Source organism: Dasypus novemcinctus, chromosome 13, assembly GCF_030445035.2.
Source record: "Dasypus novemcinctus isolate mDasNov1 chromosome 13, mDasNov1.1.hap2, whole genome shotgun sequence".
NCBI classification, from domain to species: Eukaryota; Metazoa; Chordata; class Mammalia; order Cingulata; family Dasypodidae; genus Dasypus; species Dasypus novemcinctus.
This window is the reverse complement of record NC_080685.1, coordinates 75291766-75363854: the sequence shown is the minus strand read 5'-3', so window position 1 is coordinate 75363854 and position 72089 is coordinate 75291766. Positions and strand designations below refer to the sequence as shown.

General features: G+C 36.3%; 1 protein-coding gene and 1 pseudogene across 1 annotated transcript; both read right to left on the bottom strand.

The window, feature by feature from the left end:
- Nucleotides 1–20811: 20811 nt before the first annotated feature.
- RGS13 (regulator of G protein signaling 13) lies at nucleotides 20812–42754 on the bottom strand. Its single transcript, XM_004484480.3, has 4 exons — nucleotides 42690–42754; nucleotides 37834–37895; nucleotides 23518–23684; nucleotides 20812–22389 (listed from the first exon to the last, which is right to left on the bottom strand). The coding sequence occupies exons 1-4, from the start codon at nucleotides 42752–42754 to the stop codon at nucleotides 22207–22209; spliced, it is 477 nt and encodes a 158-aa protein (XP_004484537.1). The 3' UTR covers nucleotides 20812–22206.
- Nucleotides 20833–21525, bottom strand: LOC101443299 (protein-L-isoaspartate O-methyltransferase domain-containing protein 1 pseudogene; annotated as a pseudogene).
- Nucleotides 42755–72089: the final 29335 nt, after the last annotated feature.

Genomic DNA, 72089 nt, shown 5'->3' with positions numbered 1-72089 from the left:
TAAAAGACTTCTGAGAAGATACAAATATGAAAGTATTAAGATATTTTAATAAAATTTTGCCAAATTTGTCCTCAATTCTATTTTGGAGGACCCCTAAAATCTTTCTTTTATATACCAAACGAGATTCAGGTAGAATTTCTTTTCTGTGATTAAACCTACATGTATATTATATGCATAGCTATATCAGTGCATTTTCACAGTGCTCTGTTAATCATTAATTTCTTATAACTCCTACTATGGTTAAGTCTTGCTGAAAACAGTCTCTGTTCACCTGACTGTATTTTGTCAACATTTACTTTTACGGTATTCTTGATTTAATGTGATAGGTTTTATTTTTAGAAGTGTAAGAGAGGATTTTATATTTTATTTTTAGTAGTTCACAAAGTTAATACCTGTACCCTTTGCCTAATACAAATAGAGCCACGGATTGTTATGTGAATGGACATTTTTACACAAAGTCTAAATCAATAACCCTCTCTGCTACGGGCCTGGTCCTTCAAAAATTGCAAAACAGTCTGCATTCCATATTGACACAGATCAATTAAAAAAAACATTCAGCTTAATTACTTGTGATTTCTTTGATTATTTTAAGGAAAAAATGATTTTTATATGCTATGCTTTACTTTTAATAGTTTACTTCTGTTAACAGGAACCAATTAAGTTGTGGGAAATTTTCCTGCCAGAATTGTTTTAATTTTTTGTTTATTTCAGATTATAAAACTTATGAGGCTTTAGAGAAGGAAAAGGTCATTACAAACATAAGAAGAGTAGACAATTTTCTGGAAGGATGATTTACACTTAATCTTTTGTTTTTTAAAAAGATTTATTTATTATTTAAAGATACTTAGATTATACAAATGTCACATAAAAAATATAGAGGATTCCCATATTCCCCTATCCCCCACATCTCATATTTTCCCATATTAACAATATCCTTCATTAGTGTGGTACATTCATTACAATTGATGAACACATTTTGGAGCATTGCCACTAAGAGTGGAATAAAGTTTACACTGTAGTTTACAGTCTCTCCCACACAATTCTGTAGGTTATGGCAAGATATATAATGGCCTGCATTTGTCATTGCAATGTCATTCAGAACAATTCCCAAGTCCCAAAAATGCCCCTGTATCAAACCTGTTTTTCCCTCTCCCTGCCCTCAGAGTCTCCAGTAGCTACTGCCTCCACCTTGACAATATAATTTCTTCCATTGCTAGAATCACAATAAATCTCTAATGGAATACCAGTAAGTCTACTTTAGTCCATAGTTCATTCCCCGATCCTGACGATTCTAAGATGGTGATGTCTACTCCACCTCTAATTGAGAGGGGGCTGCGATCCCATAGGGCTGATGGATGGGATTCTTGCTTGCAACTGTAGACTCTTGGTTCCTTGGTATGGTAGTTGTCCATCGTCACCTCCTTGTTAGTTACTGGAGAATAGGTGTTGCAACTCTGTTGAGATTCAGGGCCCAGCTGGCACATGGGCAGCTCAATGATTTTAAGTTTCTTGGACATATACCTAACAACTTTAATACTAATTATTTTGAGCTGCTTGAAGCAAACTTATGGTAAAGGATGAGTTACATTTGAGTAGGAGAGTAGAGAAGGCAATTTCTAAGACTGGGTGACTATAGTGGGTTAAATTGTGGTCCCTGTAAAGATAAGTATATCAGAGGATATTATTGCCTTCTTCTAGCAAACCACAGATGAGCTTTGCTTTCCTGCACAGACGGTATAAGTGTTAGGTCTTTTGGAAACCAAACACTTTTTATCAGGAAAACCATTTAGGCGTGATTGTTAGACATGCATTTCTGATATTGAGAGCAACTAAGGTGCAACATTTACTAAAAACCAGGACTGGATTTCTGCCAAACAAGTTGAATTTCCTAGAACTAATCATTTTTAGATTATACTCTTGATAGGTTCTATTCTTTTCATTTTATATTAGTGCATACAAACTCAGAGAGGGAAAGATCATCTTCCTTAGAGCTTTGTGGAAGATTGCTGCAGTTCCTAGCTGGGGCTTAAAAGCATCCAGGGCACAGAAATGTATTGATAACAAAGCAATCAATTTATAATTCTCCCCAAAGTTATGATGTAAAAAAGGGTAATGGTTACCCTGTGATGGTTAAGTTCATGTGTCAACTTGGCCAGGTTATGGTGTCCAGTTTGGTCAAGCAAGCATTGGCTTGATTGTTACTGTGAGAATATTTCATGAATTTAAAGTTGATTGCATCTATGACAAATTGCTTTTATAATCTACAAAGGAGATTACCTTCAGCAATGAGAGAAGCATCATCCAATTTGTTGAAGGTCTTAAAGGGAAAATCGATTATTTTCAGCAGTCAGAAGGAAGAATTTCCCCCTCTACTTTAGCCAGCCAGCTTCACTTGGGGATTTCTTCAAAAACTTTCAGTGGAGTTCCTGGCTTGTAGTCTGTTGTGTGAAATTCACACCTGCCCATTCCCACAGTAGCATGAGCCAATTCCTATAATAAAACATTATATTTATATTATATATTTATATCCATTATATATACACACTATACCTATCTATATATCTATATCTATCTAATCCATATCTATCTATATCATCTGTATCTATCTAAATCTATCTGTATCTCTATTTACATCATCTTATTGGTTCTGTTTCCCGGGAGAACCCTGACTAATATATTTCCTATCAAGCCCAAACACTGCAAAGCTGATACAGATTTTCAGGGATCCTTCCTGTAGGGTTTTAGAGATTGCCAAACATCTCACAGAAAGATATTTTCTTATAATATCTTCATCAAAACGCTGTTGTGATTCAGTTCCCTAGTAACTTGTGTTTCTTCAAAAAATTTGATCCAAGTAATATCATAGTCAAAGGCTTTCTTTCTTGCTACAGTAGAGACTTGAAGGAAGGAAACTTGTTCACAGCTACATCATTAATGCCTTAATTTGTGCCTGACCTATTGCAGGAACTGAGGAAACAATTTCCTGTCCCTGTGTTAAAATGATACTATGACCAAACAAATTTTTTTTTTTTCTCCAGGAAATTAAGACTGCAAACCAACTCAATCAGGTTATTTATCACAATTACCACCTTGCACATTAGGGCTGTTTCCACACCAGGAAAAATGACTGCTTATCAAGACCCACTTCAAGATCTCATTTCACTGTGCCCACTAAGCCAAAGCTATTATGTTATTAATTCTGCTGAATCCCAACTCTTTACTTGCTTTGCAAGATCTACCTAAAATCACCCAGTTAAAATAATCTATAACTCTATAAATACCCTACTCTAATTTTCTCTCTTTGGAGATTCTAGAATTTTGCAAAGTTGATGTTCTCCCTTTCTGCAATAAGTTTAAGAAACAACTTTTCTCCATCAACAGGTGTTTCTGATTGTCCTCTTTAGAGATTTTTACTGAGCTGACAATTTATTTGTTAAATTCATGAATAGGTACGAAAGGCCTATTGATATTTCCGTTTAGTAGATGTGGACATTAAAGCTCAATAAAGTAAAGTACTTCATTATAGTAAGTACACTGTGTATTCAAATTCATTCTGTCTTTCTGCAAAGCTCATTTTGCACATGGCTGTTTTGAGAGTTCTTTTTTCTTTCTGAATTGCTTTCATATTTGAATCTGAATAAGCTTGTATTATTTGGGGGGTGGAGGAAGGAGATATAATGTGCTTGTACTGTGTGCAGTCCTGAATTTAGCCTTGGAGAGCATATCTATTTCACCAGCTTGTATGGGAAACAGGAGTTATAAAGTGTGACATTCACCCAAATGAGAACAGGTAATTTATACAATGATATGAAGGGACTGTAGAATGATGTCTGTACTGCAAATATTCTCAACACAGGTGACATTGCTCCCAAGAGGGTGAAAATTGGTTCTTAGGGGAACAAAAGTATCTTAGATATTGTAATGGTTTATGGTCTTATGAAGGACCAGAGTATATAAACATATACAGTATATCTACCATATTAAAATTTCAGGAGGAGGGCATTAGGAAACAAATGTCTAAAAGTCTCCTTAGGGGTAATGAAAAAGGTTTGGAAACACTGCTCTAGTGGCAATAACTTATAGATGGGCATGATTCAAAACTTTCAAAACTCCTCATATTCAGTTTAAAGATTTCAACTCTAGTAATGGATCTGGTGAAACCACTCAGGGCTCACAGAAGGAATTTGGTTGATTAAAAAAAGAAACCTTTTAAAAATCTTCTTAAGCAACTACTAAATATAAGCTACGAACTACAGATAGAATTAATATTATGCCAATGTTCTTTCATCATTTGCAACAAATGTGTCACAAAAATGTAAGGTAGTGGTGGGTTGTATGGGAATCCTGTATGGTATGTATGATTGTTTTGTTAACTCACAAATTCTAAAAGAAAAAATAAATAATGATTTTAAAATGTTATTAAGGAGAACGAAAACATGTACATCTGGTATCTTGGATTTCTTAGTACTCCCTTAGGTTTGATTCTATATACTGTCAAGTGTGTGTATATATGGTCAACTTTTTTTCTCTCTCTCTCTGTGAATGTGTGTGATGTGTCAACTTTTCCAGGAAAGAGAGCTGTGAAAACTCAGCAGAGTCATCTGCCTTTAAAATAGATGTCCTACCATGAAATTTTCAGGGAGTTTCACTTGGTAAAGAGATTATTTTGTGTATACCACACTTCGGCAGATTATAAAGCTTCAAATGAAGCAAGTCATTAGAGACCATACATCCCTTGCCCTGAAAAAAATAACAAGCCCCAATATTTACTGTACTCCATTACATTAACAAGATGTACCAGTCAAACTGATCAATCACAGCTGCTAAAGAGTAAATAATTAATATGCCTTATTATATCATTCATTCTCTCAGCTGGCAGAAGGACTTGATAATGGGGTCTCTGTGTACTACCTGACTGTTTGCATTTAATTTGAATTATAATCAGAAAATGCTCAGAAATTCTTAAAACATTAGACAGGCAAAGAACACTAGCCTAAGCTTATCAACACGGATCTATTTTGTTTCATTATAAATAATTAGAGTTTCCAGGAAATATTAAGTACTAAAATAGATACTATCTATATAAACATATTTGCTGAAGTAAAATTACGCTGAAAATTGGTCCTTCAAACACTTTGACAGTGTGGAGGTGTGATTTTGAAGAGAAGACACTTTGTCCATAGTGTAATGAAAAGCGTAATAATCTGGTTTTTAAAATGAGGTTATTTTTGCTTTTCTTATACAATCCCAGGTGTGGATGAACATTGGAGGCTACGATTTTTAAAAAAATGTAAATGCTGGTCTCTCTTAATAATTAGACTAACAATTGTTATGTTCATTGCCTCCCAGGTTATAGAATTACTGATCACACTCCTTAGGCAATTATATTTTTCCATTTTGAGAAAATAGAATGGGAGCAATAGGCGAAAAAAAATGCTTGCTTGTGCATATTTATTGACAGCTTATAATAGCCTGGATAGTTTGTTAGATACATTTTATGTAATTGAGAATAACAATCTTCTCAGCAACTCTTTGAGGTAACTTTTGTCCATTTTTAATCTCTCATCTTCCTTATCATCCCACTTCATTGTACCCTTTATATAATTTTTCTTTTCTAGTGACAAAGATACAGACCTAGAGAAACTAAATAATGTCCATACATTCAGCATAGTAAAAAAGGTGGTAGACTACAGACAAAAATCCAAATCTGGGTAACCAAAGTCTAAATTTTTTTTCACAGGGTTGTCTTAGTTTTTTTGGAACTAAGAATTTTTTTGTATATACTTAGTTGGCCACCTCACAGTCTTCTCAACAGTCTTGTTCTTAGAGAGTTTATATCTAATAGAAGGTGACAGAAAATAAAGCAATAAAAAATACATACTGTGGTGACAAGTACTATGACGAATAATAAAGTAACTAGAATAGAAAGAGGTGGCTGCATCTATGTTGCTTTAAATAGGGTGGCCAGAGACTATTTCTTAAGGAATTTGAGTGGCGACCAAAACTGAAAGCATTCCAGGCACAGAGGATTAGCAAGTAAAAATGCCTTGGAGTCTGGGGGAAAGAATAATGAGTTCATAGAAGAGCAAGGAGTTTCCAGGGTCTGGAGTAGAGAAGGGAGGGTGGTGGATTGGTGGTGGTAGTGGTCAGGCAGTAGAGAGTGGTAGGAGATAAGATCAGAGAGATGATGGTGGTGGTTGGGTGCTGGTGAGCATATAAAATCATGGTAAGGATTTTGGATTAACTTGAGTGAAACAGAAGTCGCTGGAAGATTTTGAATAGTGATATATTCAGACGCATTTTTCAAATGAACACTCTGGCTACTATATGGAGAATAGGCTGTGTGTGTGTATGTGTTGGGGACAGTGGTGTAAATGGAGAGGTAGAAGCTGGGAGGCCAGCTAAGAGCCTATTGCAGTAACTAAGGCACAGTATAACAGTGGTTTGAGCTGGGTCTAAGCATTGAAGATAGTAAGATATGATAAGATTCAGGAAATAATCAAAGGAAGAATTGATTGGATGCCTGGAAAATTGGATGTGGGATGTGAGGGAAAGAGCAGATTTGAGAAAATTTCAAGGTTTGCGGCCTAAATTACTGGTAGAATGGAATTTCCTGAGATGAGGAAAACCGGGGAGGACAAGGTTTTAGAGGAAGATCAGGAATTTATTTTTGGACATATTAGTTTTGGAATGTCTTATTAGACACCTCAAACATTCCATACTCCCTTTATTTGTAAGGGTTCTTTGTCTTTCAGAGTTAATAAATGAAAAAGAGATAGCATTGTATTCAAGGTACTTTATAATCTCTTTGTCCTTATTTTCTTTATTAATGATTCATGTATAGCTGATTTTACCAATTCCAGATCCTATTGGCAGGTGTTTTAAACACTTTTCTCTCCCACAGTGATTTGGTTGACATTACATAACTTGTGCAGTGGCATTAATTATATTCATAATGTTGGGCTCCCTTCATCACCATCCATTACCAACATTTTCCATCACCTAAAATAGTCACTCTGTACTCATTAAGCAGCATAATTCCCCATTTTCCCTCCCTGCCAGTCCCTAGTACCCTTTCATTTTTTTTTTTCTATTGTCTCTGTGAATTTATTCTAGACTTTATTTCATGTAACTGGAGTCATACAATATTTATCCTTTTATGTCTGACTTATTTTACTTAGCATAATATTCTCAAGGTTCATCCATGTTGTAGCATGTAATAGAAAATCATTTTTACAGTTGAATACTATTCCTTCATGTGTATAGACCATATTTTGTTTACATTTTCATCTGTTGGTGAGCACTTTCATTCTTTTACATGTAGATATCCAATTTTCCCAGCACCATTTGTTGAAGAGACTATTCTTTCCCTAATGGTTGTACTTGGTACCCTTATCAAAAATCCATTGGTTTTAGATATGTGACCTTATTTCTAAACTCTCAGTTCTCTTTGATAGATCTACCCATCTGTTCTTATGCTAGTGTGACTTTTGATTACTGTAGCTTTGTATTATGTTTTGGAATCGGGAAGTGTGAGTTCTCCAACTTTGTTCTTTTTCATATTGCTTTGGCTCTTCAGAGACTCTTACAATTCCATATGAATTTGAGGATTGACTTTTCCATTCATGGAATTTTGATAGGGATTACATTGAATCTCTAGATCCTTTGGGCAGTATGCTTCTTTAAAACATTGTCTTCCAATATTTGAACACGGGATGTGTTTCTATTTCTTTAGGTCTTCTCTAATTTCTTTCAAAACTGTTCTTAGTTTTCAGTGTATGTCTTTCACCTCGTGGTTAAATTTATTCCTAGATATTTTATTCTTTTAGGTGATATTATAAACAGAATTGAATTCTTGATTTCCTTTTCAGATTGATCATTGTGGGCATATAGAAACACAATGGATTTTTGCATGTTGATCTCATATCCCGAAATTTTCTGAATTAATTTATTAGCTCTGGTAGCTTTGTTGTGAAGTCTTTGATATTTTGTATCTGTAGGAACATGTCCTCTACAAATCGAAATAGTTTTACTTCTCCATTTCCAACTTCATGCTTTTTCTTCCTTTTCCATATTTTCTCTAATTGCTCTGGCTAGAACTTCCAGTACAATATTGAATAGTAGTGGTGAAAGTGGGCACCCTTGTAATGTTCCTGACCTTAGATGGAAAGCTTTCAGTCTTTCACTGTTGTGTATCATGTTAATTGTGAGTCTTCCATATATGCCCTTTATCATGTTGAGAACTTTCTCTTATATTCCTAGTTTACTGAATGTTTTCTTTTATTAAGAAAGAGTGCTGGATTTCATCAAATGCCTTCTACTGCATCAATTGAGATGATGGTGAGCTTTATTCCCCTTTATTCTTTTAATGTGTAATTACTCTGATTGATTTTTCTTGTGTTGACCCACTCTTACAGTGGTCATGGCAGATTATTTTCTTGTGTTGGCCCACTCTTATGGTGGTCATGGTGGATTATTTCTCATGTTACCCACTCTTACACTTGGTCATGGCGGATTATTCTCTTGATGTGCTGTTAAATTCTGTGTGCTAGTATTGTGTTGGTTGGGGATTTTTCATTTTATTTATTAGGGATATTGGTCCTGTAATTTTCTTTTCTTGTGATGTCTTTATCTGGCTTTGGTATTAGGATAATGATGGCTTCAGAGACTGAGTTAGGAAGTGTTCCCTCCTCTTCAATTTTTTTTTGGGAGATTTGAGAAGGATTGGTATTAATTCTGCTTCGACTGTTTGGTAGAATTCACCAGTGAGGTCATCTGGTTCTGTATTTTTCTTTGTTGGGAGGTTTTTGATTTATCGATTCAATTTCTTTGCTTGTTATTGGTCTGTTGAGATTTTCTATTTCTTGAGTAAGTTTAGATAAATTGAATGTTTCTAGGTTATCTAAGTTCCTAGATTTCATCTAATTTGTTGGCATACCATTGTTAACTGTATTCTCTTACAATCTTTTTTACTTTTGTAATGTCGGTAGTAATTAATTTTTTTGTTCTTTTGATTCTCTGCATTGTCTTACTATTTTTTAATTTCATTTATTTCCACTCTAATCTTTATTATTTCCTTCCTTCTGTTAATGTTAGTTTTAGTTTGCCCTCCTCTTTCTAGTTCCTCAAGGTATGAAATTAGGTTATAGATTTGAAATGTGTTTTTTAGGTAGGCATTTATAGCTATAGGTTTCCCTCTGAGCACTGCCTTTGTTGAATTCCATAAATTTTGGTATAGTGAATTTTTGTTTCCTTTTGTCTTGAAGTATTTTCTAATTTCTCTTGTGATTTCTTCTTTCACATGTTGGTTGTTTAACCATGTTGCACTTTTTAACTGCCCAGCTGTTTTTCAGGAATTTTCTAGTTACCATATTTAGAAATCTTTGTTGAGCATTTATGAAATCATTGTTACTTATTGTAGAGTTCAAATGTTGTATGTTTTCTATAGTGTGATTTAGTTTTTCACTAACAATTATTTCGCCCTATTAAAATCACAAAGTGACTTTAACTTCATTCACTTTTTTACTTTATAGAGTCTTTAGTGTGTCTTCTCATTGCTCTTGAATGATAGTTACTCAGAGATTTGTTATTGGTAAAGAACACTTATCCTGAAACAATGACATCAAGAAACAGATAAAATTTTGTGTCCTTATTGAAGTACTAGATGTGGATTCCTAGAAGTTTAGCAAACCAAATTCTGATTTTTCCACTTCTCATTGTATGGTCTAGAAAAAATTACTTGCCACCTCTAAAGTCTTGCTTTAGTCATCTATAAAATAAAGTTAATAATAGAAAAATTCATATAAATTTGTTATGAGCATTAAATGAGATAATCCACATGAAGTGATTGCCACAGTGCCTGACTCATAGTAAAAGCATAAGAAATGAGACTTTATTATTATTATTGTCACTAAAGCATATAATACTAAACAAAATATGCTTTTAGCACTTACTCTTTTCAAATAACTGATAAAGTCTATGTTGGATATAAAAATGAAAAACTTATTCAGTTCCTACCAAAAGTTTACAATATAATTGCAGACATAAGAGTACTATTCTTGAAAAGAATATGATAATAAAATATTAAGAAATATTTCAAGTAGAAAGAAAAAAACTATGACAAAATAGCACAAGACTTAAGCTCATAAAGTGCGTGGATAGTGGTTACTTTGGACATTCAGATGTGAGGGAGAGGAAGTGAGAAGGTATGGAGTGAGAGCAAGCAAATGATGATATTGCAATGGTAAGCAAGAGTAAGATCTTTGAAGGAATTTATTCAAAGTCATGCTAGAAACAATAAGGAGTTACTGAAAAACTTTTAGCTGGATCATATTTGGTCAGTAATGTTATGGAGGGGAAACACCTTGGAAAAAAGAGTATTTCCATCTTGTGGAAAAGAACTAGTAATCCAAATTGATGGTTAATTTCATGTGGCAATTTGGCTACTTGATGGTGTTTAGTTTGGCCAAGCAAACACTGTCCTGATTGTCACTCTAAGGGTATTTTGTAGATGGACTGGAATCTTGTCAGTTGGTTGTACTGAATGCTGATTGCATCTACAATCAACTAAGGACATGGCCCTCAGCAATAAAGTGAGTCTCCTCATCCATTCAATTAGAGGTTTCAAAGCCAGATCTGAGGATTTCAGAAGTCAGAAAAAATTCCTGCCTCCACTTCAACCAGCCTCCAGCTTCTTCTGGGGAACTCAACCTCATTTCATTGGAGTTTCCAACTCGTGGCCTGCCCTATGGAATTTAGAGTTATGTGAGCCAATTCCTATAATGAATCTATTAATATTTATACATGTATTTGTAAATATATATATATATTTCTATGTAAATGTATCTATTTCTATGGAGAACCCCAAAGCACCAGGCAAGAATAGTGGGAATGAGGAAAAGAACTAAGGCAGTAGCCACTAATATGGAAAATTGAGGACAAGGTCATGAACCTTTTAAAGATGAATGGACAGGACTTGGTTACTAACTGGTTGTGGACTGTATTAGTCAGCCAAAGGGGTGCTGATGCAAAATACCAGAAATCTGTTCCGTTTTAAAAAGGGTGTTTATTTGGGTTAGAAGCGTCCTGTTTTCAGGCCATAATGTGTAAGTTACTTCCCTCACCAAAATTGTTGCCACGTGTTGGAGCAAGATGACTGCCTATGTCTGCAGGGGTTCAGTCTTCCTCTTCCTCTTAAGGCTCCTTGGTCCCAGCTTCTTCCAATATCAGCTGTAGGCTGGGATAAGTCTTGTCTCTTTCCCAGGGCTCATTTCTCTCCAGGTTCAGCTGCTCTCTTCTCTCTCCAAGATCAGCTGTGGACTACCATTCTGGCTCTCTCTCTTCAGGGCCTCTGCCATGTCTATGAGCAGTCTTTATTCTAGTGTGTTCTTTTTCTGTGTGTTTACTTCCTAGGGCTCTAATAGCAAAACTCCAGCATCAGAACTCCAACCTCCCTTTTCTGCAGTGCGGTTTCTCTGTGAGTCCCCACTCACCGAGGGGGCAGGGACTCAACATCCTACTCATGTGGCCCATTCAAAGCCTTAATCATTGTTTAATCAAGTAAAAGTGAAACCTCTGAATTCAGCATAATCTAATATGCCCAGAGAAGCAGACCAGTTTACAAACATAATCCAATATTTATTTTTGGAATTCATAAACAGTAATGAACTGCTACATGGAGGCTGAAGGAGAGGAAGGCGTTTTGGATGACTTTCCAGGTTCTGACTTAGGGCACTGGGAACATCATATATTTAGCAAATATTTATATATTAAGTGTGTCTTAAATTATGTGTCAGGCTCTCTGATACAAAGGTAATGGAGAGTTTAAAGGAAGAGATGAACAAGCAAGCATACAATAATAACACAGTTATAGGTGGTGCTATTCATTCTGATGACGTATACAAAAGGCAAAGAAAGCAGAGATGGGGAGTGAGGAGAAATGATGTATTCAGTTCTAGACACAAAATCACTAAGACTCTAAAACTACAAGTGGAAATTGAGGGTTGTATTGACGCAGTGGGGAGCGCAAAGACAAGAACCAATGTTGGAATCAGAAAGAGCTGGGCTTGATTTGCTGCCTGGCTCCATCACTTGCTAGGTTTGTGACTTAAGTTAACAGTTTCATCATCTGAAAACTGGGATTCAGATCATAATGTAATATTTTAGCATAATAATTGGCAAAAGGGTGCACCAAAAATGGTGATTCTCAAATGTGGTATCATCATACTTCTCAGGCCTGGAATGCAGGTAAGACATCTAGGCTGGGGGACATTAATGACTCTTGATGATTCTGTGGGTGAGAGAATACTCCTCCAAGTCTAACGGACAAGAAGAGGTACCCTGACATTGTTATCTAAAGCGTTTTCTTTCCGTTAGGTGAAGACAGGTATCTCATTTAAAACCAGGCCATTGTGGACTTTTTCCCCTAGAGTGCACACTATTAAATAAACACTTGCATACTGCAGAGAAATAATTTGCTCAATTATTTATCATTAGGATAATGACTGCAACCATCTTCACGATGTCCTTGTATGATGACAATAAACTCTTCTGAGATTGTCAAAATCTCAAAATCAATCATTACTTAGTTACATAAGAGTCCCCTCAGTGTCAGATGCTGACTTGCAAGCATGTGACTGAAAAAAGTTGCAATTTTGATCTTTAATAAGCACACAATTCAATTTGATTTGGGGGAAAAGCATGGATTTTGGAGTCAGAACGTCCTTAGATATAGTCCTGGCTTGGTTTCTTAATTTTTTAAGTGAGCTAAGACAAGTTTATAATTGCACTGAAACTTAGCTTTCTCAAGGTTAGAATGTAGTTAATAATAACTTCTTTACACCTTTATTGTGAGATTTAATGAATGCAAAATTCCTGACACCTAGTAGGTTCCATGTTTCTGCCTGGAAACAAGCTCAGCATCTGTGGGTTTTTAATTCCCTCAAAGAAAAAGCACTGATGAGAGTTTTCACCAACTCTTTAAGCTAATAATAGCATTCATTTATGGCAACTCTAGAAACAAACTGCCAAACCGAGACATAAAAACTGAACTAGCACGTACACTCCAATTTTAGATTTAGTCGCTTGGGTTGTAACTTGCGTATAAATCACTGAGGGGCTGGGGTGTTATCAGACTGTGTTACAGCATAAGAACAGACTATATTTACCTTAACTGTCTTTTATTATTTTTCTCACTAGCGGAGGCCTGTGAAAAAGAACTCAGCTTCAAGTGCTGCCAGAGAAACACATCTAAGTGTCTAATAATATAGCTAAATGCATTCTTAATTTGATGCAGCAAGATGAGCTGTAATCTTGTCAAGAAGTCAAATTATCCAGTAGATTTTCCCACTCCTTTCTGTATACCATTCCTTTTAAAGTATAAGTTTCAAACTAAGTATGTTTATAGATCTGACATATTCATTTCTTGTATTGAAAAGTTTCCTCTCCTTATTAAGAATGGAAGTTCTTTAATGAAGGGGGCTAATTGTTATAAACACTGCTTCTTTACTATCAAAGCTCTCTTCTGCATCGTCCTTATTTAATCATTTATCTTTTCTCCCTTCTAACCTCTGAATACATTGAGTGTTTGAACCATATTTCATTTACCTTCTGCACATTGCTTGAAACTAGTCCATTGCCTCACATGTATTAAGTATTGAACGGAATATTAATCATGCAATGAATACATTTGAACTTAATAAACTGAGAGGCACACACTGGGTCTGTGAATACTCAGCCTACTCTCCTAACCCTACTGTTTCCCCTTACACATTCCATTTTGTTTTTCTTTTTATATCTCAACTACTGCTTTCATCCATTTGATTCTCATAAGCCATTGCTTTCTAATACCACATGTTGTCTTTTAATAGCTACCTTTTTAGTATCACAATTATCTGCCAGGTGCTGTGTAAACCTCTGCATGCATCAACTCAATTCATGCAACCTGCTTATAGGGTAGGTTCTATTATCACTCCTGTAGGTCAGAGTTCTGTTTGTAGGGCTTGAATCTTTCAACCACTTGCCCATGTAGTCTCTAAGTTCCTGGTTTTAGGTCTCACTACTCTGCCTCTATACATCAGAGATAAAAGTGCTTTCTCAGAGGGTTATTTTGAGGATCAAATAAAATAATATATATCAAATTTCTTCATGTATTATGAAGGCATTATTGATTTTTGGAAATGAATTATTATTTTTCCTAAGACAGTCTGTCCATAAGTTGTTAAAATTTGAAAATGCCCCTGGTCAAATTCTTACACACTTGATTCATACTTATAATTCATCCAAGCTCTAAGTGACTGGTTTCTTCTCATTTAAACAAGCTTGTAGGCAAGGGGACTATGGTAGATGCCAGTGCTGGAGGGTGTCTTTAGAAAGAGGCAAGTGCTGCTGCCTGTGTGGCAAGTGGACAAAAACTACATTAGATGAGAAAGATATTGTTTAAAATTCAATAAAGTGGTCTCATGATTTTCTCCTTTTTTCCACTCTAAATTCTTTGGCTTTGCATTCTGCCTCCTTTCAGCACTTTCTTTCTTTGCCTTTTAGTATTTCTAATGACATTTCTAGCTAGTTGCCCATACGTGCTCTTTGAGGACCTGGAATTGAAGGTGCTGCCAGTCAGTACTGGCTAGCCATAGCTCTGGCCTGGGATCTCCTCTACACACCTTTCACCTGGGACTATGGTGACAGCCCTGGAATACTGCATGGGAGGACCATGCCTCTCACCTCTGACAGACTGGTAGGCTGGCTCCTCTACCTTCCCTTCTCTTCCTTCCAAATATCTTTACTTCCATAAATATATACCTAGGACACAATATTTGTTTTTCATTTCCTGGCTTAAACAATTTATTGCTAATTAAAGAAAACAAGTTTCATTTTATTACCAGAACTTAAGCATCATTTCTTCTAATCCCTGGTAATTTTTCTTTCTAGGGGAGACCTAAAATTTATTTAACTTATCAAAGCTGCGGATTTCTTTCCCTTGTTTAGAATTGTGGAGGGAGGGAAGGAGTATAGGAACTACATAGACTACTCTCTCCAATGTATCTCCTATCCTCCCTGTTCCTCTTGATATATTTTCTTTCTTGATAACACATATCATAATCTGATATGATTTTATTTATTTATTTGATACTATTTTTTATTACCTAAAGACAATGTAACCTCCATGCAGGCATGTTTTCTGCTTTTTTTGGTGAGTCTCCGTTTCTGAGGACCAAGTTTGTGGACAGTAGATGCTCAATAACTATTTGTTGAATGAATGAATATGGAATCTAAAACAATACAATACTGATTACATTGTAAAACTCTGTACATGATCTTTATCATTATTATAAATATGGTGATGAGCTTACAATGAGAACCAAAGAGTCATTAATGTGTTATTTTATTTCCTAAGGTTTGAATGGATCCTTTCAGTTCCTACTCTCTGTTCTGCACAATTTCCCCATAAACTCTCATCTGGTCCATGACTAAGTCACAGAAACAGCTCGTAGATTCACATTTCTGATCTTTATTTCTGCCTGGAGTCAGTCCCATTTATGGTCATGTAGGTGCCTCACAATCAAGATGTACTCCCACTCCTGCTCCTTTTCTCTGTTAATAGCATCTGTAATCAGGCTGCTACTCAAATTAAATGTTGGATCAGCCTTGATCTCTCCCTCAGTTCCCACATATAATCAGGGCCCAATTTCTCCCTCAAAAACGACTCTCTTTTCTGTATTTGCATAGTTCAGACTATCATTTTCTCGCATTTGGGCTTTTATAATAACTAATAATGCAGTTAAATTTAGTTGAATGCAGTACCGAGAACTTTATATGCACTTCATATAAATAAATGTCTGAGAGGTATATGTTGTTAATGCTATTGTTATAGCATTATCTGTTTTTACAGATAAAAATAAACAAGATGCAAATAATTAAGTGGTTTGATTAAAATTATCAGAACTGCTGACTGTTGGACCCAGGATTTAACTTAGATCTCTCTGATTCCAGTCAATAACATGTTCTAAATCTTCCTAATTGTCACAAGTTTCTCCCTTCTCCAGCCTTTATTCCAATCCACACTGCCTTTTCTTTTCCTCTGAGTGAACTATAAATCTCAAACATTACTTCTACTCTGCTCAGATTCCCCCTGGTGAAGATAGGTACTTCTGCTGGAATCCCACAGCAGTCTATAATGTTTTCCACCTTGGCCATTATTATTTTGTACTTAAATTATGAGTTCACACATCTCTTATCTCTCTGCTAGAGCATGAATTCCTTGACAGTGGAAACCTTACCTAATTTATCTTTGTGTGTACCATATATGTACTCGATGGGAGCTGGGTAGATTTTTATTAAACTAATGCTTCTAGAAATTTAATTGAGGAATTTAATATTTGATCTTTTCTCTTTATAGGAATGCTATTCATTTTTTCTATTACAATACATAATTAGCAATTTAGAATACCTGCTTTTTAAACTATTTTTTTCTTTCTCTGGTTTTCTATAGAAAACACAGGGACGTTCTTATGGTCCCTTTCTATTTGTACCCCAAGTAAGTTCCCAAGTCATTTTTGGTGCCTGGTGTTCTCTCTAGATGTCTTGATATCTTTGATCTCTCAGCCTAGATATTTTCCTAAGCCACAACTATATTCCTGTATCCTATTCTCCTACGTTTTATGTTAGGTAAGAGGCACCAGGGTTTTGCTTCCTTACTTATATCTTGAATTTAGATTTCATTTTTCATCTTCTAAGACCAATAGTGGAAATATGGGGAAGATATTTTTAAGCATTTGGGTCTTATGATTTCCTTCAAATAACACCCTATTAAGTCTTTGAAGAAAGCTTCTTGTGTTTTTCTGTACTCATTCTTCCAAAATTGGTAAAAAAACCTTTGTGGTTGATGAAACTATAGTGTGACTGATGAATTATAAATAGGAAACTGTTCATCTCTGCCAAGATGCTTGAGTCTGAGTTGTACAAATCTCTGCCACTATCTTCTTTTGGAGAAGGTAAGACATTATTTTTATTCAGAGACAATGAAGGCTTATCCCACATATTCCAGAACTTGAAAATGTTTTTCTAAAAATAGAAAATTATCATAAATATATATTCATATTCTGATCTCAGGTGTAAGTCTAACAATATGGTTTTAACTTTGAATCTCAAAATACTAAGGATAAAACAAATATGCCACACATATTAACATGGATATATCTTTATAACTATTTGATATCAATTTTAAGTTATTTTAGTAAAACAAAAAATTATTAATTTTAAATGTGTCTTCTAAGAAAAAGGTACAGGATATAGAATATTATTCAGTTATGATGATCTCAAATTACTTGATCTATCAGTAAAATGTAGTGGGGGTGGAAGTAAGAAGGGGATTGCTTATGGTTTACAAACATCCAACCATGTGTAATTTTTAGAAGAATGCCTATGTGTATTCCAGTTCAGTTTTTGGAGATATGTCATACCATTAAAGATAGACAATCTAAGGACAGGCAATTGAATGGCACACAAAATCCTTTAGATGTTGAAAAATTAGAAGAACTGGAGGTAACCAGAATTTTGGAGCTGGAGAGGAACTAAAGTATTATCTATTCTAATCACCGCATTTTATAAAAGAGAAGGAAAGGGAGGAACAGAGAGGAAAAGTAACTTGTATAATTTTCTATAGCTGATCCAGAACCATATAAAATGATAAAGCTAATCTGGGAAATCTAGAACTAAACCCCACATTTCTTGAGTGTGAATTCGTCATTCTTTCATCATGCAGCTTACTCAAAATGTATTATTATTACATTGCTGATGTTTCTTTCTTTATTCTTCTTTTGCTGAATTCTTCCGTTTTCATTGCTGGCAGCAGAATGGTTTAACAAGCAAGGCCTTTCTTAGCAGCTCAGTGTGTTATGATTGGCTATGCAGTTACTTACGTTGCTCATCTTTAAGAGGGGGAGAGAAATTAAAATTTATTCTTCTAGGTACCAATAAAATGTAATGCTCATGGAATAAAGAATATAGTAGTCTGAGAATTAATATATCACCAGGAAGACAGGGAAAACTTTGTTTCAATAAAAGGTCAATCTGGTTTTTTTTTTTTTTAATTCCTTCCCCCTCTTGTGACTTGCTTGCTGTCTGCTCTCTGCCCATTCACTGTGCATTCTTCTGTGTCTGTATTTATTTTTATTTATGCCCCCCCCTTGCGGTTTACTTGTTGTTTGCTCTCTGTGTCCATTCGCTGTGTGCTTTTCTGTGTTTTGACTTGTCTCCCCTTTTTGTTGTGTCACCTTGCTGAGTTGGCACTCTGCGGCATCCGGCTGGTGGCTCTCCGCAGCATGGGGGCAAGCCTGCCTTCACAAAGAGGCCCCAGGGCATGAACCCAGGGCCTCCTGTATGGTAGATGGGAGCTGAACTGATTGAGCCACAGCCGCTTCCCTCAAATCTGTTTTAAACTACTTTTAAAACCAAGAGAAAATATGAATATTTACAAATGATTTTAAGAGAAAAATCATGTTTGAATTTTTTCTTCCTTCAGGAATACAAGGCTAAGTCTCTTGTAATTTCTTAAATCTTTCAGTAAAAAAGACAGTAGATCAACTTTTACACTTATGTTATGTTGGCCTTTTGAATACAGGTATTGAATTTTGGATTCTTTTAATATGGTTTTAAAATAACAGTGAGGTAATGTCAAATAAATGTGTTAAGTTGCCTACACTTTTCATGAAAACTACGGAAAGTAAAAATATTGTATTCTCAGTGCTGTAATATCCAGTTTAGGCCCTTAGCAATTAGTACCGGAAAATGTATTTATTGTGTTTTTGAAACATATATTTATATCTCTTTAATTTATATTTGGATTTATTGTCAAGATCATGATGAATTTACATTGTGAGAAAAATCTCAAAATATAGAAACTACATTTTTCTAACCTTAAACAATGTAAGTGTAAGAGGAAATGAAATTCATACATTTCAGTAGCTTAGAAAGAATTTTTTACATGTGGAATATATATGTGATCTAGAAGTTCATTTATGAACATAAAAGTGGGAAAATTTTTACAGGTAAAGTATCTCTCAGGACACATCTTTTTGATATTGCTCATGATATAATACAGTCAATTATACTGTGAGTACCAAATTTGTCTATTAATTAAAGTTATTAAGAACACCGAATAGAATACATTCATGCAAGAGGAACAATTCATATAGTCATATAATTTTTTTTGCATTTACAATCAGTTTTATTACTGAGACTCTACAACTACAATTCAAACCATTGATAATTTATGCATGTAATTATAAACAAAAAGTGAAAGCCATTATAAGTTTACCAAAAGAAACTAAGGAAAACATGGGAAGAAGTTAAATTGAGCACAACATAAGTTTCAAAGATTATACTATGATTCTCAAAAAGATTTTCAAAACAGAAGACATCTTCATACAATTTCTATGGATAGTTCTTATATTAAAAAGATGAATTCCAAAGCAAATGTTGGCTAGCTCAGCCCTATCTTGTCAAAGATAGACATTCAGATGAATAAAAGTTCCATTTGCTAAAGTGCATTTGCTGAACAAATCTGCTCTGGCCCTGCTACTAAGAGCTATCCAAGAGTGGCAGTCACTCATGCTTATTCATTCATGGTCTGTGCAATTAAAAAAGTAACACAGAAAGGTGGATTTTTAAAAAACTAAATACTTTGCACAGTGGTCTATAGAAAAAAAACAATCTTAAATACACCGTCTTTTAAAACTCCAGAGTTTAAGGTAACCTTATTATTTATAAATGCTGAAAATGTATAGGATCCATAGAAAATAAGTGTTGTATTAAGCATAGTCTTTTACTTTAATGTTCATTTCAATTGCTTGTAAGAGCTCTATAAGAGAAGCAATGGATTCAAAAGCAAAAGTAGCAGAGTTGTTGAATTCCAAGAAACTTTTTTTCTTTTTTCTTTAAAGCTAAATTATTCAATAGCTTTACTGTTACTCCACTCAAATATTACCCAGAATACATCTATAGCAACTCAGCAACTGGGATTGCAACAAAAATAAATAGATTTATAAAGTGTTTGATTTCCTTATTAGATAATGAAGTTTTCCTAGCAGAAATTCAAACAATTGCAATTCAAGTCAGATTATATATGCTTAACCATTATTTAACCTTATATAAAATTAAATTGAACTCTCACCACTACAAATCCATTAGGAATCAGAAAATGATTTACAGTACATTAAGACTAGAGCATTGCTGCATTCTACTTTGAAATCACCCACAGTCAAAATGGTATTTTTCCAAGATTAAAAAACAATTGATATTATAAAAGGAATTCTTTTTCTTTCTCTTTGCATTACTGGCCTGGGATTAAACCCTGGATCTGGTGTGTGGGAAGCTGGCACTCAACCATGAGCCACATCAACTCACCTGGGTTGCTTTTTTGTCCATTTGCTTGTTGTTTTTAGGGGGCATGAGAACCTTACCTGGGACCTCCCATGTGGGAAGCAGGCACTCAACTACTTGAGCCACATCTGCTCCCAGGGATTTTTTTTTTTAAGACAGCATTTGCTGTCTGCTCTGTGTGTCTGCTCCTCTTCTCTTTAGGAGGCACCAGAACCCGAACCTGGGACCTCCCATGTGGAAGAGATGCACTCAATGACTTGAGCCACCTCAGCCCTCTAGGGATTCTTTTTAATCATTCAATACATTATTTTTGTTACTAAAATAGAAACATTTTATACTTTTCCCATTAAAATTTGCTCTGAAGGAAATAATATTTTCTCTTAATTCCTAACAAACGCTACATTTTCAAGACCAAAGGAATTATCAGTAGGCATTCTTTCTTCTTGACCTAAGTTATTTTTCTCTAAAATATGCCAACTAAGGTTTTAAAGATTCAGGAAGGGGTAGCTTCATGATTTTTTCCCTCACTAAAATTGAGGAGGCTGCTCTGGCTTCATGGCTTCACTCTGATCTCTCTTCCTCTTCTTTATTACCTTCTTCCATTTTTTCATCCTCCTCGCAGGCTGAGGAATAAGCTGATTATGCACAAACATGTAAGAGTTAATTGTTTGTTTAACTCTTCCTTTGCCTTTTGGTGGAGTTCTTTGAGAAATCCCCATGGCCTGTATTTTATCATTTATGAAATTTCTAAGTGTGTGTCAAATATCAATGTGAACCAAGTCCTGTAGATTCCTGACAGCACAAGGGTGAGTCCCACTGAATCTGGATTGCCAATATCATTCTTACTTGCTTGAACAAGGGGAGCAAATAAAACAGCAGGGAATTTTTACTTTCCCAAGTGTTTTGTCCAGTTTACAAAATTTGTGTTAACTGATCCTCTGTAGGCATGACTAGAATGCCTCCAACTTTTAGTAATATTTTTATGTAGTTTTCATGGTCTTTCTGGACTCTGGCTGCACAGCAAATTCGATCATGCTGATGGCTGTCAGATGCTGTCTGGAGGCAATTACCAACCACAAATGCAGGCTCACAGAACTCAGATCTTAGCATGGTTTTCTTTATATGTGCATGTTGGAGGATCTTCATCTTGAGACCCACAGATGATTTCGTTCACAGCAGGGACCTGTGCCAATTTGCCCGTGTAATTTTTCTGATAAGCTGCGAGGAGATCAGGGTGACCTAGCCTGGTCCTGTAGTTTCCCTCCTAGATGGACAGTCTAGGTCTAGGAGCTGACCATCAAAGCCATCACTAGTTTTGAGGAAGCACTCCAGTTTTTCTGAATGAATATTCCAACAGGACCTGGAGTGGGTGGGCTCGGTTGGGTCCCCCCAGCAGCGTGCAGGTCCAGGTACTAGGGCTCTGCAGGCTCTGCGGCAGCTAGGAGCCTGCCTCCACCACAAGGACTTAGTTTATAATTTTCAAAGAACTGACATTTGTATTATGATAGCTAAATATAATTACGAAGTACACATCTATTATTTGACTAATATAGTAAAAGCTTTATACTTTTAGTGTATAATGTAGTGATAGAAAAATCTTACTTTTCCTTATGTATTAATCCATCTATTTAGGTATGCCTTAAATCATGTTATCCCTGTTATATGAATTCTAGAGTCTCATCCCTCTTGGGATCTGTATCTCCTTGGGAACTAGGAATCAATTTATAGTTTCATTTCTTCTATTTCATTCCTACACAATTTCTGATTTGGTGTTTTCTAAGTTAAAAGATCATTATGCTGTCTTCAATTTAAACTTTTGAGTGGTAATCAGGAATTGTTGGACTGAATAGTCTTCAAAAGTTTTTGATACATTTCTGACTTTAGAAACCTGGGATAGGAATCCCTTTCCATATGCATATATACTATTTTTTGAGCCTCTTCAAAACACGTTTGAGTGGGTTCTTGAATGTTCCTGATAATAGTTTCTCTTGTTGAGCTGTCGATGTTAATCTGAAAAGTGAAATTGCATGTAGAATATCAGTTGGCATGATTGAAGATAGAAACATATAATGGAAAAAGTAATTTATTCTCCCTCCCCTTTTCAGTGGAATAGGGATTTTTTTTTTTTGCGGTTTCATAGGTATCTGAAAAGATTTATAAGAGATAAACTCCTTGCTTTTTAAAGTAAACATTCACCTCCACATCCCAGAGGGAGAAACATGAGGCCCAAGATCAGGGGTGTTTCAGAAACCATTGCTTACTTAGGAGGATGCAAGAGGTTTGTTAATGGTAGTACAAACAAGGAAGTTTACCAGATGGTGTTCTCTTTTAAGGAAAGGGAAATTGGTGCTGTTTTAAAATTTATCTTCCTTAATAGTCATGAATGTTCATTTAATTGAATATGCCCTGAAATGGGAAGAAATTGAGAAGTAGAGAAATAGAGGAGAGAAATGGTTATTTCAATAAACGAAGAATTTCCCAGACAATAGTTTCTGGGGAGGAAGTCAATAACGTAGGACTGTCCTGAGTGATAGGACATTTTATATACCATCCTCCATCCTATCCCTTTAACAAGCATTTTCATTCTTTATTCTCTCTCCACCAGGAAGAGTCTCAGTGCATGTTTCTTTCATGACTGTTTTCTAGAGGCAGCTGTAAAAGCATGTCAGTATTACTATTGTAAATGTCTGCTGGGCTTGATAGCATTAACTGACAGTGACCAATGAGCTCTGTGTGGTGGCTCGGACTTTACCCAACACCACTGACAGTGTCAGCATGCCTGTTTATGGTGTCTGTAGTTCCTTCTGTCAAGGTCAATTCTTTTTTCAAGTACTACTCCCCCCCCCCCCCCCCGCCCTTAACTTCTTCTGGGTTTAAGGTATTTGGGAGAGGATTTGTTGTTAGACAGGCCTTTTTGGATTCCTAACTCATTTAAATGCTATGTGATACTGGATGAATTAGTTAACTTCTCAGATTCTAGGGTCTCTGATCTATAAAATAAGGTTAACAATATTGACTTTATAGTATTACAGGAAATAATGGATATAAAATGCTTGGCACATAATAGGTCCTTTATAGATATTAGTGCATCCCCCAAGGATGTACTGATTCTCATTTGCTGTCATTGTATTTAGTTACCTCTCTAGGGGACTGTGGCTGGATGTAGATCTTATAAAGCTTCTTTGCATTAGAAATTCGGCTCCACCGTGAGGCAATTTTCTTATAGGTTTCACATGCCATCCAGAATTTAATATTCTCATCACTGTGCTCCATTTTTAAGTATGCTGCATAGACCACAGGGCCATCTAAAAGTAGTGGAGAAATCAGTTTATATTTTTGGGTTAAAATTATAAAAAACATATGTACAATATTTAATGCAGTTTAAATAAAAAATCTGAATCAAAGCTTCCAAATTATGTAACAAGTGGCTATTTTATAATAATATTATATGCAACACACTTTGGTCTAGCCATCAGAAGCATGTTTTAATAATGCCCATCAGTGCTGAGGTCATCCCTTTATTACGAGTTATTTAGAACCACATGCCTACCAGGATGGATGCCCTGAGACAGAAGAAGTCACGAGGAGCCAGGAATAGGACTTAGGCTGGATGGGTTGATGGAGCTCTGATCATGAAGTTGACATAAAAAAATCTAAGAGCATGGTTAAGAATTTAAACAGGCAGATCAAGGTTGGAAGTAAAATATCCCAGCCAGGTAGGAGTGATAAGTTGATCAGGTTGTGTGCATCCTGGAGGGTTTCTCAAAACTGAATCAGAGCAGGAGAACATGGATAAATGAAAAATTCAACTTCATATTCATGGTTTATGATCTAAACCAGAAATAAGGAAGTAGGCAAAGAATGGAATTTAAGGTGGGTATTGGAAACTAACTCAGAATCTAGAATAGGTCAGTGGCTATGTGCAGCTCAATCAGAAGTGATACTTGATGCCAGATATGGTTATCTTCAACTCTGGTCTTAACCTGCCTTTCTGGGCAGATAAGGGTGAACCTATGGTAGGAGTTTTCTCAATTGAGACATTATTTGTAGGTGCTAGTGTTTTGAGGACAAGGGTTAGGTGTGCTCTCATAAATCAAGTTCATTAACCAGAATCTTGGAGAGAACTAAATATTATCAAGGTTCAAGAAAGAAACATTAAACTTCTTTTGTCCACTGGGAAGTCTTGGCATATCTGAGACAATGGATTGCTAAAAGATGAAATAGCAATGTAACTTTTCTATTCCTGTAAATGGAAATGTGTGTAGCACACTGGATTCGTAGCCACTTAGAGAGTGATTGTTAACAAAGAATTTTGGTAAATAATATCTCTGGTCAGTATCATTATCTGTTACTAGAAATAATAACCACCATCTAGAATGGTAATGGTAAGCAAAATCACATTTTCCTGAATCTTCACATGAGATTAGATTGCATTTCCATGAAGTAAAAAGCCAGGCTCTTTGACTGCTTGGCTTTCATCAGCTCTGCCACCAGTGATGCAGGAATAAAAGAAAACAACGAAGGTATTTTGTACTCAAGAAAAATAAAACAAAGGCAAATCCCATCTAAGGAGGCACTAGGGTTGGAAAAGCCTGGCAATCTACAAGGAATATGACATCCTGCTAATACAAAAAATTAGAGCAAGGCCTACTATTATTGTGTGAACAAGTTATGTTGGGTGGGAGATGGTTCAACAGGAACATCTGAAGGAAGAGTTAGATGGGAGGTGGAGAATGTAGAGAATGTAGCCTAGGAAATGCTGTGGACTAGATACATTCCTGTCCAATGGGGGAATACAGATTTCAATTTAGAGGTTTATTTCACCAGTAAATGATTTTAATATGGACTTGGCTTCATCATAGGCACAGAAAGCTGGAGGCAGAGAACACGGATGGAATGATTGGTGCTCCTGTTTGAGAAATAGCTAAACGGTTAGGGAAACTAAAACAACGAACAAATTAAAACAAAAATCCATTTCTGGCTTAACAAGTAAAGCTGGCAGCTAACATTCTGCAGTGTGTATTGAAAGAAACAGAGTTCTATAACAAGGGTAATTAATATAGTTTGTACTTAGAGGAACTCTGACTGCATGCTTCAGTAGGAAAAGAGAGTAAGGACCCTGAAATAAAGAAATAAACTATAGCAAAGGAAAAGAATATGACACCAGATAAAATCTAAAGACCCTGGAATTAGGGTCAGCCATAACAGGCTAATCATTTTCACTAGCTTCTTGGATGGTTGAATGGATGGATAGGTGGGGGTAGGGAGAAAATGGAAACCAGGATTAGATTCCAAGAATATGCTTTCATATTTATGTTTAGCTCAATTGTATACTAAAATATTTACATATTATCACTTCAGATGGTGGTTCAATAATGTAAGCATGCTCACATCCTCTGCTAAAGAAGCCATCCACGCATTGGAATATACATTTATATATATATAGCTAGATTCTTTTTCAAACAGATGAATTTTATTGCATCTTTAAGGTATCAAATATAGGTCTGGCATATTGTTGTTTCCATTGCTGCACAACTCTTAGATCATCAGCCTGCTGAACTGTTCCTTTTTCAGAGATGTAGATACCATCCAAAATGTTTCTTATATCCTTGTTTTGTGTTTTAACTGTTGTGGCTTACTGGATCAAAGCAGCTAAATTTGATACAAGTTCAATGTCATTTCCTTCAAGAATTAACTCATCTTTCTGGACTTGAGATAGTGAATAAGCAACACCTGGCCTCATTGGAACCCTGTGGATGTATTTTTCACCCCCAAAATTTCAGATTTCAACCAAAGACCCACTCTTTGAAGAGCAGTGATGATGGGGAAACAAGCAGAGACAGGCCTCATCTTGTAACGGATATCCAGTGTGATCCCCTTAATAAAGTTCTTACTTGATGACAGCATGAACTATAGCCAGTTCCTTTCTACTTCCCCACCATTTGTCAACCAGGAGACTCTTCTTTTTCTTTCCAAGTAGACTGAGTTCTACACTGATGTGATTGAAATCCCTCTGCAGGGTTCCTCCGGGCCCTTCACAATAACCGTATGTCCCTTCAGTGTGATGTTGGCATTGTTTGACATTTTCTGGACTGTCAACAGTCTGGTCCCTCAGAATCGTTTTCATTCTTGCAGTAGAGGTGATAAAGGCATACAAAGATTCTTGATGTGCCAGACTGCAGTATTGTTCTCAGTTTTTCTCTGTAGGAAAATGATACTTCCATGTCCTATTGACCTCTGCCTTCGTCACTGGACTTCCTTTAACCAATGAAATACATGCAAAGGTGCCATACACAGGTCCAAGCAGAAGGTGTAGAACCACCCTGTTGTTCTGTCAGTTTCCCCCTCTTCGCTCAAGCCTCCACCTGCCTTTCATGAGAATGGCACCATTCCAAAAGAGCTGCTTCTTTAGCCCAAAGGCCAGAATGAAGACACGAATGACGTGGAACAGAGCTGGAGCTGAGTCTGGTTAGATAACATGAGAGAGAAATGCAACTTTCTTGTTGTTAACTACTGAGATTTTTTTTAAAAAACTATCTCTTTTTTAAAGATTTATTTTATTTATTTTTCTTTCTTTCTCTCTCCCTTTCCCCAGATGATTCACTCATCTGTCTGTTCATTGTTTGCTCACCTTCTCCAAGAGGACAGGAACAGAACCCGGGACCTCCCAACAGCCTGAGCCACATCTTATCCCCATGGGCTGTGGCATCAGCTAGCTTGTGGCTTCTTCTTGTTGAGGTGGGGGTGGAGTCTAGCTCATTGTGGTGGGAGGCAGTATCTGCTTGTCTTCTTTTAGGAGGCATCAGAACCCGAACCCGGGTCCTCCCAAGTGGTAGGCAGGCACCCAAGGGGTTGAGCCCCATCTGTTTACCACCCATGGAGATTTTAACGTCATTTGTTATTGCATCATAACCTAATGAATGCTCACTTGGGCAGCTTGAACCTGACTGATATTTCAGATTGATTCTGGTGTGCTGAGTGAGTAAACTCTGGTGATTGGTACCTTTTACAAAATTCTGTCTATATAAAGCTAATTGCTGTTTGAATATGCTGCAAGTTACCCAGGCAAACAGCTGAAAATGCATTTGTATAAGTGTTTCAGGAATTTTAGTAAGTATTAAAGTGAATTGCTCAGTTTAAAATTTCTATTGATTCATATGAGTGAATTATAATGTGGAAAAACCTTTTCCAAGTTAGGCAATGTAGCCCATTCTGAAGTTTTAATGATACTTGTTCCTGAGCAATTTGCTCAAGAGAGCGTGATTCTGCTTGAGCAGAGTGAATAAGGGCTAAGCAACAGAGTTACTTATTTAAATTGAGTAGATGGAAGCAGAGGTTAAATTGAGAGGTTTATGTCACACAGAGCATATGCCTTTTCCTTGAAGAATGAGAATGGTACCTTTTTGGGGCTCTCTAGCTTATTCTTTTAAAACCAGTCACTGAAATTAGCATTTCCGTGACACATAACGTAACACGTAACACGTTAGTACTTCTTGATGCAGAGGTGAAACGTCAGCGCTTTCTTGGCTGAGTCAAAACAGTCACCCATCTCTTCCGGGATTAGGTTTTCTGCAAGTCTCATACCTAGTGTTAAATTCTAAAGGTGGGCTATGTTCCCAATCATCCTTCAGAAATGTGGATAAACCTATTTGAAATACATTTTATTTTCTATCTGAACCACTGGGGATAATGCATTCCATAATTTTAACAGCCTTTGTGCAAGGATTTGTAGTGAAATTTGTTTTATTAAAATTTTCTGGTTTGGTTTTTATGATATTACTCTTTCCTGTTTTTTTTCCCTAACTTCTCTTTACTGTATTATACAAAGGTAGCTTAAAATACTGCTGGCTAGTTTTAAATACAAAACTTCTAATAAAAACAAGCATTGTTAATTTCTTGATATATATATATTTTTCAATCTTTTATTTATGTAGAACTGCCTAGCAAGCTAGCATTCATTGATCTACGCAAGCACATACATGCACACACAAATTACCTTATTGGTATTATACTGTGAAAGCAATTTTGTAGCTCTTTCATACTTAATATTATCTGACAAACACTTTCTCCTTTTTACTTTTAATTGTTACATAACAGCCCATTGTAGGGTTCACCATAATACATTTAGCCACCCTGCTATTATTGAACATTTAGATTGTTTTCCTTTTTTTGTTAATTATTCTACCTTGAACATTTTTCTGTACAAATTGTATAAATCTTTGATTCTTGTATTATTTTCTTAGAAGTGATAAAAAGGAGTGGGATTACTGGATTGAAGATGTAATATTTTTTGAGGCTCTTGATATATATTGTAAAACTACTTTCAGAAAGATTTAATTACTTTTCATTATTACCATTAACAGAAGTGTCTACTCACTTCATTTCTAATATAATGGCGTGAAACCAGTGACTTATACTTGTTTAAATTTATATTTTTGAAATACTAATATTTAAATATTTTTCCTTTGTTCTTTACCCTTTCTATTTTTTCTGTGAATTTCAAATCCTTTTTCCATTTTTTTTTTTCAGTGTCATATTTTCTTGGATTTTTCAGATCTCTATAGTAATGATATATAATGATATATTACTTTTTGGCATATTTATGGCATATCTTCTATTTATCTTTCAAATATTGTTTTTGTTTATGAGGTATATTTATAAGCCATTTAATCAGAAAAAGTCTCAGTTCATCTCTCTGAACCTACTTTTAATATTTTCTGCATTTGTATTAGAGAAAAATCTCTAAACCAGAATCTGACCATGACCCTCCTCTGTTTATAACTTTCACCATTTTCTGATTGCCCAAATGGCAGCCAGACCTCTTGGCTTCCTACCTTTCCAACATCTACCCTTGTCACTCCTGGACACAGTCTTTGTTCCAGGTGTGTTATTCCTGGCCAAGCAATGTGCAGCAGCCAAGCTTTGATACTCTCTTCCTGCTGAGTGGCAGGCTTTACACCCTGATCTTCAAGACAGCTGTGGCATCTTGGTTTCTGAAAAAACTTTCTCTGAAACCCTCAGTTTAGATAAGTGCTTCTGTCTCTTCAAAATAGCACCTAGAGCACACTTATTTTAATTATGGCTTTATTTCTATACCCCACTGTTATATTTATTAGTTTATTTCTATTACTTTCCCACTTGCCTGTGAACACTCTGAGGATTAGGACTGCAGTTTATTCATCTTCATATGTCCAGTGACTATGCAGTGCCTGGTACTGGTACTGAATAGATACATGTTTTTTCTCAATCAAGGCTTTTGCATCTCTCATGCTCCCACATTTTAAAGTGACTCCCCATAGTGTTGAAAAGCAAAGAAGTAGGCTCTAATTGTTCAGCATCCAGGATGTACTGAAAACCAGAGGATTATACCCGGAGTACTGTCACTGCTTGGTTTTCTGAGAGGACGACAAGAAAGGCACTAGCTGAACAGAGCTGTTTATAAAAGGTCAGGTTTTTTTTGTTTGTGATTTTTTTTTCTGGAAAGGTCAAGAAGTACATGAGAAGTAAGCAAAGACAAAAAAATGCTAAATGGAAAAGGCTGAGACAAGGCAGTGTGGATAATATAGGGTTGATGAAGGGAACCATGACGACCGCTGTAGTTGGCAGAGGTAAGAAGCGGTCAGGCCACCGTGAGCAGAATAGAGCCTCTGCCTCTGGGATCAGGATGCACATGAGGGATCAGTGACATCCATCTGTAACTTCTAATATCCCTGTAGTACCCTAATGAAGATGAAGATGCACTAACCAGCATTGGATTGTTCATTTCATTGCCTTCCTTCGGTGCTTTCCATTGCCTTCAGCAGTGTGATATTCCTATGTTATGCAACCCAGCATGCAGAGTTGATTGTGATAATTTTAAAAAGCAAGAAAGTATATATTATGTCCAAGGATGACTTCATCCCAAATGAAAACATTGATGCAAAGCCTGTCTCATTCAGAACACCTGTCTACCCAGAATGACTCAACTCTGTCTGCTCTGTGTCTGTACTGGAGCATTCTGAGCCTGAGGCTGTGCTTCTCATTTGAAATCATCACTACAAATTTTAAATGGGCATCCAAAGCCAAGTCATTGTATTATCCTTCCCTAATATTAAGACTCTCCAGGTCTGGGTCTCCAGCAGGCTCTCTCCTCAGCTTTCTGCCAATGATCTTGCCTCAAATTTTATTCAGAACACAGACTTTTAAACGGATGGAGATTTCTTCATCTCCCCACCACCAAATCAACCAACATATCTATATCTGCCCTCTCTAAGTTCCTTCTTGATTAGAGTGGAGAAAGTATCTCTGTTCCATTTTGGGCTGGCCAAACAACTCTTTTCTGGCTCCCAACCAGTCTTACTTTCTTCCTTGCTTTGCATTTCACCACTGTTTTTAACAATTATCCTGACTATTTTCTATGTCATCAGTTTCTTTCTCTCTAATGGTTCATTGCCATCATCATACAAATATGCTGTTGTATTTCCCAATTAAAAACAATAACAACTATTGTACCCATGTCTCCAATATTGACCTCATGCCTCCTTCCAGCTATTGTAATTTTCTCTACTGACCTTCACAGCAAAATTTATGAAATAATTTCCCATATTATCTGTTTTACTTTTTCTTGTCCCATCCACCTCTACCATGCTCCAGATACTGCTCTTTCAAGGCACCACTGACTTCCATATTAGCCTTTCCAATAGTCATTGTTTTCCTCATTTTACTTGGAGTTCTCAGAAACACTTGACACAGTTCACTGCTCCCTTCCTGAAAGTCTCTTCTTTGGCGTCTATGATATTACACCATGCAGTCATCCTTAACTCACTGGATGCTCCTTTTCAGTCTCTTTTACGGACTCCTCTTCTTCTGGGCGTGAAAATATTCGGGTGCACCTAGACTCCATCTCTGGATCTCAGCTTTTATTTATCTGAACTCTTCCTCTAAGTGGTCTCAGCCTTGTGTTTTTATCACTTATATCCTAATTATTCCAAGCCCTAACTTCCCCACTTAGTTCCAGGCTCACCTACTTTACTGCAATAGCCTTCTACTTGGTCTGTCTGCTTCTACTCTTCACAAGAGAAACAGAAAGATCTTTTCAAAAACACAGTAAATCTTGCTACAATGCAGTTTAAGGTACTTTTTGTAACCTGCAGGGCCCTGTGCTCCTGTCCTGTTGGACTTTTCAGTTATTCGAAGATGTTAACCTCACTCTTATCTCTTTGAAATTCCTTTCTCTCTGCCTCAGCTGCTCTGTCCCCAGACCTCAGTAGGGCAGGCTGCCTCTCAGAATTCTGCTCTTAGCTGGAATTTTACCTCCCCACCCCCAACAGTTCTCTAACCACTCAGTCAATTTGCACTCCTGCACTGGTCTCTCTTGACCATATCACCCAGTTTTACTTTCTTTAAAGCACTTGCTACTTTGTGAACTTGTTCATTAATTTTCTTTCTTCTTCCTCTAGAGGGGGCATACGACACAGTGACCTTGTTTACGCCTGTGCTTAGAACATCTACAGGCACGTGGTAGGATTGACTGAATTAGCTAATGACGTCGATCAGTTGTGGTTTTACTGAACTTCTCTTTATTTATATTAAGCATCTTTACTCAAATATCAGTGGACCTCGCCTATCCTCATAATTTGAGATTTGGTCAATAAATCCAAGTATGAGCGCTCTGCATTTTTTCCTGTCAGAGATTCTTATTATTTCTCAGTCTTGTCTTTTCCAGTTTGAAGAGTCCTCAGTTTTTAGATTATTGGTGGTCCCTTGGTCATTTCAAATTTACTTCTCTCTAGCTTTTCTATTTCTACTCTCTTTCTATAGGGATTAATCCCAGAACTACCCACAGTTTTTGTTTCCAATATTCATCTTGTGGATGCCAAATACTTTGATGATTTTTGGAGGATGCAGTGTCATGTTTTAGACTGACATCATTCAGAGAAATTATTTTTTGGTATTTTTAAGTATTGTCATGAGGAAATGATTAATAGCTCAGACAAATTTTCCTGGACCATTAAAAACATATTGCTATTTTCTTGTTCATTTGAAAATAATTGAAAAATCCACCCTGAGTTTCTTACCTAAAAACTTTGATGTTTGGAAACTTGGAGAGCTTTCTATCAACTGTAGACTTTGAAATTTTGCTGTGCTCTTTCTGCTTAATTCATTACGGAGAATTTATTTATTTTTATTCCCCCCCCACCCCCCACCCTTACAGCTTTTTGTGTGCTGTCTGCTCTCTGTGTCCATTCGCTGTGTGTTCTTCTGTGTCTGTATTTATTTACTTTTTACTTATCCTTCCCCCCTCTTGTGGCTTGTTTTGCTTTCTGCTCTCTGTGTTCACTCACTGTGCGCTCTTCTGCGTTGTTGCTTGTCTCCCTTTTCGTTGCATCACTTTGCTGAGTCGGCTCTCCAAGGCGCTTGCGGGCCGGGCAACTCTCTGCAGCGTGCAGGCGAGCCTGCCTTCACAAGGAGGCCCTGGGATGCAACCCAGGGCCTCCCATATGGTAGACAGGAGCCCAACTGATTGAGCCGCAGCCACTTCCCCATTGTGGAGACTTTTTAATAACACTGGCTTTCACACCAAATCTTGGGGAGTTCAGCATATTACATTTCTTCATTGAAAGAAGCACCCATTTACCTTTAGCATGTTTACTTCTTCTAAAATGATTTATCAATTAAAATAATACTGCCAGTCAGCCTCTTATGCAGCCTTCAGTGAAATTTTTGTCAAAGCATATTATTTTTTAAGACTATATGTTTGCCTTGCCTTTGGAATTCCATTCAGGGTGTTACTACTAGCTGCCTTGATCGTTATTTTTCTACTTTACCCCAATGTGACATATGTGGCAAGCTTCCCTGTTCTCTTCTTGGGCATTTCCAGTTTTTAAAAAATCTTTTTTCTTTCTATGTTATTTTATGTGTCACATGGCCACATGGATTTTTTCCCAAGCATATCTTCTGGTACCTAATTAAATACTTAATAAATATTTATTGAATTAATATTGAACTAAGGCACACCTGGGTTTTTAAAAGCATATTTGACCCACATTCTTTAAACTTGTTTGTCAATAATATACCATTATTGAATAACATCTCGAATGCATCTAGATAATTAACATTCTTAATATCTAACATCTGAATTCTTTTTACATTTTGTTCTGCACTTTTTATTTTTTCACTTTTATTCCATTCTATATTAGTTGTCCCATCCTTTTTACCAACTATATAGTATTCCATTTACCAGCATATTTCACTATATATAACCACTTTCCTATCAATGCCTATTTAGGTGATTTATAATCAGTGATACTGAAAACAATGTTTCAAAGAATAATTTGTATAAATGCCATTTTAAACACACATAATCTATTGTTATGACAAATTCCTTAGAACTTGAATGTCTCTTAATATTGCATGGTCTCTTTCTTTGCAAAAGTTGAAAGACTAGGTTTGTTCTTCAGTGCTGATCTCTTCCCTGAGCACTGACCCACTGATGAACTATTTACTTAAAATACCTACATGGCTATCTCAAATCTATTATGTCATAAATTGACTTACAGTCTTTCTCTTCAGATAAATGGCACTTCCATTCACTCACAATGGAATGTTATTCAGCCATAAAAAAGAGTAAAGTTCTGATACATGTACATATTACGACATGGATGAACCTTGAAGATGTCAAGTTGTAATGAACCAGACACACACACACACACACACAAATACTGTATGATTGTATGATCTCACTTACATGAAATACCTAGAAGAAGCAAACTTCATGGAAATAGATAGCAGATTACAGGTTACCAGTGGCCATGGCGGTGTGTGTGTGTGTGTGTGTGTGTGTGTGTGTGTGTGTGAAGAGAGGGTTACTGTCCAAAGTGTGTAGAGTTTCTGTTTGAAGTGATGAAAAAGTTGAGAAAACTAATGTTAATGATGGTAACACAATACTGTGAATAGAATTAATGCCATTGAGTTATATGCTTGAAAGTGGTTAAAATGAGAAATTTTGAGCTGTATTTGTTGTACAACAATTAAATTAAAAAGAAAAAAAGGGATTGAAGTGAAAAACAGTACGATCTCTCACCCCAGTTTTTTACCCTTCTTTCCAAGAGAGCTAATGTTACCAGTTTCTTGAGCATCTTTGGAGTGAAATTTTAGACATAAACAGGTCTCTGAGTTTGGGTCATTTCCCCCACATAAATGGTAAACCTGCTACATGTAGATAATGCTTCAGGAAACGTACTCTCTAAATATTTGCTGAGCTAGCATACACACTCTCCATCCTTATTGCAATTGTGGAAGAGCACAGGTCTGTTACTTTGTAGAATGTTACTCAATTTTGCTTATCTTCTGTTTCCCTATTTAAATTAAATGCATACAGTTTTGACACTAATATCACAAAGAGTATTGTGTCATTCTTAGAAGCTTCACATCAGGAGGCACATCATGCCAGTCTGTGTTACTGGTGGTAATGCAATTTCAAGTACTTGGTTAAGTTGGAGTCTGACAACTTTCTCCATTAAAAATTCACCAATTTCCCTTTTGCAATTAATTAGTAATCTGTAGAGAGATTCTTGAAACAATGTATATCTTGTTCTTCATGAAATTCACTTCAAGGTTTTTATTTACACTAATGATTTTTGCCTGAATCAATTATTAGTCTGATGATTGCAAAATGATGTGTATTAGTTTTATTTTCACTCTCATCCAGCTCTGATGAACTCTAGAGCCAGGTGGGATCAGTAGCGCTGTGGAGTGCCCCTTGGCGTTGTCTCTGCCTCCTGAAATCTTGCTTACCATTTCCAGGATGCTCAACTTGCAGTGTCAGAGGAAGGGTGTATTCCCGGAAGTGTAAGTGGGAAAAAGTTGGGGCCCAGGATGATGATATCATGTACACTGAACTTGTCTCTGTCCCCTCATTCTGGTTCAATAGAAATAAAACAGTTGCTTAGCTAATATCTGAATTTTGCCATGCCTCTGTTCTCAAATTGATGGCTTTCTTGGATCCATCTTTCCCACGAGGAAGCTAAATTTAATTGTATTGCAACGATTATTGCTTAGTGACTCTCTAGCAAACATCTCATGTTCATCTATTGATTCCAAGTCTAATACATTTCTTTCTCATGTGGGTTTCTGAACTACATGTTCTTAGAAACAGTCTTTTAGTCTATGTAAAAATAGACAACTCCGTATCTTAGTTCTAGGAAGCATTTTACTAGTGTCCTTGTTTGGTAAAACATATTTTCATTCTTGGGTATGCCTAATGTTTGTATTCTTAGTTTTAACATTGTAATTGGATGGGCCATAGAATGATTTGTATTATCATCACCTTTTTATTATGTGATTGTTGAATCTTTGCCTAAATTTTGTGTAAATTCCATTTCTGGCAAGAGTCTTACCCTCTTTTTGCTTACTTCTATAAAGAGCAGTATGCTGGCTTCTTGTCCCTATCTTTTCTGTAGGCTGTAATTATTCTCATGACAAAAGATCTCTAAAAGCTAAGTGTAGATAAGCTTCCATTAGAGATCCTTGCCAAGTAATTAACTTTATTCATTTTGTTTAGGAGGCCTCCAGGACTGACACACAAACTCATATAATATGATCTTTCCTTACTAATATTTGTCTTGTATTTATTTGTGGAGCATTTATTGCATGCACATTAAGTACAAAGCATGTTTTTATCTCTCAGGGGATGAAAGGTGAATGAGAGGTAATTTGACCTCTTAAGGAATTTATGATCTAATTATTATATATGTAGCTATGTTAAAAACCCAACACACAAAATAGCTGTAATTAAAAGAAGAGTAAAGAATGATAAAACAAAATAGAAGAGGGAGGAAAAATTACTTCCAAGAAGTTTCATGGAAAAAGTGGGATTTGAATTTTGCTTCCTAGGATCGGTAGGATTTTGACAGGTAGAGTAGGTAGAGGAAATGGAGAGGTCCTTGAACAAGAGCCTGGAGCAGAAGAGTAGAAGATAGAGCAATAGTCACACCGGTGCAATGGTGGGGTATGTGAAGAGAAGCAGTTGGGAACACATTTTAAAAAGCATATTGGGAAAAAAAAAGTATATTGGGTTAAAAAAAGCTACAAATTATTGTGTGCCTACCTGTATCATGCTGGTAAATTGCATCATAAACTGAGGAATCTCTGAAAAGTGAAGGCAGTGGCATTTGGATCAAATGAAAGCTGTAGTATAAGTCCCAAATTGCTCACCAGAAAGGCAGACTACATAAGCTGGAGGGCCAGGCAATGACTCAAGCCTGGATATAGATCCCACCACTAGGGGCCGTGAAGCAACTGTCAGAATGACTGATTAAGGTATTTCAGTAGGAGTTGCCAGAGTTGGGTATCTCCTGACCTTGCCCTCTTAGCCAGGCAGTAACAACTGTCTCAACATCAAAGAGAAAAGAGTGACTACACGCCCTTGAATCAGGGCAGGCAGGCAGTCCAGGAGGATGGCAATCCCCTGAAGGAATGGAGGAACCCAACCAGAATAACCACTGACACACCCTACTCAATCACACATCTAAGTTGCCCAGCCAACTTCCCTCCAACAGTCATAGGCTATAAATAAACATTTACAGAGAGGTTAACAGAGGAACTCAAATAAAAAGGTGTATGGCCAAAAATTATGAAACATCCATGGCAAACCAATTCCTTACAAAAAAAAAAAAAAAAAAATAGAGAGAAAGAGAGACAAAACTCAGCAAACAGAAATTTTCTTTGAGTGTCCACTACATTCTTTTTTATATCTGTTTTATAGTTGGCATTTTCTACTTTTTGTTTTAATTACATATGGGCATGCTAAACTGTAAATTCTAAGGTATATTAAAGTAATAATTACAACTCATGGAGAGGTAATTGTAAAATAGGTGCAATCTACCTCCCCCCCCCCCCCCCAAAACCCAGCTCTCTGCTCATATGAATGCACAAACTTCTTCCTATTTCTTGCACTGGATCTGTGACTTGAGCTCCCTCATCACATTACTGTTGTCTTTCCTTTATGCTATAAGCATATATACATGTACTCTTAGTATTGCTTAATTCAGACTCCAATAAATTTTCATACAAATTTTGAGGAGGGTTTGAGAATATTAAGATTCAAATTTATTATTACTTTTGAAGGCATGAAAAATAGCAATTTGTTATTTTTTTCCTAACCCTAAATTTAGGAGGATATCGTAAGACAGTGATTTTCAGTGTGTGTTATGATTTGAGCATATTTTCCAAGGGATTTTACACATGTACTTGTGAAGAATAAATATGCATAGTGACTAATCTTGTTTTAATTAACACTAGAGGAAATAATAGGGGTTGACATGACAAACTATTTTCAGGTTTTCTTCTTTTTTAACTATGGGAGCTGTCATTTAAAATCCTGTGAGAAGAGAGCATACATTATTATCTTGAGCTCTCTTATCTTAAGAATGAAACTGGTTAGTAACACAAAGATGATGTGCATGTAATACTCACATTTTGTAGCCATCAACTTTTCGAAAGACTGGGCCCATTGTAACACTTCCTCCAAAGTAAGGCTTTGAAAAGAAACAAAAGGTGTTTGATAGTACTGACAATAACTTCAAGGTTTTGCAGAATTAAATAGAAATATACTATCCTGAAAATAATGTAAAAATACAATTACATTTCATTTGTGTGATGTTTACAATGGAACTCGTACCTTCCTGTGATCTTTTACATTCTATTTTACTTTAAAAATTTTTAAATATAAAAGTAGCATATGATCATTAAGTGATGTTTGGAAAATATGATAAAATAATTTTATTTTTAAAAAGATAAAGAACCATAATCCTATAATTCCCCATTCCCACTTTACCACAATTAATACATAGATGTGTTTATTTTTAGTCTTTTCGTTATGTGCGTTTTTGTGTTAACTAAGAAATGATCATACGGTATGAGTGTATCCTTTATGTATAATCTCTTTTATAAGCATTTTTATATGGCATATTTATTTTAATAATCATTTAAAGTGTTATAAAGTATGATTATAAATTTATAATCCTTTATATTTATGGTCATTTGCATTGACTGTGAAGTATTCTACAAGGTGGCATTCCATAGTTTTACATAATTTTGCTCAATGAGCATTTTGGTTATTTCTCGTTTTTTACTATTAAAACCAAATGGGAAAAATATTAATACAAATGAGTTTTTTTTAAGACAATGAACTTTTTGTTTTTAAGATTTATTTTTTATTTATTTCTCTTCCCTTTCCCCAACCCCTCCCCGCAGTTGTCCGCTCTTTTGTGTCCATTCCCTGTGTTTCCTTCTGTGTCTGCCTGTATTCTTGTCAGCAGTACCTCAGGGAATCTGTGTCCTTTTTTGTTGCATCATTTTGCTACATCAGCTCTCTCTGTGTGCGGCGCCACTCCTGGGCAGGCTGCACTTTTTTTTCGTGTGGGGCGGCTCTCTTTACTGGGTGCACTCCTTGCATGTAGGGCTCCCCTATGCAGGGGGACACTGCTACGTGGCACGGCACTCCTTGCATGCATAAGCACTGTGCATGGGCCAGCTCACCACATGGGTCAGGAGGCCCTGGGTTTGAAACCTGGACCTCCTATATGGTAGGTGGATGCTCTATCTTTTGAGCCAAATCTGCCTCCCACAAATGAGTTTTTGTGGTTAAGAGATTTAAAAGTGAGTTGGGAGGTCATTCCAGAGGCTATGCTTATGCATGTCTCATTGACTGCCACAGTAAACAGTTCCTCAAACAGTGGGGCTCCTGACGGCTCCAGAGACATCAAGTCATTATAAGCAGGACAGAAAAGCTCAGGAATTTGGCACCCTGTCAAGGGGACTTACTCTAGAATTTATGGTCCACTGTGTAACAGACTTAGACTAATGTATAGTTCCCCTACACATGGCTTCTCTGCCCCTTTTATTTGAACCTAAAATTAGCACTATACCTGTTAAATATGTGTCCCAGAGAATTAAATCTTTGGTCTGTCCATGTGCCAGTTGAGTCCTGAATCTCAGCAGAGTTGCCATACCAATTCTCCAGTTCACTGAACTCACCCAGGACAACTAACATGGAGATGATGATGGACAATGCCCATCCCAAGGAACAGAGAGTGTCTGCATCCGCAAGCGAGATAGTTTCATCCACCTGCCTCATGGGACCTAGGCCCCCTCTCAATTAGAAACAGAGTGGGCCTCATCATCCCCAAATCCTCAAGACTGGGGAATGAACAATGGCCTAAAATAGACTTATTGCTATTCTATTATAAACATTGTTATTCTGCAAAGAACTTTTATCATTGATATAAAGGCAGTGACCACCAAAGGTTCTGAGGGCAGGGAGAGGAAAGAATAGGTGTAACATATAGGCATTTTCAGGAAATTGTAATTGTCCTGCATGTCATTGCCATGATGGTTACAGACACTATGTATTTTGTCATAACCTACAGAATTGTACAGGATTGAGTATAAACCTTTATGTTAACTATAGTCCACAGTTAGTAGCAATGCTTCAATATGTGTTCTCCAATTTTAGCAAATTTACCACACTGTTGAAGGTTGTTGTCAATATGGGAAAGTGTGGGAGGGGGAGGGGATGGAACATATGGGAATCCCCTATATTTTTCATTTAACATTTATATAATCTAAAGCTTTAAAAAAAATAAAAATTAAAAATAAAACAAACCCAAAATGTACCGCAGCTGTGATTAAGACTTGCTACACCCACATAGTTAGGATAATTCCTTAGATTAGCTGAAGTAGAATCAAAAGGGGCCAAAACAATGCATTTTTTAAGGCTCTTGATTCAAATTGCCATATTGCTTTCAAAATAATGTTTAAGCTATTATGTGCTGCTGCCATCAGCAAGTATTTGCTCAGGTATCTATTGGAATCTTAGAGTTTATCCACAAGATCTGTTTGTATGCATGCATATAAGAAAGTTAGCAACCCTCTTATCTATTATATATGGTTATTTTCTCATTCTGTTATTTGCTTTAAATTTTTTTTAGTATTTTGAGGGTTTTAATTTTTATTACTATGAAAAACATGACAAGTTGCATCTGACCTAAGTAGTAAAACCAATGCCATTTACCATTTAGAAAATATTTGTGGAAGATTCTGACTCTGAAGATTGTTTTCTGTGCATTTTGGTGGATTTCATGGGGTGAACGGACAAATGATGACATATTCTCACATATAAATGATTGGTTTTTCTCTTAAGACAAAATAGTGAATATGTTTATTGCTGTTCTGTTTCTGATGCATTCTTAATTTTTCCTGTTTTCAGAAGCAGCATATTATAACAGATAGCTTTAGATGCAAGCAAGCACTGTCCGGTTGTTATACCTGTTACAGTTAGCTAGGTAAGTGGTATTAGAGGAACAGTCATGAGCATTAGCAGGTACTTAACACGATGAAGGAAGATTAGCTATAGAGATTAAAAAGTAATGCAGAACATGGTAAAAGATTGGGAGTCCTGAAAAGATCAAATATCTTTTGTTTTCATATATTTAGATGAATTCTGTCAGTTTTAGATCAGCTGTTTGCATCGATACTGAGGCTTAACAGCATTCTGCTGCTTAGAAGGCTTTTAAAAAATATTTCCGTGAAATGATATCTGACTCATAGTTCTTTTCTCTTATTAGAACTATAAAAACAGTAACCTAAAATGACCTTTCAATTCAGCAAAATGGAAAGTGCTAGGCAAGGTATATTGCATGTGCCTATCTGTTCTCAATACAAAGGAAAGAATAAAATATACAGCCTAAGTGAAGATGCCATCACTGTCTTGTGTTACCTTAAAAACAGGAATTGGTAATCATTGGTAAGAGAATTCTTTTGCTTTTAGGATTTATGAGATTTATGGAGAGAGATTGTGATTGATCTAATCGTGGTTAGAGGTAAAGTTGTGAAATGTTTTTGGTTTAACTCCATTTTTGCTTGTAATTGTCTCTGAACATCCTACAACTTTCATGCTATCCCATGGCTATCCAGATATCTTTATCACAATTATTCTAAGCATCTTTGTCCCCTCACTATTCAGTTATCCTGATAAAAATTCTCCAGTTTTGTGGTCCCTCTTTTCTTAGGAACAGATGCTGGGCATTTTGAGATACCACGATGTTGTAGAATGAGGAATGAAGAGTGTTTAGAGTCTGACAGTGGTGGTTTCTAATCCCAGTGAGTGCTGCACTTAAAGACGTTTGATGTTACTTAACATCTCCAAATCACAGTTTTATTTTCTATAAAATGGTGATAATAATATCTACCTCATAAATTTGTCAGGAAAATTCAATTAGGTAGTGAAAGTGGAACATCTATGAAACGACTTACCTAACAGCCTGCTGGGCATGTGAATTCTTTCCTTGGCCTTCCCCTAACCTGAAGGCAGGTAGCCAGAAATGAATGTCCTGATGGTGATACCGTGTGGAAAGTCATCAAAAGAGAAAGAGGTTGATTCCAATTCAGCCTGTCTTCATCCTTGAATGCAGTTTAGCAGTTTAGGCTGATCCCTTAAAATGCTGACATTTGGGTCTTATTCTGCTCTGCCCACACTGCAACCTCTTTCTCCTCACCTTACAGTAACATGTAAGCATTGTTGGACATTTGGTACCTCAGGGCAGGAGAATACACGCTAGTAGTTCTGACCACAGGAGGTAGACATGGCCAGAGCTGAGGTCTTGGCACAGACCAGGCTGTTTACTATTAATTATGAAAGGTTTTCTCACTCTAGAAATTTCCTGAGGTGAGCAAATCCAGTCAAATGGTTTATTATCTTTTTAAGGCATTACACTTTCCACTTTAATAGAGTCACTGCTCCCTTTCAAATTTAGGTATGGCAGGGTATTGAAGGGACCTGGAAGCTGGGTAAGCACTTTGTTACCCTTCCAATCTCACCTCCTCCATCTAGTGACAGCTGTTTCTGGCATTTTATATGTGGAAGGTTTGAACTGTGAAAATATTTTGCATCAAAGAACATAATTTTAACATAAACAAAGCTTTTCAAAAATTTAATAATTTTTATTCATAATAAATTCTCTAAAAGCATTTAACTTCCTGTTCTGAGGAGTAATCCAGTAATCCATGAATAATGAAAACTGTGAGATAATGCATGAAAAAGCTGAGTTTTAATAGGAAGAATACATGTGATCTGAATTAAAAAAAACAGTTCTATAATCTTATAGTGATACATGATTATGCTTCTGGTGGAATTATTTATATGTAAATTAAATTTTTACTTTTTGAACAAAATATATGAAGACAGCAGTTGAATAAATATATATGTGTGTATGTGTATATCAGATGATAAATATACTTTACTATGACCATAGAATTTAAATGCTACTTACTTTGTAGGGGACCTCTTAGATTCATCTCTGCACATCTTACAAATCCAACAAGTCCATCTGCTCATTTTCTAAAGAAATAGAAGCATATACTTACTATAATTTAGTTTTTTAAAATAATTATATGCTAGAATCCATTTTTAAAGAACAGGCAAAATTATAAATCATGAAGAATAAGGATAGGTTTTTGCAGTTGTTGGGTTACAGTCATTGGTGGGTGTAGGGAGGAGAGAGGAGAATAAGATGACTCATTTCTCATACATGTTTAATGGAAATATGGGTGCTTAGTTATAAGCAACTCACCTATGTACCAAATCATGGCATTTAAAAAGGTACAGATCACTGAAAAAGATCTTTCCATTTTGGGTCCACTGACAATGAATTTACCAACTCCCAAGACTTCCCTTTTTGGATATTTCCTATTTTTAGAAAGCTCTCTCAATTTATTGAGCAATAATTTATCTCCTTATAATTTTCTTAATGGGTAAATAACCAAATAAAAAAATAAGCCTCACTAAGGATGAATTCTGAGAGGGGTGTTGCTTACCTGGTTTTATCCACTCAGGACATTATCAATTTGTCTCTAAAATTCAGGTAGGGCTTATTTAACCCAGGTGCCTTTGTATAGCAATTAGTGTTATAGATGGTATTCAACTCAGGACTTTGAGAAAAGAGCTAAAGATATGTTAAGATTAATGAAAAACATGCTTTTAATGAGAGCCAGAAACAGTTTACGAAATGTATATATACTTGTATTCAATGACTTATTAAGACTCAATTGAATTTTTAATATCGTTCTTTATAATTTATTTAACATCTGTTGAACCCTTGTTATCTGCCAAATTCTGGCTGCTGGTAATCTACAAAGAGCCTGTCTCTCCTCCCCTGTCCTCAGGGACTAGTGATTAAAATACATTTAATGGAGACTTTGATACAGAAAGTCTAGGGGCCTCTGAGCAAACATAGCAGGTGAATTTAAGTGAACTTGGGAGTTTTTAAAGAAGGCCTCCCAGTAACATAACATATGAGATAGAACCTAAAGAATATGCAAGAATGCACTAGGTGAATGAAAGACAGGTAGCTTGTGCAAAGGTTAGGAGGCAAAGGGTCATGTCCTGGTTGAGGAAATGAATCTTGAGTATGATAGAGAGAGACCTGAGAGAAAAGGCTGGAGAGTTAAGCTTAGACTGATAATCATGTTCACAAATGTTCATTGCCACATTGTTTATAAGGAAAAAATAGAAACAATATAAATTTCTATCAAGAGAAATGGATAAAGGGCTAAGTATTTATGATAGAATATAGCAGTTATGATGAATGACCTAGATCCAAAATGTATAAGCACTAATTAGCTGGAAAAATATAATATGGAATAAAAATTAAGTTTATGAATAAATTTTATGTACATTATGACACTATATAAAGCTTAAGAAAACAAATACACTATAAACTTCATAGACTATTATTACTAAGACAAATAATTATAATGGAGTTAATTAAGCTCAGGTCAAATCACAACAGGTGATTTGAAAGAGTTTATTTTATCTTAAAGACAATGGGAAGCCACTCAAAGATTTCAAGTAGGGAAGTGAAATGATTGGATCTATGTTTTAGAAAGATAATGAAGAAATAGTTTGTAGAAAGGCAAGTTCAGAAACAGTAGGAGAAGTTTGTCATAGTCTGGGCAAGAAAAAATGGTGGCCTGGGTTTTAGTAGTAGCAATATAATTAGAGAGAAGAAGAGAAACATTGGAGGTATTAAGAGGTAGAAAGCAGATTGGATATGGAAACTAAAAGGAATCAATAGAGCGAAGAGGAAACACTAAGGAATGATTGGTACATTTCTACCTTGTGCAGTGGGTGATTGGTGATGCCATTCACTGAGATTCAAGCACAAAAGAAAGAACAATTTTGTGGTAGAAGCTGAGTTGGATGTGCCTATAAAACAGCAAAGTAGAGATGTCCAGTACTTGGTAGTATATGTTGTCTAAATCTCATTTAAACATTTGTTCAGCCTTAACTATTTGCCTGGTCTTTATCTACAATAGGAAACAAGCTTTTCTGCTTCCTTGATAAATGAGAGGAGGGCCGTGAGAAGCTGACACCTGATGAAGACAATTTGAAGAGTTGGGAGAGGAGTGTTCCAGGTAGAAGGGACAGCAAATGCCAAGGCCATGGGTCAGGAACAACTTTGGCTTGTTTGAGGAAGTTAAAGGATAGTGAAATTTAGTGAACAAAGGAAAGGGTGGAAGGAGATAAAGTAGTAAGTGTTGATACATTAGGCCTTGGGGCCATGGATTCATATTGATAGAAAATCATTAATTGTTTTGTAATAAGGAATATATATGTTAACATTTGAAACTGATTTTGGGAGTAGAATGAATTGTAGTGTGAGAAGAGTGAATTAGTACGATCAACTAGAAGGCAACAGCAGGAGTCCAGATGAGGGTCAATAGTGACTTGGATTAGGAGGTGGCAGCGGAGATGGAGGGAAGAGAATAGATCTGAGATATTTTGGAGGGAGAATTATCAGAACTTGCTGATGTATTACATATGGAAGTTGTGTGAGAAGGAACAAGTTCAGGTGAACAATTTGGAAACAAGGTGAAAGTGGGTATTTTTCATAGAACACATAAAAGAAGCCATAGGAGCAGATTAGACAGTCAATGAAGAGAGCATGGACTGAGAAAAGCAGATGGTCCAAGATAGATGACTGAGGAACATGACCATTTAAGAGGGAGACTAGCAAAGAGGAGACTGCAGGAGTAAAATTAGAATGCTATGGGGGAAGCGGATGTGACTCAAATGATAGAGCTTCTGCCTACCATACGGGAGGACCTGGGTTCAATCTCTGGTGCCTCCTGGTGAAAAAGAAGAAGAGAAAGCATGCCCACACAGCAAGCCAGTGCCCTCGTGGTGAGTGCCTGTGTGGTGAGCCAGTGCCCTGAGCAAGTGAGTCACACAGCAAGATGATGACGCATCAAAAGAGAGACAAAGGGAGAGTCAAAGTGAAATGTTGCAGAAACCAGGAACTGAAGTGGACAATTGACAGGGAACCTCTCTCCCCATCAGAGGACTCCAGGATCAAATTCCAGTGAATCCTAGAGGAGAGAAAATGAGAAGAGAAGACAACACAGACAGCAAAAAAACAACCAAACAAACAAAAATAGCAGGGCAGGAGGAGGGGAAGGGGGAGAAAATAAATAAATAAATCTTTAAAAAAAAGACTAAAAAAAAGAAAGAATGCTATGGTATCAGAGAAACCAAGGAATGAGTTTTTCAAAAGAGTGGCCAAATGAGTATTAAGTGCTGGGAACAGATTAAGAGAGCAAATCCATCAGATTTGTTAAGATCTTTAATGACATTGGGGAGAGTGGATTCAGTGGAGAAGTGAGGACAGAAACAAGAAGGAGATGAAGTGGAGACTAGGATAAATATAGGGCTCCTTGTACAGGACTAGCTATACTTTCTCATCTTGTTCTTCCTTCCTTCCTACCTTCCTACTTTACTTCTTGCTTTCCATTTTTTCTTCTCCTTCCCTCTCTATTCCCCTCCTCCTTTCCTTCCTTCCTTCCTTCCTTCCTTCCTTCCTTCCTTCCTTCCTTCCTTCCTTCCTTCCTTCCTTCCTTCCTTCCTTCCTTCCTTCCTTCCTTCCTTCCTTCCTTCCTTCCTTCCTTCCTTCCTCCCTCCCTCCCTCCCTCCCTCCCTCCCTCCCTCCCTATCTTCTTTCCTTTCTTTTTCTCTTTCTTTTGTTTTCTTCTCTCTCTCTCTCTCGCTTCCTTTCTTTCATGGTGAAAGCTGATGACAGAATGATATAATAGAGAGGGAAATAGAGGCAGGACTATGCTATTTGACCATTCTGTCTACAAATCTCCAGGAGGCATTTTTCATAAAGACTATAATGTGAATGGCAGACCCTGGAATTGGGAAATGCTGATGAAAGACAGAGACTGAAGATTTGAGAGAAAAAGGGAAAATCAATAGAAGGAGAATCTTAAGAAAGGAGGGTTAGAATTCAGAATGTTGGGGTTGGGACATTGGAGGAATGGGAGTATAGGAAGAACTTAATGTTCCCTGTAATTGAAAGGGGCAGAGAAAGTAAAGTTGTAGCTCTAGATACACATGCAAATTTGGGGATAATGATATCTGGGAGTGTGGTCTGATGGACTTTATCAAGGAAATTTAATTTATCCACCGGAAGGAACAAAATGAAAGTGGAATGGCTTAATTCATTAATAGGACTCGATTTCAAGTATAAATTCAAACTAATTTAAGCAAAAGGGAAAGTTTATCATAAGGTGATGTTTGTGTGGGGGGCTAGATTCTGTATGGTCTTAAATGCAAGGCTAAAGACATTGGACTTTATTCTGTTGGAACTTTTAATTCATTGAGGTTTTTGAATATTAGTGTGATGAAAATAAAAGTCTTGTTCTAGAAAGAGAAATCTGACTTCAGATGATCAACCTGAAAACAAAGAAGGTAAGAAAGTGGTTATAATATCTGCAGTACAATCCTGTGTCTAATTGGACCCTGAATACATTAATGTAGTTTAAGTTTCCTCTGCTCTGTGATCACCTCCCACAATATGCAGATTATCAGTAGTTCTCTGCTGTATCTTCTAAGCAGGAGGATGGAAAAGATTCTACTTCCTTCATCTGTCTTCTCTGTCAGTATAACTAGTCAACTCTATCTTTTACTGACCTGTAACTTCTCACCAACCCTCTCCTAATAACAATAGTTCTTATATCTCATCATCACCCTGCAGGAGTTATGTATACACATAACTGGAGTTATGTGTGCACATTTTCATATCCATTTTTTTTTTGGTGAATTTTGCAACTCAAATATATGTGTGTGTGTGTATATATATATATAGGTTATCATATTTGCTTTTATAACTTTTAATGGATTTGTTTGGCAAAAGCAGAACAGTCTTGTATGCAACACCTAATTGATGTCAGAAGCACAGCCAAAAGTCAAGTAATTTCCGATGCACTAGCGTTTAGGGGGTTCCCACAGCTCCTGATGTGACAGAGTATATTAAAATAGCTCTGGGCTCTGAAACCAAACTGACATGTGCTTGAGTGAAGGTCCTTATTAGCTGTGTGCTCTTGGGCATATTAACTAAATGCTCAGATTCTCAATTTCCTTTTCTCTAAAATGGAACTGTAAAGATTAGAAAAATACATGTATACAGAACTTTCTATTGCATTTAATCTGATCTTCCTTTAGCATCTTGCACTCTGTAACAACAGGAAATATTTCCTAAACTCTTTTGTATGAAGAGGAAGTTCACATTCTGTTATACTGCATTTCTTCCTTGTTTAAAATTTCACCTCAGACTTCACAAGTTTTCTCAATTAACCTTATCCATTCTCCAATATATCAGCATAATCCCTGCAAACCCTCCTCTTCATTTTGCTCTTCCTTTCTTCCTATATCTGTATTATTCACACATTATATCAGTACCTGGGATCCTAGCTGTAGAATTAATTGGGTCTGATACAGGAATTCATATACAACATTTGGGCATGGGTAGAATCCTGATGAGGTGGGACCACCAGGATGGATTCTTTTAGCTAGAAGAGCTTGGACATGCTTGAGTGCTGGAGGGCAAGGAGATGAAAGAACAGCCCAGCCAGAATTTCCCCTTAGGTGCAATTATGTAGGATGTCCCGTCTACATGGATGTCACATCAGAGGGAGAGAGGGGCCTGAGATCCAGCTCACACTATGTTTGCTGAGCTGTGGGCCACCAAGGGACTTCGTTCCTAGAGTAAAGGATGTATTTTTTTCTATTCCCAGCAGACGCTTTACAGATTAGTAGCAGCCCTGTGCTCAGCTATGTGACTGATTCAGAGGGACGTTCTCTGGCCCAGGCTACTCATTAGTTGGGTGACACTGGAAAAGGAGTGAAATATATATATCTATATCTCTCTATATATTGATATATATATAATGTTATTTCTATTCCTGACTTATTTACTCCTACTAAAATATACATTCCCTGAAGGATTCTGTTCAAATATTATTTGATAGTCATGTATAAGTAGTTGTTTAGAATTCTAAATCAAACATTCACAGGTTTGTTAAATTATGGAATACTTATAGAATATCATTTCATATAAAACATTAACAATTAAATTGCAGAGTTATTTAGTGACAGAATTAAGTATAGGAAGTGTGATACATAGAATAAACTGATCACAAAATAGTGTTGTTTTGTCAAGCTGTATGGTTTTTCCAAACCCTTAAGAAATGGGACCTTGTTGAATGCTGTCCCAGGGACTGGAGCTCTGCTCCTGTACCATTGCCCAGTTCTTGGCACGTTGCTGCCTGTTTTCTAAGATTCTGGGACAGAATGTCCACCCATAAGCCAGTGCTGCCCTCTCAATTACTGCTGGATCACCACGCATCTCTACTTTGCTGGAATATCACACAACCCTATGTCCTCATAATGCCATCTACATTGAAACAAAGAGATGAATTCACAACATTTAACCCAGCTTCTGGAAAAAGATGAGATTGACCAACCACCTGGGCTTATTACACGCAGTCCTAAAATTATAGTAAAGGGATATATACAGTTTAACCATGAAGGATAAAGGATAAAGGAGATTAAATAATGAGGCAAAAAAATATTTCCAATTTTGGTAGATGGAAATCAGATAGAGCAATAGAAATTAAAATTCTCATACCTCTAAAATGAGAAGAGAAAAGGCAGTCTTTGGACTTTCACTTGATAAAATGAAGAAAACACAATTCACAGTCTGTGAACAAAGAATTTCCAAAATAACCATAGCTTTAAAAAGATATATCTGTAGTTGTGCATCCAACATTATTTAACATTGTGATACATGTGGCATCTATGGTTTAGTAATAAAATAGAGTGACAGAGTGAAACCCTTTCACATTTTTGATTGAGAACTTTCAGTAAATATTTTTGGTAATTGCAAAAAGATTAAATTCTTAAAATACCCTAATTGATAAACACAAGTTTAGTTTGTTTAGAGTTAAGTCCAACAAATTATTTTCCATTAAATTATACCCTTCAAATTAGAGCCAAAGTGGTCAATTACTGGTAAAAATAAAAATCAATCTCAAATATTCCATAGAACTACAATTGAATTTTGGTAGAGAGAGCTCCCAGTAAAAGAATGTCCTAAACTGAAATAATGTAGAATTGATTTAAATTGTGGGAAATCTCACCAAGCTCCGAATAAAAAATAATAATTTTTTTCACATGTTGGTGCTATATGTGGAAACATTCCATGGGCCTAAAAATAAAATAATGGCTAGAACAAACAAACAAAAAATTACTGTGTGCTTCCTGGAGAATGCATATTTGGCAAGGATTTCTACAAACACCCTGCCTTAAGTTTTAAATGAATAATTTTTCCACTTCATAAATCCCGAATTACAGTTATCCCTATTTTTGATTTATTAACTCCTTATCTAGAATTTTGATAATTTTGTGGATTGATATCATTAAAAACTCCTATGCTTTTTACTTGTATTTTTCCATTAATTTTCTTCAAATATTTTATGTTTATCTTAAGTTAACACTACATGATAGTTTACCTATTCATTTTATTTTTCAGTATCCTCTTGGTAACATTAGTGTGCACTTTGGGGGAAGTGGATATAGCTCAAGTGGTTGAGCACCTGCTTCCTATGTAAGAGATCCTGGGTTCAATCCCTGGTACCGCCTAAAAAAAAATTACTGTGTACTTTTACAATCTAAATATAAAGTTTTTAGAACAAGTTTAGGTTTCCATAATTATTTTTGCCTCCAACATTTTTTCCTTATAATTATTTGAAAGCAAGAATTCATTTCATGTAAAGAATATATTTCTGGAGTGATTTATAAATGTATTAATGATGAGTTGTGTTAGATGGGTATTATGCCAGAAATAGAATCAAGTTTCCTCCAGCATTTAAATTAAATCTTTCTCAAAATGATAGGAAAATAAATGAGCTTTATTAAATCTAACCTTTCCACATGATTATTTCATTATCCTATTCAGCAATCAGTAAATTCTCTGTTTATATGTACTATTTCATTACAAATGTAATATTATATTTAAATGTATTTATTTTATGAAATAGTAAGTCACATAAAATTTAGAAAAACCTGGAGCAATTTACATTTTAACAAGATTTTTTTGCTATAGCACACGAAATTCTTGTCATTTAAAAAAGCAAGTAGTTTGTGTGTAGTTGTGCTTAGGTATAACATGAAGGAATGAAAAAGTTTCAAGAAGTTAATGACAGTGTTTCAGATCAACCTTGTAATCCATAACTGGAATCAGGATGGCCAATAAAATGATGGAACTAACCATTTGGTAATGCATTATTTTTGAAACAAACAACTCTGGAATGTATGATTTTATAATGTCTCTTTATCTAAACAGATACCCAGATCGACATGTACAAGAACACATATAGGAACGATCATACTCTACCCTAAAACTAATATTTCCCTTATTACTAAATTTAGAAGCTTCATTTTTACACTGGGTGGCTGTAAGTTTAATTTTACATATAAAAAGCCTAGGCTAGACAAAAAAATGTGTTTACCACTTTTTTTTTTCTTAGAAGAGATACGGCTAATACTTCTAGCAGTCCTGCTTTTGAAAGCAGCATCCATGAATCATTTGTATCAAGCCATCATTCTTTTATTTATCTACTATTCTATATAGATACATACTCACAAATATATCCTGTAGAGCAGTCCACCATGCTAAATTTTATTTCCTCCTTATAGTGATCCTTTTGAAATCAGGTTCTGAAATTCCATGAAACATACTGCATTTTATTTTTCCTGGCATAACAGGACTCTACTGTCTCTATAATTCCCTTCTATGGAACTCTGGCCTCTATAAGAACATTCTGTTTTTACACACACATATCTATGCAAGGAGAGGTTTTGTTGAATATGGAAAGTAGTGCTGTGGGACTTCCATGCATTACTGATAAAGAAGTTTTATCTAACATTATTAGACCATCTGAAATGACCACATGGTTGGAAGCAGTAGCTCTATGAAATCTTCAAATTCAAACTCTCTTTTCCTATGTAATTCAGTTTCTACTTTTAGAAAATGTACAGTCAGTCCTAAGAAAAAATCTTTTTTTTTTAAAAAGAAAGAGAACTAAATACAAATAAGTAGGCAACACTTCAAACACTTGCTATCAAATTATTGAGAAGTTCGGGCTTCCTTTGGTTAAAATAGAAATAGAATATAAGTGCTCAGAAGTGAGCAGATCTCAAGCTTATCAGAGAGACATGCTCTCTCAGAGTAAAGAAAGTTTCCAAGCTACGCCAATGAAAGGATAACAATCTTGTTTCCTGCCCTGACCTGATACCTTTGGATTCAGCTGATCAACTATGTACCAAGGATTACCTTGCTCTGACCCCATTACATGAAATTGGTCTACCCTTTAACAGGAAAATAAAAATGCTTAGAAAACTGCCTCAGACATCTATAGTTTGCTTTGGAATTCCCTAGGATTGCCTTTCACCTACCCATTCTGTTACTCTTCACTATACGGTTTCTTTATTTTTCAGCCCCTATTGGATCAGTATCTTAGTATGCAACTTTTATGCCTTAGAAAGGTGGTTATGTTCTGTTCTTTTTCAGCAGGCCTTGAAATTGATACTTTTATAGAATATTACTTCCAGTATCATCTTCAAGTCTCCTTGCACCCTCTCTTATTTTGGCAAAGGCTGCCAATGCAAAAATACTAGAAATGGGTTGGCTTTTATAAAGGAGATTTATGTGGGGTAAAAGCTTATAGATCTGAGGCTGTGAAAATGTCCAAATCAAGGCACCATCAGAGATACTTTCTCACCGAAGGTTGGCTGCTGGCAGATCCTGGAGACCGGCTGCATGGTGAGGCAAGATGACAGGTATGCCGGTCTCTCTCTTTCTCCTGGAGCTCATCTGTGGGCCATCAGGCACCTAAGCTTCTTGACCCTGTTGGGGCTTCTCTGTCTTTCTGCAGCTGTAGACGAATCTGGAGTCCTCTCTCTCTCACATGGCCAGGTCAAAATGGCAGCAACTCTCTTTTTTTCTCTGTCTCTATGTGTGTTCTCAGTTTATACAAGATCCAGCAAAAGGGTGGAGACACAACCTTGATCACGCCTCACTGACATAGTCCAATCAAAGGTGATATAATCAAATGATCCAATCAAGGGCCCTTAAGAGAATCTAATGCAATCAAAGGATCTTGCACGGACAGGAATGGATAGTTTGAAGGCATAATCTTTTCTCAGATTCACAAAACAACTTTAAATTGTTGCATGCCACCCTCCAAATCCCAAAGACTTATGTTCTTTTGATATGCAAAATATATACATTATATCATCATATTTCAAAATGCTTTAAATCATTTGAGTTGCAATGCTACGTACAAAATCTCATAAAAATCAGTTATAGGCATGTGGTCTGTCTTGGGGTAAAAATTCCCCTCTGGGTGTAGACCTATGAAACTTAGAAAACAGGCATCTGCCTCTAATGTACAAAGGAGAGACAGTCACAGGATCACTGTTTCCATTGCCATACAGAGAAATCGGAAGGAAAACAGGCATCGTGGATCCCAAAAAGTTCTGAAAACATACAAGGCATACTCCATTAGACTTCAAAATCTGAGAGTCATCTATAGAAAGATGATTTCTTCTCCTCAGAACCTCCTGGGGCCCTGACCCTTCCACAGCCTTGCCCAATGACCTTCTTGGTTCCACCCTCATCAAGCATCTGGGTGGTGGCTAAGCTCTGAGCCTCACCCTACAAGAACATTGGGGTGACTGTCACATTTTCTCAGATCTCTGGAGCACAGTCTCAAAACCCTTAGTACAGTAGGGTGGCAGCAACATTCTCCATAATCTCTGGCACACAGGCTCAACCCTTTCAGTAAAGTGGAGTGGCAAACTAACTATCTCTAGGGAATGTGCCTCACCCTCTCTGTAGCCTGGGCAGCTGCATTCTTCCTGAATACTGGGCTGGAAGGCCCACCCTCTTCAAATGCCAGGGCAAACTCACCCTTTCCACACACATGGGTGTGATCCCTTTCTTGACCCAAGAAGATGTCTTAAGTCCAGAACTCAACTTCCACAATTTTGGCCTTGAAGTGGTTTCTCCTTCAATTTCTTCCTTTTCTATACCATCTAGTCAAGGCTGACAGTGGTTTCATTCATACAGATCTTGTATAAAGCTTGTTCATTTTGCATGTAGTTCACAGGGGTCCCAACCACCAGACAATAGGATTTTCCACAAGTACTTTCTGAATAACTGTATTTCCAATCCCAACTAACAAGGAAATGGTTGCCTAGTTCCAAGTTCAGTTAAGTCCTACATGGGGCACTATCCTCTGGGGACTTGTTTTCCAGAAGCTCTGAATTTCCTAAACCAGCAATTTCTGATTTCTTTATACCCAGGAATTCAGTTCTCAGCTTATGTCTTTCCTTTCACATTTTACTATAAGCTGCAAGGAGAAGCTGGGCCACATTTTCCATGTTTAGTTTGCAAATCTTCTCAGTTAAATATACAAGTGCATCACTTTCAAATTCTGCCTTCCATCTATCCTTGCGAGTCAACTTTGCCAATTCTCTGCAACTTTAAAACAAGCCATCATTTCTGTCTAAGATCTCATCAGAAATATCTTCAGCGCCCATATTTTTATGAACTGTCTTTTCAAAGCAAGCTAGGTCTTTTTCTATCAAGCATCTCAAAATTCCTCTGGAATCCTCCCCTTAGACACTTACAAAACCTTTCCAGCATTTTTAGTATTTGCATTTACAGCACCCCCACTCTCATGGTACCAATTTCTGTTAGTTTGCCAAAGGCTGCCAATACAAAAATACCAGTAATGGGTTGGCTTTTATAAAGGGGATTTTGGGTAAAAGCTTACAGTTCTGAGGCTGCAAAAATGTCCAAATCAAGGCACCATCAGAAATGCTTTCTTACCGAAGGTAGGCTGCTAGCAGATCTTGGAGTCCTGTTGCGTGGTGAGGCAAGATCGCAGTTGTGCTGGTCTCTCTCTACTTTCTCCTGGAGCTCAGCAATGGGCAATCAGACATCTCTCCCTGGGACTCAGCTCCTTGACCCTCTCAGGATTTCTCTGTCTTTCTGCAGCTGTAGATGAATTTGGAATTCTCTCTCTCACATGACTGGGTCAAAATGGCAGCGATGCTCTTTTTTCTCTGTCTTTCTTTGTGAATCAAGGGCCCTTAACAGAATCTTATGCAGTCAAAGGGTCTCACACACACAAGAATGGATTAGTTAAAAAACACAGTCTTTTCTATGATTTACAAAAGAACTTCAAACTGCCCTACACCCAAACCATGAGAAAAAGGACTCAACTCTGAAATATTCCTGAATCCTAGACACAATGCCTGGAATCCCATATGTCCTGAGGTGGGAAGGACTTCCTTGAACTTGGATCTGACCCCCTTAGCCTTTCTATTCATTTCTGTCTGCCCACATTTCCTTCCAATATTGCATCTTAACAGAACAACCTCATTCTGTCTTCATAGACTCAATGTTCATGTCTTACAGTGTGGTCTTAAATTCTGCATCCCAGCAATGTGACTCATTTCCTTGTCTTGGCCTCTCTGACTTGCTGTTAACTAGAAGTAATCTAACTTTGGATTCTGATAGTGTGAAAACAAATCAGAAACAGATTAAGCACCTGACACTGTTACGAAGACAAAATGCACTTAAATAGAAACTAAAACTAGTTACCAATTTTGTCCACATTTATTCAAATGACTTACTTTACAAGGCTTTTAATTATGGTCTTGGTCCTGTCAGTTTATAAAATTCAGTGTCTAACTCCCAGTTGTTCTTAGTTTTCCACTTGGCAGCTGCTCTCAGTCCATTCTCTTGGATTTCCCAGGAAGTTAGAGTACTCTCAGGTTTCTGATCCCAAACTTGTAAATAAATGGGACAGTAGCCCCAATTAGTCCCTGGTTTCCTTTGCGCACTTAGTTGACTCATCTCGTTCTTCCCGACTGGATTACAAGGGATCAAACTCTCATTTTCCCTCCAATGTATTTCAGGCAATATTAACATTGCTAGAAAACCAATGTTCTTTTCCTTGGAAAAAAGGAGACAGCTCACAGTTGTTTAATTTGGAGAGGGATGTGTCTATTCTTTTTTTCTTTTTTCTTTTTTGGTATATTTACATTATTTAATCTGTGGAAAAACTGAGAACTGGGTTGAGGATTCAACTTTCTGAAGAAGATTTGCATAGGTTTTGCCAGGCAACCCAGGCACTTCCAACCCAAGACTGCTTTTTTTTTGTTCTTGGGTTAGGGGTTACTGGACTACACACATAGAGTAAATTTAAATTATAAACCCAGGACACCACAGATCTAATATTATGCTGAATTAGACATGTTTCCTTGTGATCAGTCTTTGCAGGTAACTAGTTTTTCTTGTCTGCCCTTTCACTGAAGGTGTAGCACTTTGAGGACCCCTGGATCCCTGGATCAATTTCCCATTTGGCACAATCTTGTTTTCTGGCTTGCAACTGGTTCTTAAAATCCAGAACTCTGGTAAGTGAGATTAGTAAATGCTGAGATCACCTATACTTTAAATGCTAGCTTACCACTCTGGTTTTGGTCTCCCTTTGTTTTTGACCCTTGAGGCCTTGAGGATTTTTTTTTTTTTTTTTGTAAACTCCACTATGCATTTAAAGAGGGATATTTGTTATATATTTTTTCTAGCATTTCTAGGTGTCTGATAGTGATACGATCTTTCAAGATATGTGTCTTGTTTATCATATTCCAATATTTTATTTTCTATGAAATAATGTAAAATTAATTTTCCAATAAACCAAATGCTATGAAATATCAAGGAAACTGGGATTTTGTCATTTCCTTGTAATCACAGATGAAAAAGCACCATTATTTGTTACTTTAAGTGAGGAATGCCTTGAGCATTCAGGGTCCACTGATATGTGGTTACAAAATTGAGGCCTGTCTGGAGCCTCATTACCTAATCAATTCATTGATCTTAGTTTTTATATAAGCCTGTTCCTTTCTGTCTTGTTTAAGGAACATGAATATTCTGCTTTAGATGGTAAGATGAAACATACCTTGCCACTTTTCCTGTTTAGTTTTGTTTTTCCTTTTCAACACAAAGACTGAAACAGCTCTTCTGCAGATCTCCATTTTAAAACATGTTGATCTACTCTTGAAACAAAGCCATCCTAGAGCAATGGTGATTCATGAATACCCCAGACCCCATCCATTCCGGGAGTCCAATGTGTTGTGCAGGTCATCAGGCTAGTAGATGTCTGGGCAGTGGACAAAGGCCATTTGAGAAGAAATAGATTCCTCCATCAGTGGTAGGTGGTACCTAAAGACTATAGAACTCAGGCTTAGCCTGCATGTCTTCTTTTCTGTTACCAAAGGAATCACCCACTTTTTTCACACATGTTTCAACTGCATAAGTGTATATAAAAGCACTGTGACTGGCATGGTGCATGCTCAATAAATATTTTTAGGATGAACAAATATATTCCCTTTCCAACATGATTCATCAAAAATAAGCTATCCTTACTGTACTTTGTAACCAATTTTCACTTACATAAAAATTTTCTGGGGTGGAGCTGGGAAAATGGATTATATTGTATAATTTTTCCTATGTCCCATTATTTGACTTAGAGAAAGTCCTCTCTCTCTGCTGTGGCCTTTATACAACCTGCAATTAATATAGTAGTTAATGAGATATATCTGGAAATGCTAAGTTTGTAAGTATAATTTATACAAATATATATTTTATGAAGCATGCAAATTTGAACAATGCAGCCCTTGTGCCTCTGTCAAATAAGGAACTAAAATAAACACAAAGTATAAGTTTGTCTGTAGGATCTGAAAATAACAAATACCATAGTGAAACTATCCTATAACCTGAGGAAAGACGTGATATGCAAATAAGACTGAATGATATAGTTCAATTTTTAAGAAAGGCAGAGAATTGTAAAAAGAAAGGCAATATCAAAAACTTCAGAAACCTACTCTGATATGCTTTCCTCCATAAAACGTATGTTTTTTCCCCCTCAGGCTTGAATATTTGAGAAGTTGCTTTAACAACTTTAAAACTAGTCCGTCAAGTAAGTGTTCTTTTCAGATATAGAAAAAGTATATTTAATATATTTTTAGATGAAATCAAAGTAATTCAGCCTAAAGAAAAATTTTATCCAAAGGAAATGAAGACTAATTGCTGCTATAAAAAGTATAATTTTGGGGATCCAGAACCATGTCAGAAATTCCAAATATAGGACATTAGGCCAATACAGATTATCTGGGTAATTTTTATAGATGAAACTGGGAAAGGAGGAGCAGTGGGAAGTAGAGAAAGGGACTGAGAAATAAAAAGTATCCCTTTTGCTCAGAAGAAAATTCCTGACAGTAATCACAAACATCTATTTTTTCCCAAACACATTTTCAAATACTGCAGAAAATTATATTTCATAAAACATGTCATTTATTTAACTTTTTTTGAAAAATTCCAAACAGTGAATTAGGAAAAATGGCATTTGGGTTGCTTTTGTTTTTTCCTCTGGATATGTGTATGTGCATTTATTCCATATTATTGCTTTTTCAAGTGAATGTGCAGAGTGTAAAATAAATGTGAAATTTATATCAATTACCAGTTTTTATAAACTACATTTGCTGAACAGTTTTTTGAAAGAGATTTTCAAAATAAGGGAGATATATTTATATTTAAATCTTGGTTAGTGTACAGAGATAGTTAAGACCTTAAACCAGAGATTATTTCTCTGATCCCATTTTAAAGACTTTCTATCACAGAGACTTAGAGTTTAAAGGAGCTTTAGAGATCATCTAGTTCAAAGATTTAATTTTATTCACAAAAAAACTGAGCTCTTGTACACTGCTTCAAATCATACAGTAGTGATGTAGCTGAGGCTGAAACCCAGGCCTCCAGACTCCCAAGTTTTGTGCATTTTTTACTATAACTACAAGGTCTTGCATTCCTATTTTGATTTACTACTGGTTGAAAACCAGGGAGAATTACATCTATTTTATCTATCTATCTATCTATCTATCTATCTATCTATCTATCTATCTATCTATCTATCTATCTATCTAATCTATCATCATCATCATCATCTATCTGTCATCTATCATCTAATTATCTATCTTCTACTTACCTGCATACATATCTATCTTACATTCTCATTTCATTTTATGAAATAGCCTAGAATTTTCAGGCACATGTGTCTATATATCTATGCCCTCTTTCTTTCTGGTGCCCTCTTTCTTTCTTTACCAGAAAGACATGTGAAACAAATGTTGTCATTCCATGAATTCTGCCTCATTCTTCCTTAATTATATTCATTAAATTGATTAATTTCATATTGAGACCTTGACCTTGCCACTTGAGTGTTATTAATATGTTTCTATTGAATTGGATGAATGGTATGTTATGTGTCTAAATGTAATTTATCTATCTTAGATGATGATGTTTGGGCATCATTCTTTAAAGAAACTCAATATATGCTGTCTCCTATCAGGAAATAATAAAATATATGACAGGAAAATATAGATTAAGGGATGATACTCATTTTGGAAATATTGATTCATTTTACAAAAGAATTCCACAAAGTCTCCTTTAAAATTGTGAGCTCCTCTAGTATAATTTAACTATGATTTAAATTTCTGAAATTTGGTTTATGCCCAGTATTTCAAGACCATAACATAAAGCAGAGTATATTTGAATTTGATGACAAATGAAAAACACCCAAACCTTTCTAAACAACTCCAGAAACTCAAAACACTAGTTATATAGCTAGTATATAAACAATAATATCCTTGATAATATATTTAGTACTATCTTCTTTTAACTTTTTGCCAAGGCACAGGGTTATCTGGTAGGAGGAACGATATAATCTGTAGATTGAAAACAGATTTAAATTGCTAACACACAATGCCTAGAGATACCCTGGAGAATTAAATACGCCTGAGAAAAGGGAATCAAAAAAGTATTATGAAATTGGTAATTAGGGAATATTCCACTTAGGTCTGTTTTAAGTCAAACACTGTTCCAAAGGGACCATGTGTCTTTATTTTTAGGCTGCAGTTTATTGATTCAGGCTGCAGTCTCTGCTAATTGGCAGAACTGCTCTCAAACTACAGATGTTTTAGTGGGTCCTGATAATGAGAAATTAAATGTTTGGCTGTCTTCCTTGAAGAAAGGCACCCATTGCTCTGCGAGGAGACTTTCTCCAGGGCCAAGTCCTATTCCTAGGTGGACTGCCTGCAAGTTTACTTGACAGATACTGAGATTCATACTGTCCATACACACAGATTTTCCCTGGCCAATAGTGATGGATTAGTCCACAAAAATGCAGCCAATATTTTAAAGGCCTTATTTGAATTGGGAATGTGAAGATCAAAAGACTTCCCTGGTAACACATGGCACAATACTGAGTAATTTAGCTAGGTGACAGCTTGGTCACTGAGGGGATGAGATAGGAGACTAGCAAGCATCAACAGAGCTCAACAAGATAAACCTGTGGAGCCAAATGGTGGGTTAAAAATCATTGGAAGTTGCTCTGGGCAGAGAAAACCTTTAGCGGTTGATGAAGACACCAGTGTATGCATATTTAGAGATGTTTAATATTCAAGAGGAAGAAACACCGGAAGGCAGGTCCCACTTCATGTACCTGTGACCTATACAGTCACACAGGGAGCCCCACTTAGAAGGGCCTGAGCATGGCTAAATGTTCTGTAGTTGCCATCTTAAAATTCTTAATACTTTTCCAACAGAGGGCCCTGCATCTTCATTTTGCTATGGGTGCCATAATTATTTATCTGGTCCTGCTGGATGGAGACATAAAAGGCCAAGGGAATAGATACCAAAAGGCACATTTTTTTTTTTTTTTTTAGGTACATTTCAGTTTGGGCTTGGGAAATGTCTGTTCTTTATAACATAGTTTAGTTATATGAAAGATATTTACATAAACCTCTTAATATTATGATTAAATAAAATGTAAGGAGGGCATTTGAAGCTGCTGAGAGTGGAGAGGAGATGATCGTGTAACTGAGAAATGATGTTCTGTGTGGCGCGAAGGGGCAACGCTGAATTTTGCATGGTGAGAGTGGTGAGGTGCAGGAAGGGGATGAGGAAGAGGCAAAGCCCTGGGGTCTCGGAGTAAGAAACACCACAGTAGCAGCCAGGTGCGAGATCCATACATGGTCATCGATGTTGCGTGGGTCGTTGCAGTTGAGCTCATGAGAAGACCTGATGACTAAATAGAATTTGAAGAGCTAGGTTGGCCTTGACTCACTTTGTGCTAGCTCGAGGGAAGGTCACTTGACTTTCAGTGTTTCAGATTCCTTATCAGAAGAATGATTTTTTCATACTAGCTGCCCTCTAACTAAAGTTTTAACATGATAGTATCTGTCAAGTGCTCTGAATCCCCAAGAGATAGACTCTTTATCAATCCATACAGTAGCCTGCTCCTTTCAACTGAAATAAATTAATTTGGGGTGTAGCAGAGTTGCCTAAGAGGATGTGGTTAGAAGAAGTTTAGGAGTTGAAATGTTCTACTTGGCAGTTCTCTAGCAAGATATATTATATGTAATAACACCACTCCCTTCCCCCAGAAGAAAGCTCCAGTGTATTATCTAGTTGCATTTCCTCAGGAAGTTAGGTATCTTAGGGTAGAACCAAGACTTTAGTTCTCTCAGATATTATAGATGAGCCCTGCTTAATCTAAAGAATTCATAAAATTGGTAATTAGTGAGGTTTCAGGGGCATTACAAATAATTTAAATCAACTCTTTCATTCTCAAATGACAAAATTGAAGGAGAGAAGGATAGAGTATGGCTCAGGTCTCATGGTTAAGTATGTAGAGCCATGTTTAGTGACCAGGTCTGTTACCTTCTATTCAAAGCTTTTCTTTTACATCACACATGTCTTCTAAATAGTCTGTTTCATTCTGGGTGTGTTTGAAGAACTCTATTTCATTGTGTGGTTACAGATATCCCCAAGGTTATTATTGAACATTTATTAACCAGAGTAATAATTAAAAAAGTAACTACCACTTATATAGGGTCTGCAAGGGGCGTAGTGAGCTAAAAACTTTACCTAATTCAACAAACTTGAAAGGCAGGTCTTATTATCTTTGTACTTTTTAGGAGGAAATTGAGACTCAAAGAAGTTAAATAATTTCCTTAATATCTCTTAACTAGATCAACTTCAAGATTTTTCAACCTTGTAGGAGTTTTTGGCATCTGTTCTTTGAAAAGTTTCCAGTGCATTTATTGGGATCTCTTCAATTTTGTCCCTCTGGGCTGAGAAGGTACTATAACACTGATTACAAGGGTATTTATCATACTGTATTTAGTATTTGGTAAATGTAGTCATTATGAACCTGATCATAGCTTGTTCTATGTTGATACCTCAGAGATAATATATAATGATATATACCTATGTTGTAGTTGTGAATGATCCGAGGAAGATGGACTGAAAGAAGACATTTTACTTTCTACTGTTTAAATTGTTTGATTATTTTTATTCTTTTTCTAATTGGTGACATAGAAGATGTGATTTACCCCTAGCAGTCAAATCTCATGGATGGAGCATGTACTTACTATTACAAGAATCATGGTGAAAAAATGTGAATGAATGAGTTACCAGGGTACAACTTGTGTGGAAATAAAATGGTAGATTTCATATATTTGCCAGCTCTCTAGTTAAGCAAAGGTATTTTGATAAGTAAAGGCAGTATTTGAAATCAACTTAAGCAGACTTACTAGAAATGGAAGGGAACACAAGGGGAAAAGGTTTATTTTTTAGCTTGTACTTCCCCAAGACATTTAGAATTTAATCTAAAGAGAAGCAAAGATCAGAACATACATATTTACCCATGTGCTGGGTACACAGAAGAGAAAATGAGATTAAGGGGAGTGTAGTAGAAGCATAGCAGCCTCTGTCTTGCAGCACTTTGTCAGCTCTATTCAGAGATATAAAAGTATGAGTGCTGGAAATGGACTCAGCTCCCTTTTGTCACTGCTGTCATTCATGTTAAACAGTGAAGCCATTAGACTTAATTTACCTAAAATTGTGTTCATTTTCCCCCCATAACATTCTTGATCTGCTAAGGTTGCTGCAAGTAAAGCAATATGTAAAATAGCACAGAGTTCCTGTTTGACAAGTAGAGTGCCAGTTTCTTATCACTCCCCAGGGGACACTTGTAAGGAGAAATAGGCCTTGTGAGCTTTGAAACTTTTCCATTCATGACCCTGTATGTCTTTTATTAGTTTGCCTTTTAAATTTAGCATGCTATTTTAGAAAATAAAGGAAACAGGCTTAAGAAGCATAACAAGGGCATCTGCTCTGCAGCACCCACTAATCAGTCCCTGTCTCTTAATACTGAGTTTTATGGTATTGCCCCAAATAGGAAAATATGTAAATGCAAGACACATGTATTGATTATTTTTTGTCTTGAGGCTCTTCCGTATAGCTACAGGATGGAATCTGTGTGTGGATTTGATTCTTGTTTCTTCATTAGACTGGTCTGTGGGCTCTAGAATGTTGCATGCATTAGAAGGCATGGTAGTTCTTTGATATGGTCATTTAGTACCTTGCATTGTGTCTCCAGCTCTGAACCATCAGGTAGATTTTGTTGTGAATGATGACCGTAATTTGTGGGCAAAAATTTTCACTGCTGTTTGAGGATATTGGAAGAGTGAAAAAGGTTCGTTGGATTCCACAGGTACCTCTCATTTGTGTCCTAAATGAACGCTCTGTATTTACTTCTGCATTACTGTTTACCACAAGATAATGATTTGCAAGCTCATTTGTCTATCTCCTTTACTGGACTCTAAACTCTTCTAAAATGGGGCTTGTGTCTGTCTTGTTCATTATTGGGTCCTCAGAACACCTTAGTACATGGCACTCATCAGGAATTCAATCAGTATTTGTTTAATTGAATTGGAATTGTATTTTTTGAGTACCTTTAATATATCTGACATTGAAAAGTGTGACTTAAGTACAATTTTGTTTATTAGAGAAGTTGTAGGTTTACAGAAATATGCATAAAATACAGAGTTCCCATAAGCCACTTATTATTAACACCTTGCATTAGTGTGGTACATTGGTTATAATTCAAGAAAGAACATTTTTATAATTGTACTATTAACTAAAGTCCATTGTTCACTGTGCTCTATAGTCCTATGGTTTCTTTTACATTTTATTCTACTAACATCTCTATAATCTGTTTCCCTTTTAACCACATTCACATTATAATTCAATTCTTTCAATTATATTCATAATTTCAAGCTACTATCACCACTATCCATTACCAAAACTTTACATTCAACCCAGAAAGAAATGGCACAAATTAAGCACAATTAAATTCCCATTTCTTGTCCACCAAACCAGCCCCTGGTATCCTATGTTCTAGATTTTTACTTAGGGTTTGCATATTCTAATTATTCCATATCAGTGAGATCGTACAATATTTGTCCTTTTGTATGTGGTTTACTTCACTCAACATGATGTCCTCAGGTTTCACCCATGTTGTCCCATGAATTGGAACTTCAGCTTTTTTTTTTTTTTTGAGGTACCAGAGGCCAGGGATTGAACCTGGGACCTCGTATGTGGGAAGCCAGCGCTCAACCACTTAGCCACATCTAATTCCCTGAGTTGTTTTTTTCTGTTTGATTTGCTTGTTTTTTTTTTTTTTCTTCAGGAGGCACCAGGAACTGAACCCAGACCTCCCAAGTGGGAGGTGGGAGCTCAACCACTTAAGCCTCATCTGCTCCCCAGAACTTCAATCACTTTTAATGCTGAATAATATTCCATTGTATGTAGATACCATATTTTGTTTATCCATTCATCAGTTGATGAACTCTTGGGTTGCTTCCATCTTTTAGCAAGTGTGAATAATGCTGCCATGAGTTTTAGTGTGCAAATATCAGTTCAAGTCCTTAATTTCAATTCTTTTGGTATATACCAAGAGTATATTTCTGGGTCATATGATAATTCTACATTCAGTTTTTTGAGGAACTGCCGAACTGTCTTCCACAGTGGCTTCAATATTTTACATTCCCACCATCAATGTATTTCTCTGTATCCTCTCCTACAATTATCATTTTCTGGTTTTGATTTTTAATTGTAGCCATTCCAATGGGTGTGAAATGATACCTCGTGGGTTTTTTGTTTGTTTGTTTTGTTTTGTGTTTTGAAGTACTGGGGATTGAACCCATGACCTTGTATGTGGGAAGCTGGCACTCAAACACTGAGCAACATTGGCTTCCCTGACCTGGGTTGGTTTTTATGTTTGTTTTGCTTGTTGTTTGTTTCTATTTTCTTTAGGAGGCACTGGGAACTGAACCTGGGACCTCCCATGTGGGAAGGAGGCATTCAACTGCTTCAGCCACATTTGCTCCCTGATTATGGTTTTGATTTTCATTTCCCTACTAGCTAGTGATGTTGAGCATCTTTCCAAGTGCTTTTTAGCCAAATGTAATCCCTCTTTGGAGAAATATCTATTCAAGACTTTTGCCAATTTTGTAATGGGGTTGTCTTTTTATTGTTGAGCTGTAGGATTTCTTTATATATCCTTGATATTAAACCTTTATCAAATATGTTGTTTCCAGATATTTTTCTCCCAGTGGTTAGGCTGTCTTTTCACTTTCATGATAAAGTCCTTTGACACACACAATTTTAAAATTTTATTTCTCATTTATTTAATTTTGTTCGTTGCTTGTGCTTTGGGTGTAAACTCAAAAGAAACCATTACCTAACACAAGATCCTTATGATGCTTCCTTACATTTTCTTCTAGGAGTTTTATAGTCCTGGTTCTTTTAGTTAGGTGTTAGACACATTTTGAGTTAATTTTTGTATATGGTGTGAGATAGGCATCTCCTTCTTTCTGTTTCATATGGATATCCAGTTCTCCCAGCACTATTTGTTGATAAGGGTATTCTTTCCAAATTGAGTGGACTTGGCAGCCTTATCAAAAATCAATTGGTCATAGATGTGAGGGCCTATTTCTGAACTCTCAGTGTGATTCTATTGCTCTAGTGTCTATCCTTGCTCCAGTATCATGCTGTTTAGACCACTGTAGCTTTGTAACAAGTTTTAAAGTCAGGAAATATTGGTCCTCCAATTTCATTCTTCTTTGCTAAGATACATTGGCTATTCAGGGCCCCTTCCAAATAAATTTGAAGAAGAAACACTGGAGAGAGGGAGCCCTGCCATTTTTGATCCTGAGGCCCTGGGAAGAAAGATGAGCCAGCCTACAGCTGAGATTGGGAAGAAGCTGGGCCCATGGATCCTCAAGGAAGAGGAAGCCTAGGAGGGAGAGACCAGGCAGTGAACAGTGACCATCTTGCTTCAACATGTGATGGCTGACTTTGGTGAGAAAGCAACCTTGTGTTGGACTTTGTAGGGACCTGTAACTGCAAGCTTTTACCCTAAAATAAATACCCATTATAAAAGTCAACACATTTCTGGAACTTTGCATTGAAACACCATTGGCTGACTAATACAATTCTCTTCATCATGTTGTTTCCTTCTTTTCCTATTTTTCTAAGTGTTTTTCAATCAAGAAGAGGCACTAGATTTTGTCAAATGCTTTTTCTGCATCATTTGAGATGGTCTTGTATTTTTCCCTTCATTTCATTAATGTGGTGTGTTACATTAATTGATTTTCTTATGCTGAACTACCCTTATCAACCTGGAATAAATCCCACTTGATCATAGTGAATAATTATTTTAATGGGCTGTTAGATTAAATTTTCTCATATTTTCTTCAGGATTTTTGCATCCATCATCATAAGAGAAATTGGCCTGTACTTTCTTGTAGCATCTTTATATGGCTTTGGTATTAGAGTGATTTGGCCTCATAGAGTGAGATAGGGAGGGTTTCCTCCTCTTAAATTTTTTTTTTTAATAGTTTGAGCAGGATTGTTATTAATTATTCTTGGAATGTTTAGTAAAATTCACATGTGAAACCATCTGGTTCTGGAGTTTTCTTTATTGGGAGGCTTTTGATGTATGATTCAATCTTTTTACTTGTAATTGGTCTATTGAGATCTTCTATTTCTTCTAGAGTCAGTGTATGTAGTTTGTGTGTATCTAGGAATTTGTCCATTTAATCTATGTTATCTAATTTGCTGGCATACAGTTGTTCATAGTATTGTCATGAGCCTTTTTATTTCTGGGGGTTCAGTAGTAATAGCCCCCCTCTCATGTTTGATTTTATTTATTTGTGTCTTCTCCCCGTTTTCTTTTTCAACCTAGATAAAAGTTGGCCAATTTAAATGATCTTTCAAAGAACCAGTTTTAATTTTGATAATTCTCTCTATTTCATTTGCCCTTTTTATTCTCTAATCTTTGTTATTTCTCCCCATCTGCTTGCTTTTGTTTTAGTGTGCTGATCGTTTACTAGTTCCTTGAGGCGACTTTAATTTTAGCTCTTTCTCCTTTTTTAATGGAAGCATTTAGGTCTATAAATTTCCCTCTCAGCACTGCCTTCACTGCTTCTCATGTTTTGTTATGTGTTCTCATCTTCTTTCATCTTAAGATATTTACTGATATCCCTCGTAATTTCTTCTTAGGGCCATTGATTGTTTAACAGTGTACTATTTACCTTTCATATATTTGTGGTATTTCCAGTTCTTTACCTGTTGTTAATTTCTAGCTTCATTCCAATGAGGTCAGAGAAGATATTTCATAAAATTTCAATCCTTTTAAATTTATTGACATTTGTTTTGTGAAATGTGTGGTCTATCCTGGAGAATGGTCCATTTTCATTTAAGAACAATGTATATCCTGCTGTATTGGGGTGCAATATTCTGAATATGTCTGTTAGGTCTAGTTCATCTATCATATTATTCAAGTTTTCTCATTTTCCTTATTCATCTTCTTTCTAGATGCTCCATATATTGATGTGAGTGGTCTATTGAAGTCTTGAACTATTATTGTAGAGGTGTCTATTTCAAACTTCAGTTTTGCCAGTGTTTGCTTCAAGAATTTTGGGGCCCCATGGTTAGGTGCATAAATATGATTGTTGTTTCTTCTTGGCAGATTGCTGCTATTATTAATATATAGTGTTCTTTCTCTCTTACAACAGTTTTTGACTTAAAGTTTATGTTGTTTCATATTAGTATACCTACCCCAATCTCTGTTGGTCACTATTTGCATGGATTATCTTCTTCCATCCTTTTACTTTCAACCTATTTGTAACTTTGGATCCCAGATGAGTCTCTTGTAAACAGAATATATTTGGATCATGCCTTTTTCTCCATTTTACTAATCTGTGTCTTTTGATTTGGGAGTTTAATCCATTAATGTTTGTGTTTTTACTGCAAAGGTAGTACTTCCATCAGTCATTTTGTGCATTGATTTGCATATGCTATATCTTTTCTTGGTCTCTTTTCCTCTATTGCAACTTTCTTTTCTGTATAATTATATTTTGTTATATATATGACTGATCCCTTTCTCATTTCTGTTTCTGTATTTTTTAAATACTTTCTTTGCAGTTACTTTTACAACTTACTAATCTGAAAAGATACCAACTTAGCTTCATTAGCAAACATGTTCTGTTCTCCCATATCCCTTTATTATCTCTCTCTATTTTATTTTTGCCCCACATTACCTCTCTATATTTTTCATGTTCATTATCATTAAATATTACCTTTTCTTATTCAAATGTATTCTGAGAGTTATAGGAATTAAAGAGTGGAGTTATATATTAAAGATACAGTACTTTTACTGAAGATCTTATTTTTTTCACCCTGCCTCAAGACTTTCTCCCCTGTCTTTCCTTTCAATCTGAAGGACTTCCTTTATCATTTTTTGTAGGGCAGGTCTTTTGTTGAAGAACTTTCGCAGTTTTTGTTTATCTATGAATGTTTTAAACTCTCCCTCATATTTGAAGGACAGTTCTGATGGAGAAAGAATTTTTTGCTGACTGTTTTTCTCTTTTAGTACCTTAAATATACCATACCACTATCTTTCTGACTCCATGGTTTGTGGTGAGAAATCAGCACTTATTCTTACTGAGGATCCCTTGTGTGTGATGAATCACTTTTCTTTTACTTTTTCAGAATTCTCTCTTTATCTTTGGTATTTGACATTCTGATTAGTATATGACTCAATATAGGTCTATTAATGTTTATTCTGATTGGAATACATTGTGCTCCTTGGACATGTATATTTATGTATTACATAAGAGTTGGAAAATTTTTTTGGCCATTAAGTCCTTAAATAGTGTTTCTGCCCCTTTTCCCTTTTCTTCTTTTGGGACTGCCATGATGTGTATGTCTGTATGCTTTATGCTCTCACTCAAGTCTTTGAGACACTGCTCGGTTTTTTTTCCCTATTCTTTTCTGTCTGTTCTTCTGGCTGTATGATTTCAATTGTCCTGTCTTTTAGTCCACTGATTCTTTCTTCTGTCTGTTCAAATCTGCTATTGTATATCTCTAATGTGCTTTTTTTTTAAGATTTATTTTTCATTTATTTCTCTCCCCTTTGCTACCTCCTCCCCCCACCCCCCCAGTTGTCTGCTCTCTGTGTTCATTTGCTGTGTGTTCTTCCACGTCCACTTATATTCTTCTCAGTGGCACTGGGAATCTGTGTCTCTTTTGTTGCATCATCTTGCTGCGTCTGGTCTGTCTGTGTGGTGCCACTCCTGGGCAGGCTGCACTTTTTCTGCACTGGGCGGCTCTCCTTATGGGGTGCACTCCTTGTGAGTGGGGCTCCCTTATGCAGGGGAAACCCCTGCATGGCATGGCACTCCTGTATGCATCAGCACTGTGCATGGGCCAGCTCATCACATGGCTCAGAAGGCCCTAGATTTGAACCCTGGACTTCCCATGTGGTAGGCGGACATCTATCTGTTGAGCTGAATCTGCTTCCCTCTCTAATGTATTTTTAATCTATATTATTATGCCTTTCATCCTCATAATTTATGTTTCTTTGCAAACTTTTAAATATTTCTTTATGCTCATGCATTGTCTTCTTAATTCCTTTACATATATCCATCATTAGTTTATTTCTATCCATATTTTCCTTCACCTCCTTGAATTGATGTAGGAGGTTTGTTTGAACTTCTTTGATTTGTTGTTCTAGGTTCTGTGTTTCCTCTGAAGTTTTATGTCATTACCCTGACTGAGCCATATCTTCTTGTATATTTAGTATAGCTTGTAATTTTTTTTTGCTGATATTTGAGCATCTGATTATTTAGCTGTGCTAACTCTGAAGATCATTTTCTCCCTCTTGCTTAGCATTTTATTATTGAATGGCTTTATGTTAAGGCCTTTCTCTTGACACTTGTTTCAACTTATTTTGTACTTTTAGAGTAGCCCCTGTTTAACTGTTCAGGTTTCCTCAGGTCATCTGCATCTGATTTTTGCCCTGGATATGCCATACAATTTTTAAGATTTCCCATTTATAAGCAATTATTTCACCTCCAGGAGAAAGCTTCCTTTCCTCTATTCCTTATCTGGAAATCTTGATCTGTTCTGTTTGTTTTTGTTCCGAATTTTTCCCCAGCCCCTATATTTGTTTAAATTCTCTCTTTTTTTTCAGTGTCTCCTTTTCATTACACTTCTCACTTCAGGGAACTTTCCTGTTTTACAACAGATGTGTTTACCTCCCTCCCACTTTTTTATTCTCTCCATGAGGTTTTCTGAATCTTGATTCTTTCCTGTTAGAGTATCTCACCCAAGGGAGCCAGATGTGGTCAATCCAGAAAGATCCATTTTGTGTTTAAAAGTTGATCTGGCAAACAGACTGAATTGTTCACCTCTTGCCAACAGTTCTGTCACAGTCTCTATTGTCCCTGGGGGGACTTTCGTATTGGTACGTCTCTACCACTTGCATTTTGTCCTGGGTCTCTGTGAATTTGGGTTCTTTTGCCGGGATATATATCAGGTTCTAACTTGCTGCTGTGAGAGGCTCTATGGTCTGCGTCTGAGATAGGAGAGACCCAGGTCATGCTGATTCTGTGTGACTCTCAAGCAGTGCAGGACTGAGTGAAAGTGAATGGTCTGAATTGGCAAGTCAGGGAGGCAAATCTTCCACCTGATATTGGTGTTTCTTTTTTCCTTTTCTTCAATTCAGTGTTTGTGGAGTCATTCACCAGTCACTTTCATCCTCCAGAGTTCCAAGTAAGTAGGACTTTTCCTTTTATTAGTTGATTCTGAGGGAGATTTTTCCAAGGGATGTCTTATGTTGCCATGTTGCTGATACCCCCTCTCTTAAATACATTTTCCCATTTAATCCTTACAATAATTAGATGAGGTTTCTATTTTCTGTCATATTATAGATAAAGAAGCTGAAACTCAGAGTGAATAACATGCTTGATGTCCTCAGGGTGAGCTACATAAATTGGAATTGGTCTATGCAATTGCCAAATACACACTTTTTCCACTGCACTGCACTGCCTTGTTGATCAGAAGATAGATTTTTAAAAATAAAAATCACTCCATATGTTGATGGAAACTTGAAAATAGAAAAGATAGGGAAGCTTGTAGATACATTCACAAAAGGGTATTTTCCTTTCAAAATATTTACAGAGATGTCCTTTTCATTAAGAACAAGTATTTCTCATTGTTTCTGCCACTTGAATTGATATTATACTTGCATATTGTAATTATAGGTAAGAATGGCATGACCATTACTATTTGATTCAATTTTTATTAGTGAGATTTTCTAATTCTGAGAATGGTACTGGATTGAATTGGGGACTAGGGGACAGAGTGGGGATAAAGGTGAATATTATATACCTCTTATTTTTACAAGCTTTCAGTATAATGGGGAATAAGAAAAGAACCAACTATATGACAAAGGAGGAAATATATGTAGTGAAAGTGGTACAATCTATATAGAATATAAATAGAGTAAGAAATTATATCTGGTTGATGATTTCAGAAATTTATCATGAAAGGGTCAGCATTGAGATAGCCCTTGAAAGATGGATGAGATTTAACAGTGTCATGTGTTGGATATTTGAAAATGAATAAAGGCATCTCCTCTGACCCAGTTGGAGAAATAAGAACTGAGTGTGCATCTATTTGGCAGAGAACAGAGGACTAGAGAAAACAATTAAGGAATAATTATGCCAGGTAATACTGAAAAGGTAGTGTGGGACTTTGTGCCTTGCTTAGGAGACTAGTAAGAACTTCAAATATGGGTGACCAGCAGTTCATGAGCTTTGGCTTTGGGGTTTTAGACTGTGCTGATCAGGCCCTTAAAACTTTTTTCCAAGAAAGGATCCAGAGGGCTTTCAGAGACATACAGAAAACTGCCTCAATTAATGTGGGCCCCAATTATCATGGAGAGTCAAAATGCTTTGAGTATGGAATCCCAAAGGTCTGGAAAGTGAAAGCTTTCTTCTCTGAACAGTGGAG

Bases quoted from the DNA above. Each gene is read 5' to 3' on its own strand.
- RGS13 (XM_004484480.3), bottom strand. From the start codon at position 42,754: ATGAGCAGATGGACTTGTTGGATTTGTAAGATGTGCAGAGATGAATCT. The intron at 37,896-42,689 runs GTAAGTAGCATT...TTCTTTTCAAAG, and splicing joins TCTAAGAGGTCCCCTACAAA to CCTTACTTTGGAGGAAGTGT. The intron at 22,390-23,517 runs GTAACTAAATAC...TTCACTTTTCAG, and splicing joins AGCCACAGTCCCCTAGAGAG to ATTAACATCGACAGCTCAAC.